The sequence below is a fragment of the Chanos chanos genome, chromosome 11 (assembly GCF_902362185.1).
Source record: "Chanos chanos chromosome 11, fChaCha1.1, whole genome shotgun sequence".
Taxonomy (NCBI): domain Eukaryota; kingdom Metazoa; phylum Chordata; class Actinopteri; order Gonorynchiformes; family Chanidae; genus Chanos; species Chanos chanos.
The window spans coordinates 16,478,548-16,550,636 of NC_044505.1; the positions used below are offsets into that span (position 1 = coordinate 16,478,548).

Genomic DNA, 72,089 nt, shown 5'->3' on the forward strand with positions numbered 1-72,089 from the left:
AAATATTGTGTCTTTCAGAGCAAGTTATGAGCCACCTAAAAGAGCCTCCAATTGAAAAAAAAAAGATCTCATTTTGGGTCTCCTGGTTTTTGTAAATTGTAAAGTCTAGAAGGCTTGTATAATAAACTATGGTTGGTAATGTTCATTAAAGCCCTGTACCTTGTTTCTGTGCAACTGTTCAACACAGGCACAGAAAGGGACAGAATTTCCATGACAGTGTGCAAAGGTGTTGCTTAGCATTTTTTGTAAATCTTGATATTTCTATCTATCTATTTTTTAGATCTACTTATCACATTTATTTTTTAGGTCTGTTAATTCTGAATATGAAATGTTTAAAAATAGGCGATAACTGTGTCTATGTAATCAGTCTGTCAATTAAAATAAAATTTTCCTCATTCTGTATCAAACATTATTGGTAAATTTTAATTGTAACTCCAGTTCTTTATCTGAATGGAAACTGATGAATTTAAATGTGAATTCTCCCCTGTCCTGGTCATGATGCAAGCATAGTTTTCATATTTTTTATAGTTTGTGTTCTTCAGCATGGTCATGTAATATAATATAATATTTCCTAATGCATGAGGAAATGTTAAGAGAAAGTAAATTAGGAGAAATTTAAAATATTGAAGAAAATCAAACATTACTGTGCAAACATTCAGGCTCTACATTCTTGCATTTGTATCTAGTCTAAAACTGAACCTAGCTGTGGTACATATATGGTTTCTTTATGCATGTCTTAGAAGTTGCTTTGGATAAAAGCATCTGCTAAATGAATAAATGTAATGTAAGCAAGACCAAAGGCAAAAACATAGTAAGAAACTTCAATAAATATGATTTACATGGGAAGAGTTTTTGTTTTCCTTTTCTTTCTCTTCTCAAAACAATTTTATATACAAATATCAGTGCTGCACATCTATTTAAACAAAGTCAAATTAAAATGAGTTTCAAAATTGTGTCTTACCTAATAATCATATTTTTCTTACAGGATTGTGGAGCCGATTGTGCCAAATTTCAGAAGAGTGAACTGGAGTACAAGTTCAACAAAAAAGCCCTTGAGCGTCCATACAACTCAAAGCATTCCTGGGGGAAAACGTATGGTGACCACAAGCGTCATCTGGAGTTCAGCCACGACCAATATAGGGAGCTCCAGAAGTATGCCAAGGAAGTTGGGATTTTCTTCACTGCATCTGGAATGGATGAGGTAAAATGTGTTCAAACACCTGCATTTTTGTGCTATAGCTCCCTACAGCATGATTTAAAACAGCCAATTACAGACCCAACTTTACAAAACATTCTGTCTTTTTTGTTTCGAAGATGGCGGTAGAATTCCTCCACAAACTTGATGTGCCTTTCTTCAAAGTTGCCTCAGCAGATGGCAACAATTTCCCCTACCTTGAGAATGCCGCCAAAAAAGGTATGTGTATAAAAAAAGACTGCGATAAATTAACCAAAAAACAGATACATATTAACATAAACAAGCATGCAGTACTTATGTAGAATCATTAAACTGTACTTTTTGTGGGCTGTAGGAGACAACCATTAAACATTCACAATTGCAGATGGACTATTTATACTTAACCTGTTGTTACTTATATATTATATCTGGTTAATGTGTGACTACACTTGCAATGAGTACTAACAAGCAATAAGAGATTTGGTTTGCTTGACTGTGATTGGGTGGGCCATGTGGGTATTCCTCTGTGATAGGACGGCCAATGGTGATTTCCAGCGGCATGCAGTCTATGGAGACGATGCGACGGGTTTATCAGACGGTGAAGCAGCACAACCAGAACTTCTGCATCCTGCAGTGCACCAGTGCTTACCCTCTGGAGCCTGAACATGTGAACTTACGTGTGATCACCGTAAGGGACTCAGAACACTGACCTCCTCTCTGCCCACCTCCCGAACCTCTTTCTCTCTCTTTCTCTGCCCTTCGGTCTTCTGTAAAAGCAAGTCTGAAGGAAAAAAAAAAAAAACATTTTCTGTCAAAGAATGACTTTTATATTATTTATATTATTTTATTATTTACAGTCATTTGAAACATTTATTTTGTTTAAAGCAATGAGAAATCCAGTGTTCTGCGGCAAATGCAGTGACTAACTCCATTTCCCCATCTAAATAACCAAAATGCAGGAATATCTGAAGGAGTTCCCTGATATCCCCATTGGATACTCTGGCCATGAGACTGGCATTAGTATCACCGTGGCAGCGGTTGCAATGGGGGCAAAGGTGGTTGAGCGCCACGTGACCCTGGATAAAAGCTGGAAGGGCAATGACCACGAAGCCTCTCTGGAGCCCGCCGAGCTGGCCGAGCTGGTGCGCTCCATTCGCATCGTGGAGAAGGCACTGGGGACAGGTGTCAAACAGATGTTGCCCTGTGAGATGACCTGTCACAGTAAGGTTAGAATATCACATCTGTGGACATGCCCTTAATAATAATAATAATAATAATAATAATAATAACAACAACAACAACAACAAGGAATTGTAGAATATGAACCTGATCAAATACATGGAAAATAGGTGACAGATAGAAATGATTTTTAACAGTGAAATTAAAGGGAAATCTTAATGAAACCACCATGAAAATGCTAAAATCGGCACATTTGTTTGCAGACAATATTTGATAATGTTTTACCGTTTTTAACCATCAGTAAACTCAGCAAGATGGTATCGGATGATCGATCCCAGAGCGCAAACAAATAACCTTAAAGAAGAGCTCATTAACAGATAACCTTAAAGAAGCGCTCATTAACAGATAACCTTAAAGAAGCGCTCATTAACAGATAACCTTAAAGAAGCACTCATGAGGAAATTTTATAATGATCGTAGTGCTATAGGGATCACGTCTCCTGTAACTACAAACATGTTTTCATTTGTTTGCAGCTGGGAAAGTCAATTGTGGCTAAGATGGCCATTCCCAAAGGTGCTGCTCTGACCATCGACATGTTGGCTGTGAAGGTTGCTGAGCCAAAGGGAGTGATCCCTGAAGACATTTTTCAGCTGGTGGGAAAGAAGGTTTTGGTAGATGTGGAAGAAGATGACAGCATCACTGAAGATATGGTTGCTGGTTATAACAAGAAGGCCTAACAGTGAACCAGCTTTGCTGCAACCCTCACCTAATCTCTTAATGATTGCATCCTTAGTCTTGTTTATACAGCCAGAGAACTGCCGAAGACCGGATAAGTAATCATGCAAAAAGGAATCCTTGGCTTTTGCTTTTTTTTTTTTTTTTTTTTTTACCCAAACAATTTTGTCACTCATGCAAATTTGTGTTTTTAAGTACTTGAGGTAACTTGTACTTTGACAAGACAGAAGGGAAATAAAATGAATTATAAACACATGCGCAGTTTGACTTTTCTTTTGAGGTCTGAAAATTTGTAATGTGACTGCATCAATAATAATAATAATAATAATAATAATAATAATAATAATAATAATAATAGTAATAATAATGAGTTGTTCCATACACTATTAAGGCATCTTGGTATTCATTTCAAGCTGTTTCAATTCCAGCTGAATTTTCGAGGACATTCTGAAAAAAAAACCTTTGAAAACATAAAATTCAAAACTTGAATAACATGTTGTAATGTGATGTGCAATATTATTGCGATTTGCAAGCAAGTAAATTTATTTTCTGCATGCCAACTGCATAATTAAGGTAATTCAACATAAAATCAATAAACATATTATAAACTGTTGTTGTTAATGGACAGCTGACAGAGAGGAAGAACTTTTAGTTAGCTGTGCAATTTACATAAATTCGTTTTGCTAAGCTACACTGTAAGCTTCTTGTGTGACTCCGAAAACACGCGACGTGAATTAAAGTAATTTAATAAGCGTAGATTACTTAGCGCTACTAGATTTGAAAGTATTGTTAATCAGTCAGAGCTAAAAGTATAATAGTAAAATAATATTCTGAAGTGGGATTTTAAATGTATCTCTCAAACACCTGCAATTACCTCTGGGAATTCATAAATTTCGAATTCTTGTTGTCGGATACGCCTGTGTGTTGGCTTACTTACTTATGCGTAAAACTTTAGTTACAGCTTATTAAAGTTTGTTTCGCCACAGGTCTTAGAGCGACGTGACGGGATTTCATTACTTACCCGCTGTAATCATGATGTTATGCGCTGCACTAACTGGAATTTAGCACAGAAATCTTACGCTAGTGTGAGTAGGCGTGTCATGCGTGTTCGGTGCAGTGACATTTTTTTTTATCGGTTCGCTAGCTCACAAACCTTAATGATTTGTGCGAAGCCATCATGGCAGATAAAAGTAAACCTGTCTCTGGAACTAATACACCAAGCGCACAAGACAGCATAAAAGACTGGAGCAACCGTCGACACATTGCCGCGCTTATCCTTGCTAGAGGAGGTAGCAAAGGAATACCTCTGAAGAACATTAAACTGCTTGCCGGAGTCCCGCTTATTGGATGGGTGCTTCGAGCAGCGGTAGACTCCGACCTCTTTGACAGGTTGTTACTCTGTTAGTTTACTTTACATAACTCACCTAATTTACATACGTTTTTCCTTTCATAAAGAATAAGTATTTCACAAACGCATTTCGCTCGGGTTTTCATGAAAAAGTTTTGCCTCTGTATAAATGTTTAAATGTCTTACCAATAAAAAGCCTACTGAAGTGAAAACAACAAATGCGAAAATAGTGGACGTATTATCTCCTTATTAAAACTTTAGCTAGTAATGTCATTTTTTGTCTTGTGGTAGACTTTGTAAAAAAATAATAATAGTAAAAAAAAAAAAGACTTCTCTGAAACGTAACGTTTTGCAGTACCGTGTCAATCCTATTTAACAGTGTTTCGGAAAGGCAGCGAGAAGCGGAACACGAGAATTGTGTTTTTATGACATATAAAACATTTTCCATCAGTGGATTTCTATAGGGAAGAAAATGCTTGATGTAATGTTGTTGTTATTGTTGTTGTTGTTGTTGTTGTTTTAATCGCCACTTCATTAGTAAAACGCTCACTTTCGAAGCGGCGATTAAAACAACAACAACGACTTATTTCTGTTTAGCTCATCGTTTGTGCTGAAGAACAGTAAACTGCTTGAAAAAATCTGTTTTTACTCAGCCAAGATACACTTTTTTTGTAAGTTTCCCCTTTGGGCCGTCTGCTTTAAGTTGTCCACAGAGTAATGACAGGCCTAACCGTTCAATTCCTGCTGCTGTGTGGAACTTTAGCTATTATTGCTTGACATTAGGATACTGGATTCCATTTTAACATTTCAAAGTTTTAAATTCAATTTAAAAAAAAAGGAAATGAAGTGAACCGAAATATAATAAAAACGCAAACTCTTTAATTTAATTTGATTTTATTTCGCATGATTTTAATTTGTGTTTTAATTGTATTACTTAAAAAAATGAGATTTTTAATTGCATCACAGAATTGAAAATGTAGGCAATGTCATGTATTCTTTTGTACTAGTGTTTGGGTATCAACGGACCATGACGAAATTGAAAAAGTGGCCAAAGCTTGGGGGGCACAAGTCCACCGTCGCAGTCTTGAGGTTTCCCAGGACTCATCTAGTTCTTTGGACACTATGCAAGAGTTTGTCCGACAGAGACCAGGTAAATGAACGCGATAACATACCAGGGGTGTGCACGAACCCGAATAGACTAGTCGGAAACACATAAAAAGCACCATAAAAACAAACTGTAAACGAATCATAAAAAATCCTGTTAACAAGCAAAACCATAATTATGGCAGTATCTTTTGTTGTTTTACTGGCTTTATTGCATTTTCCGAATTCGAGATGGCAGGAAGCTCTTGACACGGAACAGAATGAGGGAGAGAGAGCAAGTCTTCGTGTGTGTGTGCGTGTGTGTGTGTGTGTGTGCATGGCCAGACAGCCAGGTCAGTTTCATCGAAGTCTGAAGACAAGGACGCCATTTCCTACATAAATTATATTTAGCATGTTCTAAAATGTGTTACTTTACTACCCCTATATTTACCGTATTGATGGTAGGCTACTGATCGATGGTTTACATAGAAAGAAAATTCTGGTTGGTCACCGTCCCTAAGTTGAGTTGTGTACATATTTCTCATTTTAGGCGACTGTTATAAGAGTAAGAGTTTAGGCTGCTACTGTTTAGCTTTACCATATAAGACATTTTCAAAGATTTTTAGCGTTCCTAATGGGATATGGGATATGTGATTATATGACAACTACCAGTGGATTTTCACCTAAAATAGCTTCTCTTTTTGTTTGAACCACTGCTATTTTAAAGCACACCCACATCCTGTATCTATAAAAATACAAATACAAATACAAACACAAATACAAACACAAATAGCATCTCCACTGCACAGCCCCATTAGATAGACACTCAACAAATATGTGTGACTGAATTAATGTATTAGTTTGAAAGATGTTGTTCTTAGATCATTATAAAGACATTACTGTGACAATGCCTAACTGTAAAACATGCATTATTAACTATAATTTCTATACACTCTTGTTACACAAACAGTTCAGTTATCCTGTAGTGTCATGCACAATTATGGAATAACGCCTCACTAAAATAAGAAATGCCATGTCTATATGTGTGTGAATTTTGCCTGTTCCATATTTCATATCAAAATGAATTGGTCACAGTGTAATAATGTATCTTAACTGAACTGGTGACACTGTCAGACATGACACAGCTCTGTTCCTCACATTCCATTTGAGCTCTTATGGAAATGAATAGTGTTTATTTTCAGCGCTTTTCCCTCTGTGTCTGATGAAACACACATCTCTTTGTTCTGTGCTGTGTCAAACTGAGCTTGTGTGATTAGATACTGTGAGTTTAATCTGTGGCCATCATCATCATCTGTGTCACAGAAGTGGACGTTATCTGTCACATCCAAGCCACCTCACCCTGCCTGCACCCACGCCATCTTAGAGAAGCACTGCAAATGATCTTAGACCAGGGTTATGATTCTGTCTTCTCTGTGGTGAGGAGACACCAGTTCCGTTGGGAGGAGGTCAAGCAAGCAGGTACTTAAAAAAAATGATTGCCTCTTCACTCGTTATTCACGGTATTGAGTAACATCATTATGCCTTACTTCTGTGATATTAAAAAGTTTTTGCATTCATTTTGTATTTACTTAAGCTCATCTTGTACAATGCTTAAATATTTCAGTTTCATCACAAATGTGATCCTTAAACCAGTTCTAAAACTAATGTGTAAGCTTCTTTTTGTTGTGGTCTTGGGGTTTGTCTTGGGGTTTCTCCTTTAAGTTTACTCTGTTAAGTTCTTTTCCTAACATGTCTATTCTGATTTTCTCTTCACAGAAGGCAGATGCTCTAAACCCCTAAACATAGATCCATCCAAGAGGCCACGCCGCCAGGACTGGGACGGAGAATTGTGTGAAAATGGCTCCTTCTACATCAACACGAGAGAGCTCATTGAGAAGGGTGTCCCTCAGGTAGGAGTCTATCAAGTATCTTCTTGCCGTATGATGTGAATTCTCAAACCAGGACCCAGAAATGAAGATTATGTGCTGGACCAGTGCTGAAAGTGTATTTTCTATGTTTGTGTGTATTGTTCTATTTTATTCCCTCTCTAAGATGGGGAAAGTTACTTACTATGAGATGCCTCCAGAATACAGTGTAGACATTGATGTGGACATTGACTGGCCTGTTGCAGAGCAAAGAGTTGTCAGGTAAATGAAACACTTTTAATGACAAGTCATTACACCCTGACAAGATTTTTATCTAACAGTACCATCCTATTGTCTCATCACAGTTTGCGATTGCCATATCAGTTAAGGATACATGCGATGGGGCCATATACCCAGCCTATCTGAGGCATCTAATATTTGAGACAGGCTTTGTCATGGGGACTTGCATTGATTTAAAATGCTGCCTGTGTAAACATGCTTCCTGTTTCACTGACTTTGGATGAACACTGTCAGTATTGTCACCTAAAGGAGTCACATTTTGCATCATCTACCTGTGCTGCTATGATGTATGCTGAGCTGAATTCACTATCCATATCGGTTTTTGTCAAGTCTTTTTTTTTTGTATGCTCTTGGATGTCGGTAGTGACAGTGATTCCATGTGTTTGACAAGTACAGTGCTGCTGAATACTTGAAAGCTAAAACCCATCACCTGATTCTAAAGTCCTAACCTGCACAGTGCAGCAATTAATGGTTCCTTTGAAATGTCTTGGGGTTTTCCTTATTTCTTTGCGCTGACTCTGAGTGATGTTTATATCTGCTTGGACTGGAGCTTCTCGCTGTTGTGAATGCAGAGAGCTTCAGTTTTGGCCCAGCTATGTCATAAGTTCCAGACCTCACATACTGGTCTTTGGTTTGGGAGATCAAAAAACCCAGCTGTATGAGGGCACATGCTGTCTTTTCTGTCTAATAATGGCATCTTGCTCATGACTGCTAAAAATCTGAAGCCCACTCTTGTCTCCTGGCAATGTAAGCTATAATAGAGCCCTAATGGATCACCGTACCGTATCATCCTCCAAAAGTTTTGCCCATAGTGGCATCACTGATTGAATGTGTAACTCACATGCTGGTTTCTGACAGGTATGGGTATTTTGGCAAAGAGGAGTTGGAGGTGGTCAACCTGCTGTTTTGTTCTGTGTCAGGCTGTCTGACAGATGGACAGTTATACATATCTTTATCTGGAGAGGAAATGGTGTCCATCAACAGTAGAGACATGATGGGCATCCACATGCTTCAGAAGGATGGTGTGGAGGTAACCTATTAATGGACCTAGCTTTCATTGTGATCATTTTGTTAGGGCAATCTGACAGGCATGCACTCTATCCAATCACTTTCTTTCTTGGCTGGCACTGGGGTGTGGCTTGGTTTCTGAAGATTGCCGTGAAACTCACCCGTGAGGGACAGAGTGAAGGAATGAGGGGAAGAGCGTGTTTTCTTTGAAGATGGTTACCTTTGTAATCGCCTCTACTTGGCATGACGGTTAAATTTAGTCAGCATTTTCTTTTTCTTTTGTCTTTTTTTTTTTCGTGGGGATCCCATAAAACCAAAACTGAACAGAAAGGAAGAAGAAAAGACTTGGGTTGATCCTCAGAGCCAGATTGTGGGAGCTGGTTGTAATCAGTGAGTCTCCATACCAGGTAGCACCTCCTGTGCCAGCCTCTCTCTCTCTTTTCTCTGTTTTCATTTGATTCTCGCCCGCTCTTTATGTTCGACAAACTGCTAGAGGTTAAGTTAAAAAAAAAAAAAAAAATTAAACACTTCACAAACTCGGTTTCTCATAACAACTGAAATATTTTTAGATTTTTTTTTCCAACTGTACAGTGTTGTAACACAAATGATATGATACATGAAGTGTTGTAAACTTGTTACTGAGTCAAGGCGACTGTCCTTGTAAATAGTTAATGTGTGATTTCCTAATCCCATCCAGGTGATTCTGATCTCCTCAAAAGAGGATCCCGTGTCCAAAACTCTGGCAGACAAACTTGCTGGGCATGCAGGCTGCAAAGTGATGCATGGGGTGGAACAACGGCAAGCTGTAGTGGAGCGTCTCATGAAAGAGAGAGGGCTGGTATGGAAGAAGGTGGCCTACCTGGGTGAGTATCATGGACTGTAGGCAATTCTGGATACATGTGCAGTTTTCTCACTTTTATCAGAACAAGGCTGGATTTAACAAACGATTTCTTGGAATGTACAAGTTTCAGACTTGTAGTATACACAACACAATGACAACACAATTCCACACACCAAACCAGGGATCACTAGGAGTATTTATACACAAAAGAAAGAGGACAAGCTTAACCAAAGTTAAGTGAGGGGTCAGGAAGTGCATATACAAATCTAACATAAAATGACCCGCAGACTGAGAGAGAGAGAACAAGGGCATGGCAGTGAGTCCTCAGCGGTGTCAGTGAAAGATAAGACGCTCATTAACTGGTCCAGCGGCGAATTTAGCTTGTGTAGCGCCCTTAGCGTGAACGTGGGCAAGAACATATTTTCGGCGTCTAGGGTAGCCTACTTTAGATGGAATTACAAAGCAGTTGTTCTTTACAATCAAGTCATCTCTGTTGGTCATTCGGATTTCCCAAAGCAACAAAATATACTGCACAGCCAGTGTGCACTTCACCCTTCTTCTTAAACGTTATCACATTGTGTACCTTGTGATGTAGACGTAAGATTGGCTGGTGGTACGGAGTGACACCATAACCACGAGTCAACTTGCCCATGCCGCCCATGCCTAAATCCACCCCTGAATCCACCCCTGAACTGGTCTTACAGTCAAGCTGTCGTGAACTTGTTCTGTAAAGTTCCTTTGACATCCATTTGGATGTTTGTTGAAGGCAGTATTTCCAAACTGTTGTTCAGTACTAAAGTTGACTCCATCATGAAAACATTTTTTGAGCCAGAATAGTTTCTTATTTATTTGGGTCTTTAAGCAAACATTCAGCTCAGAACATTACACATTATTACAATGTCACTATGCTATGGTTTGTAATTTAGCATGATATATATATACACTTGAATTAGAATAGCATTGTCACTGACATTTGACCAAAAACCTAAGGTTGAATAATACTCTTCCATCAACTCTGTCCTCAGGCACTGATATACTGGATGTGAGTTGTTTAAACCTGGCTGGGCTGAGTGCAGCACCAGGTGATGCCCCTGCAGAGGCTCTCAACGCAGCTAAGTACAACTGTCGTAGCCCTGCAGGAAGAGGGGCGGTCCGTGAGTTTACTGAACATATCCTGTTACTGAAGAAGAAAGCCAAGTCCAAGATGGACCAAGACCGCATTGACCGAATGTCTTTCTAGCTCAAAATCAGTTAGAAAGATTTCTCATATATAGGTCTCATCTGAGACCTTGTTACTAAGATAAAGCCAGAAAACTTTGATCACATATATATTTGCTACAAATGGTATATATAGCAAATATTTTGATTGCTTTCTTAACCCAAGTCGAAATACAAGAAGTCTAGGTTGTCATTCCAGGGGTGTTAGATAAATCAGATATTGAAATCTATTTTGCCATTGCTACATCTTTTCAGACATTCCCATTTAATCAGAGTTTCCATTTTGGGTGCAAACAGTTAGAAGTCATGCCTCCGTAATCTTGAGAACACAGAAGAACTTGAATGAAATAAGGGATAATACTTGTCTTATCAATGTGCTTGAAGAGCAGCAGATACATACATGTACCTTGGAAATTGAACTAGTGTGATTAATGTTGGTCATTAATGTCTCAGGGTATCTATTATCACTTTACGGTTTATTTATGGATGAGGGTTCAGGTTAATCTTTATGTGATTAGATAATGGGATTTTTATCTCTCTGCTTTGGAGCGCTGTCAATGAAAAGTGATTGAATGATGTATATGTTTTCCCAATAAAACCACAGAGGGTTAGCACACCTGCATATTTGTGGTGGTCCTTATTTATTGTGTCATTGTCATTGGCCACAATTTGAAACTACCCCTCCGTTCCAAAAGAGGAAAAAATACAACGTTGAAAATGAGAGGAATCCAGTCAGAATTTGTGAGTGCTTTCCAGTGTTGGTTCTGATAGAACAAGAGTTTCTTGTAGCCATTATCAGTCTCATATGTCATTAGGCACTAATTGTGAACAGATGTGATAAGATTCTAATGCTAAAGAACTCAAAATAATCATGCCTGGAGGGATTACTGAAAAAAAAAAAAAATTCACATTCTCTGTGCCCTCTCTGTGTATAATTTTGTTTCTACAACTATGTTAAAAATGTATTTCTTTAGATGCATCACAGTATTCTCCTTTCTGGCATTTTGTACTTACTAGCCCTCTTAATTGAATCAAGACTTATTACAATCTGTTTTGTAATTGTTCATTCAGTCATTTCCTAAGTTGCTTATCCAAATTAGGGTCGTGGGGTGTGCTGGAGCCTACCCCAGGGGTTTTGAGTGATCATTGCTCTTCCAGCTTTATCAGGGGTTAAATATGTGCTAAACTTTTGCATGAAACTGGCTTTTCTCTCCAGCTTTCATTGCTTCCCCAGGGGATCTCACACAACTCTTATTCAAATGACACTACTCAAGCGGACACCCACATATCATCTCACATCTGTTTGGATGTCTTAGACTTCCAGCCACGATATCCAGTCGTCATCTCTCAAATTTTACAAAGAGAAGAGAGAATTCCTCTTCATTTCGGGAAAAGTCTGTCTTCTCTGAATCACACTGAACAACACTGGTTTGAATAAATCACCTTGAGTCTTAGAAATACTGCACGTCAGCGGTGTCTCGCCCTCTCTCACCACAGCAATAGCGAGCCCTTTTCTCTCCGAGGACAATTTTGTCGTTTAAATAATTCGCCATATTAAACGTCAGACTATCCTGAAGAACCGTAGCAAGTAAAGAGACAACAATATTACAGAAACAAAAGTTCAGCCAAAAATCTTTTTGGCACATCTGTAACGGCCACTCTGATGCCATCACTTCCAAGCAAAAAAATACGCCCAACCTCCAGCTCGCATGTAAGTGACTGTTTTTGCTTTCTCCTGAAGACACACACTGCTCATATTGAGAATGCATGACTGATATAAAGTTATCCAAAAAGATATAAGAATATGAAAATGTTGCTCATCCAGGACAGGAAGAGAAAACCCAATCCATGACACTTCTGCAATTTATTGTAATTCAGTTTTATTAAGCGTTGATATCATCCAATAGTAGTAGCTTACCAGTAAATAAAGACATTGTTTTCACAGGTTATTCAGCCCTTTAGGCAGTTATACATCAGTATCACTGTGTGTTTGATCAGGTAGTGCAAGCTGTCTGACCTACTATGGGCTTCACGATCTTTAACCTTTGTGCACTTGTCTATGTTGTCTAGTTGGCACTTTGTAACACTTAATAATTGTTTAAAGCAAATTGGAGGGAATTTTTTAGCCCAAACTCCTTGTATAGGTCTTTATGGACCCTGACCCTGTCAGTCTTAACATCTTGTTCTTGTTGGCTATTGGACTTGTCATAACTTCAAGTGATGCAGTCTGCATCAGAGCTGCAAAGTCATTGTGTGTGTGTGTGTGTGTTTGGAATCAGAGTATGGAGGATTTAATTAGCATTTAATGTTTTTTTCAGACATGGTTTCATGTCAAGGTCTCCTGATCACACTGTCAGAGTATTAAAACTACAAAATACGTGTCACACATGTAATAAAATGCACAATAATGAAGTACTTCATGAGAGAGGCATTGTGTGAAGACAGCAAGTGTATGCTTGAGCCTTACTTTACACTAATATATATTTCTGTTAGTATTATTTGGCAGATCATCCCAGTTATCGAAAGAGCCTGGACTGAGGTCTCTGATTCTGGCACAGTGTTCCTCTACACAGTCATATACAAGACTGAATGCCCCAGAGGTCCAGTACCTGTGAATACACAAAAAATCAGCTCCAGAAATCAAACTAATGCTCTATCTGTCTAATTTTTTAAAAAAGAACAAACTGTTTGAATACTAAACAGTATGCCCTTTAATACTGGACTGACTTAGGGCTGGGACAGTGTGGCCAGAAGTCAGAACATCTGATAGTGGTCTAATCTAAATTTTGGTCAGTTTGCTCTCTTCAACTTTGGAGCCCCATAATTCCTTACACTTTGTAGTAGAGAAAGTGTTTGTTTAGCTACAGATTTGTGTTGTCTCACATTATATATATATATACAGTGTATACAGTGTCTATATATATGTGTCCTCTCATCCCTTGCTGGGCTGGGCTTCGCGGGTTCTGCACTCGCATGGTTCAAGTCCTATCTGTCTGACCGCTCCTACCAGGTCTCTTGGAGGGAATCGGTCTCCTCCACCCGCACTCTACACACAGGTGTCCCACAAGGGTCAGTACTTGGTCCACTCCTCTTCTCCCTCTACACCAGATCACTTGGCCAGGTTATCTCCACCCATGGCCTCTCTTACCACTGCTACGCTGATGACACACAGCTGTTCTTCTCCTTCCCCCCCTCTGACTCCCAGGTTCAACCTCGCATCGCAGCCTGCCTAGCTGACATTGCCTCCTGGATGTCTGCTAACCATCTCAAACTTAACCCGGAGAAAACAGAGCTCCTGTTTTTTCCTGCTAAGAACTCCCCAGCGATCGACAATACAATCACCATCGAGGGATCTGCGGTGTTTCCCACCTCAGCAGCCAAAAACCTTGGCGTCACCCTCGACAACCAGCTGACATACTCCGGGCACATCGCAGCAGTCACACGATCCTGCAGATTCGCCCTATACAACATCAGGAGAATCCGCCCTTTCCTCACGCAACAGGCAACCCAGCTCCTAGTCCAAGCGCTTGTCATCTCCCGCCTGGACTACTGCAACGTTCTACTGGCTGGCTTGCCGGCCTGCGCCATCAGGCCGCTCCAGCTCGTGCAGAACGCCGCTGCACGCCTGGTATTCAACCTCCCTAAGCACTCTCATGTCACTCCGCTGCTTACTGCACTCCACTGGCTTCCGGTAGCAGCCCGCATCCAGTTCAAGACACTGGTGCTGGCCTACCAGGCCACAAGAGGCTCTGCCCCATCATACCTTCAGTCTCTTATAACGCCTTACACCCCAACTAGGACCCTCCGCTCCACGTCCTCCGGACAACTGACGGTCCCCTCACTCCGGGAACCCGGCAGCCGCTCCTCCCGACCACGCCTCTTCTCTGCCATTGCCCCGAGGTGGTGGAACGACCTCCCCCATGCAGTCAAGACTGCGGAGTCTCTTACCATCTTCCGCAGGAAACTGAAAACCCACCTCTTTAGAACACACCTGTCCCCCAATGCCTAACCTCCCTTCCCTAGAGAAAAAAAAAAAAAAAAAAAAAAAAAAAAAAAAAAAAAAACCTTTGTCTTGTATTTCTGTTTGTAAAAGTATTCCAGGGGCGCAATGCGAAAGGGCAATTTGACGCTCAGTCTTATTATGATCTCTGTTGAAGGTATTAGAAATCCGACTGATGCACCAATTGTAAGTCGCTTTGGTAAAAAGCGTCTGCCAAATAACTAAATTGTAAATTGTATATATATATATATATATACACACACACACACACATATATGTATATATATATATATATATACACACATAGACTGGAGGTGTTCTAGAAATCAGTATTTTAGCAGCATATACTCAGCGACTTAAACCATTTGTGCAAATACATTTCCATTTACACACAAAAGTACACTGCCAGTACAAATGGTTGAATATAGTCCCTACTGCAGTATGGCTGTCCCAGTATGGGGGTCCTTCATCCACAGGCTGAACACTGTGTTTTTTTGTTTTTTTTTGTACAAGAATGGTTTGTTTGTTTGTTTATTTATTTAACAAAATTGTAAATTGGATGGTGTTTTAGAGTCAGGTTCTAAGTTAAATTTGAAAGCTATAGGTGATCATAAAACACACTTTACACTTTACATTTAACACTTTGTAGCAGACTGTGCAGGAGTGAATTAGACTCTTTTCTGCCATCTACTGGCTTTTTTGGATAATGCAATAACTTTGTTGCTAAAGTTAGTTTGAAGATGTCACATAGATAGATAGATAGATAGATAGATAGATAGATAGATAGATAGATAGATAGATAGATAGATAGATAGACAGATAGATAGATAGATAGATAGATAGATAGATAGATAGATAGATAGATAGATAGATAGATAGATAGATAGAAAAAAATGAGAAATGTTAACAGCAAAAATAAATTGTATAAAAATGTGTTTTATTAGGCCTTCCAGGTGAACAGGGGTTTTACTCCAGAAGATTCACTCAGACCATGGAGACAGTTATGATATGAATTTTCATATGAGGGTCTGCTTTGCCGGGCGGTGAATCTGCATGGCACAGGGCAGGTCACACAGATACCTACAGTTTTGGCTACTGAGCTCCTTAAACACATAATAATAATGTGCAGTCTAACAATATTGTTAGACTGCACACACCATACACAGAAACATGTCTGAGAATATTATCCAGCACTGTGTGTGTCTATGATGTCTGTGTTGAATTTTATTCTTCTTTTATAGCTGCATTCACCACAGGCCTAAACCCACAGTGAGCCTGGGTCATCCTTTGCACAGTGACATGTGTCTCCCTCTAGTGGTACACAAGAACATGACCTGACAGTTATTGGACTTTTGTGTTCATTTGTAAATGTGGATAAATTGATAGTTCAGGCATCAGGCTTTTTTCCCTCTCTGATTAAACGATGAATTTAACAGGGTTTTTCCTGTTCTTTGAAAAAATGAAAAAGAAAAGATTGATGTAGCTGGAACCAATACTTCTACAACAGATAGCTGTTAGATAGATCTTCTTCTTCTTCTTCTTCTTCTTCTTCTTCTTCTTCTTCTTCTTCTTCTTCATTACATCCACTTTGACCATCCAAATTTACCATAAACTGATTAGAGGCACCACACAATTGGTTTTTCATTTTCAACTACTGTAAACGAAAACTTGACATTTTTCATGCACGTGTGGCATGTACACAAGACGCCTTGTCATTAGTTAGTCACACTACAAATTTACTACAATAGTTTTGTTCACAGTGACACTTCAGGTTAATCCTGTATCATCACTGCAGATTTTCATATGTTTATTGAGCCAGGGTGTAAAGGGCAAGGCAAAAAATGTTAATAATATCTATTTGGCCAGATGTATTTCTGTCTTTTTTTCCAATTACATTTACAGACTTACTCCTTGTGTTAGCACATAGTCTTATTTATGCAGCAAATAGTAATGCATGCCTGCTCTCTTCACAAATTTGCTGATTAAACATTAAATCTAACGTTGGTTGTATGTAACAGGATCTCTTCACTGAGTTGTTAAACTTTGAACTATGGTTTAGATTTCATGTCAGCAGAAGAATTGGCATTTTATTTTCAGATACGTGATCACCAAAGCATGCAATAAGTATCAAATACTAAGCCATAGGCAGGGTTAAACATGGGTGGTGCGCAGGTGCGCGTGCCACAATAAACGATGCGCAGCATGTATTACCATAAGAAGCGCTTTTGCGCACCAACATTTTTGGCATTTTTGGGACAGTTATCTACGAAAATTGAATTTCTCCACGCGTCACTGGTAAGGTAGCCATTATGACAAATGTGTTAATGTTAATCATGAGCTGGTAATTGTGTAACTTGTAGCCTTTGTTCTTGATTAACTGGATTTGTTTGTTGTTGTTGTGGTTGTTGTTTTTTCAAGTTAACAAAGTTAGCTCCAGCGAGTAGTTAACGTTATATCTACGTCTATATCTTTAGGTTATAGCAGTGGCGTGGCCGGAGATTTATTTTCGGACGGCCCTCGAAAAAAAATGGGCGGGCACGCCTTTCACTCACGGTCCATCATTAACCCACATTCTTTGTAACCTACTGCTGGACTGAATGACAGACGCCAGGTATCGCGTACTCAGTAACGAAGCAACTCCAATCTTCCGTTCTTTGTTTGCATGGAAACGGAATATGGAGTAAACCATGAAATAGCCTACTGGCGCATTTTTATTCATCAAGCACACTTTAACCAGAAGTAGCGTAAAACGCATGCCCTGTCATAACAAACGCACAGTGTAATGCTGTCACAATAATACCTGGGTTTCCATCCAACTATTTAATGCATATTGAAGGTTAAACTTCACGCCAAATCTTTTAAGGCGCATAACAAATTTATTCGCCGGAAAGAGGTTATTAGCGTAGGGTAAAATGATACTGGTTGGTGGAAACAGATTTTTATTTCCGTTGAAGTTGCCTTAGACGAGTTTTAAACTCACAGCTGTTCGCAACTCCTCCCGAGGTGAGGACAGTGTACATTTTTAATCCGCATAACACAGCTGATGGAAACGCGCACGGACATTTCCTTAGCCGAATTTTCATGAATGCGCTTACAGTACGCGAATGTGTTGCGTGGAAAACAAGCTGCTACATCCTGTTGAAGGTTTTCACCGATGGAACTATAAAGTCATATAACAAGTCAAACCTGTTAATTGACTAATACAGATGTCAGTCAAACCCATCAAGCATTACAGAAATAAAAAAAATTATAACACATTTTCTTTATTTCAGGAGTGTTTGAGAGGATGTTTTAGTAATATTATCAAGGTGGATGGGGGGTGTCTGTGCATGTTTTGGGCGGGCCTAGGGCTGTCAGGCCTGTCTGTTGGTTACTCACCTGTCGTGCAGTGTAAAAGGTGAGCACCAAGCAACATCTTCAGGTGTTCCTTTGAGAACCAGACCAAAAATGTTATGTGAACCCCTGACCACGGGGGTGGTAAAGTAGTGTGTGTGCACACTCACCGCAGCGGCACTTGAAAGGCAAATCCTTACGTTGATATGCATGTTCATGAGGTGCTGTCAGAGGCCTTGATGGCATCACGATCACAGGTTTCTTTCTTACTTTTTATTTCTTTTTTTCTAAATATATATTTCTTTGCTCAAAAACCCAACACAGTAGCGTTGAACTCCAGCTGTCTGCCTGCCACTGTAGACCTGTCTAAACATCGACCACCCCTTTTCAACAGCTCTCCACAATTATACAGTTCCATTGTTTCAACACAGAGACCACTCTCAGTCACCAATCACACATCACCAGGATGTGGAGAGAGAGAGAAAGAGAGAGAGAGAGAGAGGGAGAGAGAGAGAGAGAGAGAGAGAGAGAGAGAGAGAGAGAGAGAGAGAGAGAGAGAAATTCCCACTTACTTATTTACTTTATGCCACTGAGGAAAACGTCACCCTCTTATGTACTACGTACTTGGACAACATAACTAATAAAGCATTTACATTACATGCTGAAAGATATGAATGCACTTGCTTTCTGATGGTGATGATTCCTACCTGACATAGTGAATCCCGTATCAGCTGCGCCTATGCCTGTTTTTCGGATTGTGTTTTTGCCTAGTGTTTTTTGGAACCTCTGCCTGGTTTTTCTGACTCTCTGTGCCTGATTTTCTCTGCCTGTTTTTGACTTCAGCTTTTGTCTCTGCCCACCAGTACCATCACTGTGATTTTGTCTTTTGGATTTTTTTTGGAAAGTAAGGAGTTCATTAAGCATCTGTTAAGTAATGTTCTGTCCTCTGGGTCTGCTTTGGGGTCCTCACTCTACCAGGCCTCACTGGTCCTAACACCTTTAGCTGGTATAGTGAAAATGGTTACAATGTTTCCGTTAGATTATATGCCTTTATGTTGTCTTGGAGTAACTAGGAAACTTCTGTACACATGGATCAGGGGCAAAGCACTTGCAACTAGGTTGTCCAGTCAGATCGTCAAGGAAATTTCAATTAAATTGCAGGGACTTGGACCCTACACGGCACTTGAGTTTAGCCGCAAACCCAGAGGGCTGTCAGAAATCGACAGATGGAAAGCAACGGAACCTGTATGCAGGCCCTGTGGTGCTTAGGGACAGCATTCATTCCTGTTGAGTTGTATGACCACTTCATGTTGTTCTCTGTAGCAATGCATCTGCTTTTATCTCCTGTCAGTCGCCTCCACAGCTCTAGCCCTACACCAGTGTCCACCCTTCGCCCTACCCATCAGACCATGACTTCCAGTTCACTCCCCAGTCCCACACATATTTACAACCTCCCCAGCACCTGGAGTCTGTTGGATTTTTGTCTCCTACACTCAATTCCTTCCAGGCGTTATATCCTGAAGGTATGTTTTGGAAAAGGGAGTTTAATCACATCGTAATTGTAATTTTAAACACCAAATGATAAATAAAGGCTGCATTCTTGCATCTTTGCACGGAGGGAGAGCTTCACAGGACTTTGATCTGTTCTTCTCTAACTAGTTTAGAGAACTGTAAGGTTCTTATGCCCAAATTGGCATCACATCAGAACATTTCTTTAAAACCAATAGAAATTTAACAAATACCTTGCAAAAACCCAAAATTCAAACGATTCCACACTTATCTTGAGTGGCAGCAAGATAAAAAAAAATGGTGAACATCTGCAGCTTGAGCTGTGGTCCTAAAGCTGTGCAGAGGTCAACTCAGCTCAGGCAAATAACACTTGTATTTCTAATGTTAAGTACAAGGCAACACTGGTTACAGCAACAGAATATCATTCAAAGATTAAGGTTTGAACCCTTGGAAATAATGCGAAGATGTCAATGGTTTTTAAAGGTTGATTTCACATAGACTGTCCTGTTTATAATTATCCAGTAGTTCTAAATTTTCTTATTTTTTTCAGTAGATGTTGCCTTGCAGAAATTAATTACCAGAGAGGTGAAGGACCTCCGTGAGGAGTTTAGAGCTTTCCGCCAGTCCTGCAGCCCAGAACCTCAGGATGTTGAGGTTTTACCTGTGGGTTTGCCTCTGCACAATATGGAGGAGCTGGACTGTGCAGAGGCAACACTGCAGTCACAGGAAGCCAAGAAAACGATGGTAATTACTTAAGGGTTATGATACTTCTTATTTAAAACTTCAGTCTCACTGATCTGCCCAATTTGGTTAAACTGCCTAATCTGCTGGAACACACAGGTTATCTGTGTTGCACCTGAATCCCATCTCATGGTAGGATGCAAAAAAACATTCCAATGGTTTCAGTACATCTCATGCCAAAACTGCTGTTGTTTTGTTGAATCTTTATCAATCTCAGGCAAGTTCAGCCATGAAAATTGGCAGCCCTGCACAGATCAACATCTCATTACATCATCTTTGAACATGGTTGGTGAAACAGGCCAAACCCTCTTAATCATATCAACACACACACACACTCTCTCCCTCTCTCTCTCACACACACACACACACACACACACACTTAACATCACTTAAAATAGTTCTGGTTTTTATATTAATAGGTGAGATGCTTCTCTGTAATTGGAGGGACCACCCTGGAGGTGCGAGTCCGCCGCATGTTATGCTATGCCCTCACAGACCAGCTAGTGTCTGGCCTTAACTGGGCTGGAAAGACACTAACCTTAATAGTATGTGAGGAAAAGATAAATATGAACTCATGACAGACCATAAAACGAATAAAATAGATAGGTATATCAAATGCATCTTAAGTTGCACCAGTGTTTAGACGAAGATTGGTTACTTATATATGATTTGATTTGGTATACAAAGAACCCACAAATCCATTAACATACCAAGAAAAATATTGTATATTCTTTGGACTGTTTCAGCCTCTGAAGGGAAGAGTTTCATGCAAATACAAACAGGTTCAACCACAAGTACAAACAAGTCTTCTCCCCGTCAGCAATTTACATCTTTATTCACACACACACACACATACACACACACACACACACACACACACACGCACACAAAAAAAACACATAATTTCTGCTTTTTGTTTTAATTGTACCCTGTGTGTAAACAACAATAATACATTTTTCCTTAAAAATGATTTCATTTCTATTGCTCTTGTGCAACTTCCACAAAGACTGTAAAAAACTGTAAAAGTCCCACTGGTCAATATTTCTGTGTGTGTGTGTGTGTGTGAGTGTCTACAGATTCTATTGAAAGGATTCTACTGAAATGCATCTCATTCATATTAAACACCCTATTAGTGTAAACACAATTTAAAAGACCTTGTCAAATACAGCTTGTGAAATGTTTCAAGGAGTTTCCTTTTATCTTTGCATCTGATCTCTTTCAACCAGCATAATGATGCCAGTTTCCATTTTTATCGGCTCCAAACCCAAACACATTCACCTAAGACAAAGAGAGAAAAGCAATCAGGTTGTGTGGTTACAAAAATCACCTTGACAAGACACATGTCACAAAATTGAATATTGAATATTGAATATATATTGAATATATATATATATGTCACAATGAATATTCATGTAGGCCTGCTGTGTGTGAAAGAAATGAAATACAAGTTGGCATTCTGTAACGATATTAAAACTGTTATGCTAATTGTTGTCTGGGGGGGGGGGGGGTGTTAACTAATTATTTGACAGAAAAATTGTTTTACCTCACTACAGATATGCAGAGCCAACACCAGAGTGAGGAAGCCATTGACGTCATTGCCGACGGTGATAAGCGGCGTACCATAATTATGCAGGAATAATTCTACCCTTAAAACACAGTTGTGAGAGGCAGTAATAACTAGATGAAAGTACAGACTTGGGGCTTTCCTGCTTATTTACTTTATAAAATTATTGCTGGGAATAAAATCTTTATTCAACTCCCGTTAAATTTTTCATTGTGTCTCCGTTTTTGCTCTAGAGATATGCAGAGAAAAAAATGCCTGTGTTTCCCATAAAGACATTTATAATTCTAAAGGTGAGTTTTTTACTTTTCCTCTGGAAAAAAAAGACACCATGCATGCAGGGGAAAATCCTTTCTTTATGCTCTAAGTAAAGGAAAAACTAAATCTATAGCAAAACGGCAGAGACGAAACGACGTCAGACTCCAAAGGGTTAAAACTGAATTTTAAATGATGGTTTACAATGATGTAATCATGACATTTATAATGCAGGCAGCAGGTTACTGAAATGTGGTTAGCCTACCTGCCACCAACTATAAACCTCTTTGCTGAACGCACTATTGTTCCTGGTCAGCAGTGGTTCAATGAACAGCTTGTGCCGCTGAATGAACCAGGGGTCATCATCCTCATTACTCATGCAGAAACTGCATGCACATTGTTTATTTCTTTGCAAAGAATGAAGTTGTTGTTCCCATATGTGTACAAGAGTGTGGCAAAGGCAACTGCAAGTGACATAAAAATGACTCTACGCATACGGATCATATTCTTGTTGTTGGATGCACACTGTATCACCAGAACCGGTTTAATATCAAATAGATACATCTTTGTGATGTTTCTGTTGAAGAGGAAAAAACACATGAATATTGTGGCGCTCTGACTTTTTAGCCTGCATAAATAAGATAAAGAATGAGACAACTCTGGAAAAACCTGTTCTACTCTTCATAGGAAAATAGAGCGTAAGTTATGTTGATGAGGGTTATGTTGATGTTTTCAACCACCCTTTTTACCCCTAAAGTAAATTTGGCATTGATTCTAATGGACATGGTGTGGCCAGCTGTAAGCACTGAATTTAAGTCAGTGTAAAGTTCTCTCTCTCTCTCTCTCTCTCTCTCTCTCTCTCTCACGAAGTATATAATTAGACATTTAGCTTACTGTTGAAACGTTCTTTGAAGTTTCCCACCTGGATTACGATGGTTGTCAGTCTAGATCTTATGTTACATCCAAACATAGTTTTGGAACTTCAAAATTATTATGTTGTAAGCAAATGTTCAGCCCATTCAGCTTCAGTTCAGCAGGAATAGATATGTGTTGATTTTCTTTACTCAGCATCACAAGTGTAGAGACAAGACATTTACTGTTGTTGTTTCCAACATTTGCATATGTAATGCATATTGAAGTTATTTTTCAACGATTGGCATATACAGTGTTACAGTGTACAGTGCTGTTTCAGAAATTTTCATTACGCTCAGCACTGGGGTGAGATTATTTAATACAAATTTTTTTTCACTTTTTGTAATATCTTTTGGTTAATTTTAAATGTGCCTGTCCCTCCTGCCCCAAACACACCAAACACATACATAACAAGATAAACACGTTGCAATAAAATATCACCTGAGGTTAATTGTTATGTACATTTCTTGTCTGCAAAAGAGAATGTAATAGATACACACATGGTTTGAATTAATATCTGATTTCATGACTTACCACTCAGTCTCAGCTATCTGTTAATGATGATGTATATTTAAACTCAAACACAGTTTACTTCTCGAAAGCTACCAGTGCATTCGTTGAAAAGTGACAGGAGCATGAGGCTCTCTGTTAATAGAAAAAAATATTAGTATTCATGAGAATGACCAAAGATAAGTACCAACAGGGCAGTGTGGGCCAAGTGTGGGTGTCACAAAAAATATGGGTTGGGCCGTAGAAGGATTTTAGTCACCATGTCTGCAGTCATGCAAATTTAAATAATTACACAGTAACATTAATCTGGCCCTCTTGAACATTTCCCGCATCACTGTATAAATAAAAATCTGAATGAACCTGTCTTAACTGTGTGCATAAGGCTCACCTTTTATTTCCTCCAGTGCAGGCCTGAGCAAAGCATTCAGCGTTACAAGGATTTGAAATAAACCAGTTTTATTTTGTCTGTAACTTCATAAACATTGTAATTGGATCAGAAGTTACATAATGCATCTTGTGATCATAGATTTTTATATTAAAATATATTTTTTTTCTGTATTAGACTGTTCTGGTTTCATCTTGCCAGTTTTTAGAATTAGCCTTCACTGACGTCTTGAGGATGTCAGATAACCCATTGGATAAATGGAATTTGATTATGCAGTAGAATTCTATAATTGTAGCAAATGCATGTATAGGTTATGATCTATCTAAGCTTTAGGCTGTAGCTGCCAGTGCTTACCTATCTAAGAGTGAATGGTTGCAACAGACTCTGTAGTTTGGTGGTGAACTGGGCCTATCAGAACTGGGACTTCCCAAGGTGGTGTCGGTGCGGTTCGTTTCAAAGGAGTCTGAGTACGTTTGGAGTGTTCACATAGGTACCAAAAATGCTGACTAATCGCTCTGAGTTCTTTTTGAGGGCTGAAAGGGACCAAGTGTGAAAACACCCTCAAAGATCAGACCTTACAGAAGTTTAACAAGTGAGTAAAGAATGAATGTAGCTTTGTGAGGTTTTTTTTCCCCCCTTTAAATTAGTTAACAAACATGCTTTTAGTAGCTGCTCTTTTTTTCCTGTTATTTTTCTCATCTTTGGTGATTTCTTTGATAAGAACTTTGTGATTTGTATAGCACTGTTTTCAGTGTTGTATACAGAGGCCGTTAATCAATCTCACGAACTGAGAGGAGCCTGGATGCAAGTGCGGGGAGTCATTTCTTGGAATCCAAATTGTAATTCAAATTTTGGTCAATAAACAGGCAGGGAAAATCTCAGAACAATATCATAACCAGGAGTTTGCATGTTCTCCCCGTGTCTTTGTGGATTTCCTCCCGGAGGTCCAGTTTCTTCCCACAGTCCAAAGACATGTAAGTCAGGCAAACTGGAGGTACTAAATTGCCCCTAGGTGTGAATGTGTGTGTGAATATGTTTGACTGTGTGTCTGCTCTGCGATGGACCGGTGAGCTGTCCAGCTTGTTCCCCCGCCTTTCGCCCAGTAAACGCTGAGATAGGCTCCAGCACCCCGCTCGAACCTAATTAGGATAAGCGGCTTAGAAATTGAATGAATGAGTATTATAACCATAACAAGCACATCAAAAGCCTGGGAATTTTGCTTCCTCCATAAACTGATAATTAGTGTATTATTGAAAAAACAGACTGTGAAAAAAGTTGCCACAGATTACTTTAAGGTAAAAAGAGCAAGCGTTCATTCTCTTTTCTGAGGCAGAATAAGTCATTTTGATTTGTTGTTTGTGTTTGTATAATTTAGCTATACCACTTTGTAGGGAGATTAGAGTTAAGACAAGCTGTGAGCTGTCCCCGTTGGAGGACATTTCTTTAAAAGTGTAACTTTTTCACCAAGACCTGATTCTCATGCTTTTCTAACAATCGGATCCTCCTAGTTATAACTATGACTGAGAGGAAAAAGACAAATGTGTACAGAGCAGAACCTGATAGAGTTTATAAGTCTCTTGGCAGAGCTTTGACTGGATGGCCGTTTAAATGGTTTATTGCGCAAGAAGATTAGAGGACCGAAAAAAATCAGCACACACAAAAAAAAAACCCTTGGCATGAAAACATTTCATTGTCCGCACAAGTCAGACCTCTGTAAAGGGCGTGTCATGTACAGGTCTAAAAATGCACCACACGCATCAAAGCTGAGGAAAAATGTGCTGTGAGTCATTGGGTGTCTGCCCTCTCGACAATTACATACTCTAATTTACAGCACAGGACAGACAGTATTTGGTTGTTCACTCTGTGGCTGTCCCTGGCCTGAGAACCAGATGAGCCCTTGTGGCATCATCTTGGGATAGAGGGAGATGCCTGTTGAGGTAATATCAACTGGAAAGGGCATCACAAGGCACTTCAATTTCACAAGTGGCCAAAACAGGAAAACAGCAGTAATTCGGTTCCATCACGATGTAGATGGGAGACCCCATCTCGGTATCACTTCCCTCATCAGTAGAGGTGTTGCTAGGATGTCATCTTTGGGTGGGCATTTGGATTATTTGGGTGGGCAACAACAAAAATGGGGGTGGATGGGGGTGGGGGGATACAATTACAGCTTCCAATTTTTGTAGAAGGGCCTGGGGCCATTACCCTGAGGAAAAAGCACATCAATATTGTTTCACTCAGTCTTTTTGCCTCCATAAATAAAATAAAGAATGAGACAACAAAAGAAACTTCTTCCATTCTTCCGAAGAAAATAAAGTGTACATTACGATGATGAGAGTTATGTTGATGTTCTGTTAAGGCAGAACATAATTTCAACCACCCCTTTTGCCCCTAAACTAAATTGAGCATGCGATCCCACTGGACATGTCATCATGTTTTTGTCATTGTAAACTCGAGTTAAGTTCTCACTCTATCACATAATATAACATCAGATTTTTCTCAGTTATAGCTTACTGTCGAAACATTCTTTAGAGTTGCCTGCCTGGATTACTTTGGTTCCTTATCTGGATTACGTTGGTAGCTTTAGAACTTTAAAATCATTATGCTAAAGGAAAATATTCAACCTACTGAACTTTGATTCAGTACGAATATACATGTACTGATTTTTTATTTACTCAGTACCACAAGTGTAAAGGAAACAAATTCACTAATGCGCTATTGTTTCCAAGGGAAACATTTCTTTTAATATAGCATTCATTGGTGTATAGTGTTATAACTGCCCTAGACAGGATGCTGTTTCATGATTTCTCAATACATGCAGCACTGAGGTGAAATGACTTACTTTGACACTAGTGTTCAAAGAGCATTTACTTGTATCAAAAATAGTTGTGTGTAGATTATGTCAGCAGAGTGAGAGTTACACTTAATACGAATACACTTTGCTTTGGATTAATATTTTATGCTTTTCAGTTTTTTGATATTTTCTTTTTTGTACCTTTTGTACTATTGTTTGGTTAATTTATAGTGCAACTGCCCCCCCTCCCCCAAAACACACACACACACACAACACAGAGCACAAGACAAAGATTTCCTTTTTTAACAAGTTACAATAAAATATTGCCAAATATTCATTGTTATTATGCACATTACTTGTCTTCAAAGGAGAATGTCATAAATGCAAACATGGTTTGAAAAAATATTTTGATTTTGTGACTTACCGCTCAGTGTGGGACATCTGTTAATGATGAGGTGTGTTTAATGTTTACAACCTTACTTTTTGAAAGCTACTTGTAGATACGATCAGTGTATTGGGTGAAAAGAGCATCATGTTCTGCTGCCCAATAACATTGCACAATATGTCATTGCACAATATGTTATTGCACAATAACATTATTCTCAACCTTTTGAGCATTTTCACATGATTGAACATACAAAAACATGAACAAACCAGTCTTAACTGAACGCGTAAAGTTCAGCAACTAATCCCCTCGGTGCAGGCCTGACAGGAGCATTCAGTGCTACAAGACACAATTTTCTTGTGTAATTAGCGAAGAGTGGGTTGTGAAAGACACTGATCCAGGACACATAGTTAAACTGGTTAACCAACCGTCATTTGAATTTCCATGACTACAAACAGCCTGACTAAAATTTTGATCGTGACCTGGTGATGGCCCAACCACACTTTCTGCAACACCCACATTCGGCCCAAACTGCCCTGTTGATATTTATCTTGGGTCATCCTCATGAATACTAATATTTTTAAAGCATTAACTGAGAACATGATGCTCCTGTCTCTTTTCGCCCAATGTACTGTTCGTGTTTACAGGTAGCTTTCAAAAAGTAAGCTTGTAGAAATTAAGCACACCTCATCATTAACAGATATCCCAGACTGAGTGGTAAGTCACAAAATCAAAATATTCTCTCAAACAATGTTTGTATTTATGACATTCTCCTTTGGAGACAAGAAATGTGCATAATAACAATGAATATTTGGCAATATTTTATTGTAACTTGTTAAAAAAGGAAATCTTTATCTTGTTGTGTGTGTATGTGTGTGTGTGTGTGTGTGTGTGTGTGTGTGTGTGTGTGTGTGTGTGTCTTGGGGGAGGCGGGACAGTTGCAGTATAAATTAACCAAACAATAGTACAAAAGGTACAAAAAAGGAAATACCATAAAACTGAAAAGCATAAAATATTAGCCCACAGCAAAGTGTATTTGTATTAAGTATAACTCTCACTCTGCTGACATAATAGTTGAACACACAAAGACATGAACAAACCTGTTTTAACTGGACGCGTCAAGTTCAACATCTAATTCTCTCAGTGCAGCCCTGACTAGAGCATTCAGTGTTACAAGACTTTGAAATAAACCAACTTCATTTCATCTGTGTGACTTCATATAAATAATGCGATTTCAAACCAAAAAGAATCAAAAGTTACATCATACAGGTTACATCTTACCAGCATAAAATTTAAGTTCAAATAAATTATAAATTTTCTCTTTTGTTGGCCCGTACTGATTTCATCTTGCCATTTTTTATAATTAACATTTTATGTCTTAACTGCAAGATTGTTTCAATAACAGCATAAAAATATCTATTTTTCAATTAAAAAAGCTATTGTAGGCTATGTATAAACCTAGCCTATATCTATACCAGATTTAGCTGGACCATCATTTGGAATTAGAGATGAAACTGACATCTTGTAGGTGTTAGGTAATCCACTGGATAAATGGAGTTTGGTTATGCTGTAGTGTTCTGTAATTGTAGCTAATGCATGTATGCGTTATGTTCTATCGTAGTTTCAGGCTGTAGCAGCCAGTTGTTACCCATTTAGGGGTGAGTGGTTGCAACCAATTGTGTAGTTACGGGAAGAAGAAAAAGGAGCACAGGGTTAAAAGGGTACAAACGAAAATGATTATTTACAAATATATACAACTATTTACAAAAGACACTAAATTGCCTTTAAGTGTGCATGTGTGTGTGAATGTGTTGTCTGTGTGTCTGCCCTGCAATGGACTGGTGACTACGTTAATTGCCATTACACTGTTTGCTGCTGGAAGATAATAAATGATTGCCAATTAGCACTAAAACACAAGAAATATGCATCAAACTGCAGCTGTCACCACAAGCAAGTGCAGATTAGGTGTCAGTGACATGTTACAAAACATATTTAATGAATTATAAAAATGAATGGCTCTATTCAAAATATGTTTTAAACTTACACTTTCTGTTAGGTACACCTTATGTTAAATTGATTAAATTGAGATTGATTTGTAACATAAACGCACCAGTTTGCCAGAAGGTTTTAAAAATAATCACGTAAATGCAAAAATGTGATATAAATAAGTCAAATAAATAAGAATTAAAAGGAAAGCCATAAAAAGACGCATTTTTTTGTTGTTGTTGCACTTTTCAATTTCCTTGAAGAAAACAGAAGGTGAACAAAGAAGGTGTTTCTGGTAAATTTACATACATGTAGATAAAATTTTGTCAGAATAATTACTAAATTGATAACACATGCTTGTTTGTCAGTGATTCTAATATAGGTTAAGAATCAAAACATCACATATTCATTAAAAAAAAAAAGTTGCTATAAAATTTGTCAACAGCAAATTTGGAAATATCTTGCAACAATTTTTTAGTGAAATGGTGGAGGAGTGGAAGACACTACGAATATAAGACACTATAAATACTATGAATGGGGCACTTTGAATATTTGGCCATGCCTTTTGGTCTAGTTAACGCACCTACTGTCCTCCAGGCCTTTGTGAACAATGTGCTGCGTGCCATCCTGGGACGGCTCATCATTGCCAACGTTGATGACATTCTCATGCGTTCGGGTAACATTTCAGGTGCATGTGGCACACGTTCACACATACTGTAGTGACCTCGTCTCCACTCCTCTGATTCAGTGCTCAGCGTCATTGGTCTACCGATTACCGGTCTGATCAGTTCTGTCAATCACTCGTGTTTTCCATCCGGTTTTGTTAATCTGGTGTGCCTTTCAGCGTATATATAAAAACCTTTGTTTTTGTTCTATTGCGTTCATGTGGAACAGACCATAACTGATGTTCGTACTGTGTTCCTGAAACTTTTCCTGTTTGCAAAACATCTGTTACACCAGTTTTGCAACTTGCACCCTATCAGTTTGTCATGTGTCCTGAGCCTTGACATGCTGCTGTGTATCCTGTGCCTGTTTTGTTCCTGCTTTCTGTTGTAAGGGAAATGTGGAGTGCCCCTGTAATGAGAATCGCTCATTCTCACAGACTACGTTGTCCTTTATTACACGATTGTGGGAGTAGCACACCTCAGACACGAAGCACAGGTCTCACTGTGGCTAAGGAATGCGGAGCTTTTTATATGCCGAGACAGGTATCTAAGGACATGTCTGAGGGTTCTAGGATAACCTTTTAGAGGTCAGGAATGAAAACATTTCACTGTCTGCACAAGTCAGACCTCTGTAAAGGGTGTGTCATGTACAGGTCTAAAAATGTACCACACGCATCAAAGCTGGGGAAAAATCTGCTCTGACTAAAGAAGTCATTGAGTGTCCGCACTCTCGACAATTACATACTATAATTTACAGCACAGGACAGACAGTATTTGGTTGTTTACTCTGTGGCTGTCCCTGGCCTGAGAACCAGATGAGCCCTTGTGGCATCATCTTGGGATAGAGGGAGATGCCTGTTGAGGTAATATCAACTGGAAAGGGCATCACAAGGCACTTCAGTTTCACAAGTGGCCAAAAAAGGAAAACAGCAGTAATTCGGTTCCATCACGATGTAGATGGGAGACCCCATCTCGGTATCACAGCAGAAATGTTGCTAGGATGTCATCTTTGGGTGGGCAACAATCAAAATTGGGGGTGGGGGGATACAATTACAACTTCCAATTTTTGTAGAGGGCCCCGGGGCCATTACCCTGTGAGAAAGAAAAAAGAATTCAAGTCTGTAAACTTTAGATTTAGATTTTATGATGAGGCTTTGTACGATGAACAAGGCTAGTGTTTTCAGGGATGCATTTTGAAATTTCTGCAAGTTTGGAACCTTTTTGAATGGTGTAATCAAACAGCCTAATTAAAAATCCCCATCCCCCTGACAGTGCTAACCGAGAAATGAATATCGCTGTGATGTGTCTGTTGAAGAGGAAAAAGCACATCAATATTGTTTCACTCGGCCTTTTTGCCTCCATAAATAAAATAAAGAATGAGACAACAAAAGAAACTTCTTCCATTCTTCCGAAGAAAATAAAGTGTACATTACGATGATGAGAGTTATGTTGATGTTCTGTTAAGGCAGAACATAATTTCAACCACCCCTTTTGCCCCTAAACTAAATTGAGCATGCGATCCCACTGGACATGGCATGACCAACTGTAAGCAATGAACTTTTGTCATTGTAAACTCGAGTTAAGTTCTCACTCTATCAAATAATGTAACATCAGATTTTTCTGAGTTATAGCTTACTATCGAAGCATTCTTTAGAGTTGCCTACCTGGATTACTTTGGTTCCTTATCTGTATTACGCTGGTAGCTTTGGAACTTTAAAATCATTATGCTGAAGGAAAATATTCAACCTATTGAACTCTGATTCAGTAAGAGTACATATGTATTGATTTTTTATTTACTCAGTACCACAAGTGTAAAGGAAACAAATTCACTAATGCGCTATTGTTTCCAAGGGAAACATTTCTTTTAATATAACATTCATTGGTATATAGAGTGTTATAACTGCCCTAGACAGGATGCTGTTTCATGATTTCTCAATACATGCAGCATTGAGGTGAAATGACTTACTTTGACACTAGTGTTCAAAGAGCATTTACTTGTATCAAAAATAGTTGTGTGTAGATTATGTCAGCAGAGTGAGAGTTACACTTTATACGAATACACTTTGCTTTGGGTTAATATTGTATGCTTTTCAGTTTTTTGATATTTTCTTTTTTGTACCTTTTGTACTATTGTTTGGTTAATTTATATTGCAACTGCCCTGCCTCCCCCAAGACACACACACACACACAACACAGAGCACAAGACAAAGATTTCCTTTTTTAACAAGTTACAATAAAATATTGCCAAATATTCATTGTTATTATGCACATTTCTTGTCTTCAAAGGAGAATGTCATAAATACAAACATTGTTTGAGAGAACATTTTGATTTTGTGACTTACCGCTCAGTCTGGGATATCTGTTAATGATGGGGTGTGTTTAATCTTTACAAGTTTACTTTTTGAAAGCTACCTGTAGACACGAACAGTACATTGGGCGAAAAGAGACAGGAGCATCATGTTCTCAGTTAATGCTTTAAAAATATTAGTATTCCTGAGGATGACCCAAGATAAATATCAACAGGACAGTTTGGGCCGAATGTGGGTGTTGCAGAAAGTGTGGTTGGGCCATCACCAGGTCACGATCAAAATTGTAGTCAGGCTGTTTGTAGTCATGGAAATTCAAATGACGGTTGGTTAACCAGTTTAACTATGTGTCCTGGATCAGTGTCTTTCACAACCCACTCTTCGCTAATTGCACAATAACATTATTCTCATCCTTTTGAGCATTTTCACATAGTTGAACATACAAAAACAGGAACAAACCTGTCTTAACTGGACGCGTCAAGTTCAACATCTAATTCCCTCCCTGCAGGCCTGACAAGAGCATTCATTGTTACAAGACTTTGAAATAAACCAACTTCATTTCGTCTGTGTGACTTTTCAAATAATGCGATTCCAAACTGAAAAGAATCAAAAGTTACATCATGCAAGTTACATTTTACCAGCATAAAATTCTCTGTATATTCAAATAAATTACTTACTTTCTATTGTTAACCCGTACTGATTTCATCTTGCCATGTTTTATGATTAACATTATATGCCTTAACTGCAAGATTGTTTCAGTAACAATATAAAAATGATCTATTTTTCAATTAAAAAAGCTTTATTTGGTTCATTATTTCGGTCTCTCTAATAATTTTCAAAAAATCTGTTGGAAATGCTCCAGCTGATGACACCCTTCTTCAGTTTTAGTTTTCCTTTTGTGAACAGTACTCCCTGCCCATTGCTTGCTTAGGCTCCATGCCAAAGGTTTCAAGGCCCTTGGGCCATTCTCATAATATCTCTGTAAAACGAATTTAGTTTTTTTTTTTGTCCAGTTCTTCCTCATATATTTTATTTAATATAAGAGTGGTCAGGGATATCTCTGACCTCTATCTTACAGTCTTTAATTCTATGCCTGTCTGAGTTATAAGTAAAAAAAAAATCATCAATTGTTTGATGCACATCATGACTTGATGAATAGAATGTGAATTGTTTTTCTGTTGGGTGGAAGTGCCTCCATACATTAGTCATTCCCAACTCTATCAACATTGGTTTAGTCATCCTGGCATTAGGAGTAAGCCCTTTTAATGTGCTAGAGGAGTCGACTTTGGGCTTTATCTGGAAATTCCAGCCTCCTCCACATATTAGAACTCCAGAAACAGTGTAAGCAAGCTGGTTTGCTAGCCCGTCCAAAAGCTGCTCAATGCAAAACCCCTCTCCCTAGTGTCTTTCTTGCAAACAAATGGACGGGCTCAGACTGAGTATTGCCACACACAGAGAACCACCAATGACTGCTATGTTCTGATTTTTACAGAGACGTGGCTGAACCCCAACATACCAGATACCACAGTTGAGCTAACAGGCCGCTAACTCCACCGTGCCGTCAGAACACCTGTCTCCGGTAAGAAATCATGTGGCGGATTTTGTGTTTACGTAAACGGAACATGGTATACGAACACGACCACAGTTGATAAATTCTGCTCTGCGGACTTGGTATACCCAATACTTAAGTGTCAACCATTTCACTTGCCCAGGGAATATACAACTGTTGTTGCCATGGCAGTATACATGGCACCACAGGCTAATGCTAAGGCAGCGCTTGGACACATGTATGATGCCATCAGTAAACAACAGAGCACCCTGACAAAGATTTCTGGGGACTTCAACCAAACGAACCTCAGGGTTCCTATTCCCAGATTCTACTAACATGTCAAATGTACAACCAGAGGGAAAAACACCTTAGACCATGTCTATACTGACATAAAGGACACTTACAGGGCCATACCCCGCCCCTACCTTGGACACTCAGACGTCCTCTCTTTGTTTCTTGTCCCAGCACACAAAACCCTTGCTAACAGAGTCATACCGACCAACAGGACAGTTAAAGTTTGGCCAGAGGGAGCAATCTCTCAATTCCAGGACTGCTTTGAACACATAGAATGGAATATATTTGCCCATCAGGCAGACTTGGGAGTGTACACTTCATTCATATTGTTGTTCATTAACTACTGCATGGAAAATGTCACTTTTAACAAAAGGATCCAAGTGTACCCAAATGAGAAACCATGGATGAACAGCCAAGTCAGACAGCTGCTCAGGGCAAGAGACACGGCCTTTAATTCAGGAGATACCCCAGCCTACAGCGTTGCCAGAGCAAACCTTAAGAGAGGTATCAGGTATCAGGTCTGCAAAACACAACTACAAACTATGGATAGAGGTGGACTTTAACAGCAACTCAAACCCATGGCTGATGTGGCAAGGAAAAAATAATACACAGCCTACACCAGCCAACACTGCCAATCATGTGGAAGAACTTAACCACTTCTTCGCTTGGTTTGACAAAAACAATAACCAACCTCCAGTCAGTTTCATACTTTTGGGAGACGCACAGACTCTTGTTCTGCAAGGGGTTGCGGGCCCTACACAGCATCAACACATGGAAAGCAGCTGGGCCTGATGGTGTACTAGGACTTGTACTCCAGGCCTGTGCTGACCAGCTAGCAGAGGTATTCACACACATTTTCAACCTCTCTCTATACTTATGCACAATTCCTGCATGCCTCAAATCCACCACCATCGTGCCCGTTCCCAAAAAACCCACTGTAACCTGACCCAATTACTATCAGCCAGTCGCTCTCACCCCTGACGTGTCAAAATGCTTTGAATGACTGGTGCTCATCCACATCAAAGACACTATCCCAGCTGATCTAGACCAACACTAGTTTGCTTACTGGGCAAACAGATCGACCGAGGACGCCATCTGTGTGGTTCTCAATACAGGCCTCTCTCACTCGGAAAAACACAACACCTATGTCAGGATGCTCTTTGTTGACTACAGCTCAGCATTTAATACCATCATAGCAAGTGAGCTGGTTGACAAACTCCACGCACTAGCACTAACTCCCTCCATATGCAACCGGATACTGGACTTCCTCATCAACTACCCCCCAGACTGGCAGACTGGGAAAACACAGATCCTTCACCCTCACCCATCACATAGACGTCCTTATCAAATTTTGCTACCAGTCGCAGGAATTTATAGCGTAGTCTATAAATTATTACTGCCTTGTCAAAAAATGCTACCTGAAGGCAGCAACTTCCACATGATTTTGATGTGTTATAGAAACGTGTGTGTGTTATAGAGTAATGTTAGCGATAGGAGGCACATTTTGATAAAGCAAACGTTAGTAAAGCGCCAGCGTAAGATAGCTAAATTGTGTCAAAGTAACTGTATTTGCCTATTTTCACCCCCCCCCCCAGCCCCCCCACGATAGGTAGGACCATAACTTTAATTTGACTTTCATTAATAATTCTGGATGTTCTGTTGTTTTGTCCTACCCTGTTAAAATGTCATATCTGCAGGCATCGATCTTTGCTACCTAACTTGAAATACTACTGCAGATAGCCTACCCTAAGTTTCATACCATTTTTGGTAGGCAACAAATTGATCTTGTCAGACACTGCTACCAACATGATATTATCACTATCTAACAAACAATTGTTTAAAAATAATGAGTGAATGAGTGGGCAACAATTCCAAAAGTTTACCTACACTTTTAAACACCGGTTCTACCATTTGAGGACGCAAAAAAGTATGGGCGGGCATTTGGTTCTGTCTGCTGCACCGTTTTTTCATGGCGACGCATGCGCACTACCTGCTGTTTGCACGTTCTGCTGGGTCGCAAAAAATAATAGGACACCGGCATTACCTGCCAGCACAAAAATGGTCTGCTACATGTGACAAACAACAAATACATGTGACCTTTATAGCAATATTTTGATTTATTGAATGTTTCTATTAATTTCACATAATATTTTTCACAGATCTTGTGCTTGTAAAATACCCACTGTGTCCGCATCTTCAAACGTAATACCAACATCTCTCTGTGTTTCTCTGCAGAGCATGTGCAATTCAGGCTTTTCATTAGCCGATAATTACTGGCTTTTGCCTAGTAAAATTTATATAAAAATGAAAACAATGAATTAAAAACTTTCCAGTCAAGATGTTCGGTGATAATGTTCATACAAAATGTAGCTATAACGAAGGCCATCCCTAAACAGGACATCTGTGTCTTGACAGCGAAACAGCCTGGAGGAAGAGTGAGTGACACTGCTTATTCACATTGCAAGGTGTAAAGACACATTGGACACATTTGATTTCAAGTCGACAGTAGAAGACTTTGCTGTAATGACAAAAAGGAGAAAATAGAATGTTACCTGGTAGCCTATAGGCTACACATGATGCCGTGTAGGCTTCACCTTTTTTCTTTTTTAAACAGGCTACAGATGTTACAGGTTACAGATGTTTCATAATAACCAACTTTTGCTAACGTTGAGGTTATGCTCAATTGTTACTGTTCGTTTTACTTAATCATTACTGTTTATTAAATAGTCAAAGTGATTTGAGGTCATTGTCATTCTTTCATCAACCTAGGTGTACATTATATTTGTGTTTGTAACATAGACTGTTACTGAAATGTAACTGATAAGTTTCAAATTTGTCCGGTCAGTTAAAATCCTTTCCGGACACCGGACCGGCAAGAAAAAATCCTCGCGGAAACCCTGGTGTGATTGTCAGTAGACTCTTCTTGCGATAGTAGAATGAACAGGTACGAGAGGGGTAGAGCAAGGGGAGACAGTCCACTAGTTAATGGATCGCAGTTGGCATTGTTCTCTCGGACGGATAAAAAAATAAAAATAAAAAATGCTAAAATGGGTCACCAAATATACTTTGGCGGCTGTTTATATACCTTGGTGGCCCACCCACCAAAAGTCTTTGGATTATCTACCTTTTCAGCATATCTCATTAGATTACGGGGCTTTGGGAACCTTGTCAATAAGGGCATCAAACAGTTTATCTCCATCTTCTTAGATCCTTTTCTCAGAGGAGAGTGTCCAGTGGTTAAGTCAAACAATGGCTTGATGATATGGGAGCAGTCCTTCACAAATTTACAATAATAACCAGGAAATCATAGGAACAATCTCAGCTCTTGAAATATTTGCTGTTGTAGGATTTGGCCAGGTCTATAAATGAGTGTATACCATTTTGAGCTCTTTAAAGCTGAGAAAGCTTCTTCCAGATTATATAACATATACACTTCTTTCACTATATGAAGATTTAACTCTTGGTAGGCAATGCAGAGTCAAAATTTGGCACAATTCTTTTGCACAGTCACATCTGGTGAAGAAATGGGCAATTCTGCCTCTCATACTGCACCAGTTTAGTTTAGAATAAGGAAGCGCTTGTTTCCATTTTTATTCTGCTACTGTCGACAGATACCTGGGCTACTCCTTAGACCAGTTTGGATTTTGCTTGGGATATTGACTACCTGTAGTCTGACTTAAAAGGGCCTGGAATGTCGTTTTCACCCCTGGACCTATGTGCACACACATACTTGTGTGTGTGTGTGTGTGTGTGTGTTTCAGTAAACCATTCATATTAAGAAACATGTTTTGTATGTAATGTAACCATTTTATGCTGTGCATGATGTGTGTATGCATGAGGTTACTGATGAACTTTCTCCATATAAATCATCACCCCATTTAATCAAAATACTGAAGTTACACCCATTCTTAGATAAAAATAGATAAAAATAACAAGAACCTGTTACACATGTTGTACAGGGAAATTCCTCTTAGTGTAACCCCCCCCCTCCTCCACAAAAAAAACAACATGGTGTCAAATCAAAAGGCGTTATCACCTAAGCTGTCACTGTAAAATGATTTCTGATCCTGTATGATATGGTTCTATGCCCTGAAAACCAGACACTCTTGGGTTGATGATAGATGTGTGTTTCTGTACTAATTCAGAACTATGTTTTCTAACTGATGCCTCATGGAGTCAGCAGAAATTTGAGGGAAAATGTGGGTGATCACTAGGCTGAAGGAGATGAATCAGTGGAGGGGACTCTCTGTGCAGGGTCCTTTGGAGTTCTTTATAAAGCAAGAGAATAACAATCCCCCTCTCCACTCTGAACGTTATTTTCTGTTTTTCTTAGGTGGAGAACAGCTATAAACCAGGCTGAAAATTTCAAACCTCATAGACAATGAGGTCAAAGTTGCAGGTGCCAACAAAATGTCCAGAACTGTCTTCTTTCCAGCCTGATATTAATCGTAGTTGAAGTTTTTGCCGTTAATTATTATCTTAATGAACATCACTCTCTGAAATGTCATGATAAGAAATTAGTTTTTGTACAGCAATGTGTACTTCAACTTTCAGAATGACTAAAGTGGAAAATCGCATCATCGATATTACAGAGTTTTAAAGTCGCAAAATTAAAATATACTTAAGTAGTTGATGTAAAACTGTGTAATTGTTAGCATTAACTTAGTATTATAGGTAGACATTTCAGCTACTTATGTCACAAACAGACAATGAGCTTTTCATGGCATGCAAATAATCATCACACAGACACATACAAATGAATGAATGAAGCAAGTCGTCAGTTTATTACAGTTTATTTATTGACTGGCTTATTTAAGATCGTCATTTATGATACAGAATATTTTACACCAAATATCATTTAAATTCAAATTGTTGTTTCAAATCAAATAAGCTGTTCATTTTTTTGTGACGTTAAGGTGCTACTAACTAACTGGAAACTGGAGTCTGCTGGCATGATTCCGTTTGGCTTTGAATAAGTGCATGAAGCATCAATGACAAGGGTGTGGTCATTAACAGAAGACTCTTTAACAGATGATTCTTATGCACTCGTTTATCAAGACAATAGGCTATTTCGTTTGAAAAGGTAGGATAAAGAGCTGACTCTTTTTAAATTCATTCCTTCATTTGCATAAAGGTCTACAAGACTGTCAGAAGATCAAAGGTAACAATTCCTCATTCTGTATCTATTCGGTACCTAGACGTGCGTTTGTATAGATCTATCAAATACTGGTTCACATACTATTACCTGCAGCTTGAGCTGATAATATATAGTGTAAAATAACATATAATAGTAATAGTGCTGCGTAAAATCAGTTTAAATGACTATATTTATCTGAGAACAATAGTCTAGATGGCGATGTTATTTGTTAATAATGCACAGGAAAAATAAAACATAGTCCTCCTAATCGACACTCTTTTATAATGATGAATGAAATCCAGTCATTGTCACTTGGCTTAGTAATTACCTTTGAATAAACCATTTCTATCGGTATGTTAACAGAAGCCTCATTGCAAGCTACATTAGAGCAAAAAAAAAAAAAAAAATTCTTCGGAAATAAGAGAACCATTCTGGTTTGCAGTTTTGACTCAGTCCAGCCATCTGACCTGGCGTATTCATAAATGAGTTTGAGATGGCTCCCACGGAATTTCCATTGCGGACGCCAGCCTTTTTAACGTACATGGTTAGCCTGAATGATTTTAAAGCTTCACTGTAGCTTTGAATGTGAGTCCGATATAACCTAGAAGAAATACAGCCCGCTACACAGAAGAGCCCGAAGTTTATAGTTCACTGGTAGATTTTCCTCGTTATTAAGAATGGCTTATATGGCGAAAAGTTTAGGAGATTCACTGGGTTGTAGTTGGCATTAAACCCAGCTACTTTCAATTTCTTTTACAATAATTATCTGTATCACTAAAGACATTTGAAAAAGAAAAATACATAAGACAAAAAATATCACTTGAAGCACAACAGCAATCATATAGCTTATACAAATACTATGCATCAAGAACAGCGCAATACATTTTAATATACTAATATATGCAAAAGATTTAATATACTAATAAAATTAACATCACAGATGGTTCTTATACATTATATTAAGTACTGTGCAAGTCCTGGCTCCGAATGAAAGTATGTTGTGTTTATTGTGTATAATGTATGGAAAACCCATGTATCGGTCACCTTAGACCGTGGCGGTGTGCACGGACGCAGCGGCTTCTATAACTGTCAGGAAACAGCGCTATCTTTTTGTCAATATGTCAGTAGCTACGGTTACATACACACATTTTTATCATTCGGATTGAAATAATTCCGATTGCTGATTCCGAACGTACTGTTTACATGAAAGCGATCGGATAGTTTGTGCGCATTTACATGTCGCAAGAGTACAATCGGAATTCATTGCAAATGCGAAGAAATTACCTTGAGCCGACCTGTACGATGTAGTCAAATGCTGTCTAAAAATCTCTAAGCCGGTCATACACAGAAATAAATATAGGTAGAGTGGTCAAAAGAACGCTTACTTTCAAGTATTGTAAAGAGCCAGTGCAGAGATAGCTTTACCGCAGGTCAGTGATTTGATCAGTTAATTACTTAAGACAACTGTAACTTTAAAATTATAATAACAATTACATCATCTCTGCATGGAATATTCTCCCAAACTTGCTTAATTAAACAGCTCGTTGTTGCGGGATTTGCGCCCATCTAGACACTCGACTATTCTTAATCCTTTCGGAATGTCACAAACGTTTTAAACCTGTTAAATATGTCGCACTGTCCTCTATGTTTTTTGTAAGCTTTATCATGCATAGTGAAACGTCAATGCGTCATTACTTCGCGTATTGAACATGTGCGAAACGTTCCAAGTGCAGAGAACAATCCGATTGAGTGTTTACATGGTTAATATTTTCCTGTCGAACGGATTGTCAGAAATCTACAACAACTCTTTCAATTCGATTGCATTCTCGATCGGACTGGGGTCTTTCATTCCGATCGAAGGGTTTACATGAGGCATTTTCATTCCGACTGAGTTTGAATCTGATTATAAACGGAATATTAGGCTCCATGTAAACGCACCTAATGACAGTAAACTCAGCCCAGGTCCGTCGCATAGACGGTGTAGGCGAATGCTAGGGGCGCCGTCCACCCAAATGAAAGAAGGAAAAAAAAAATCTAAATGTTTAACTTTGAACTATTTTTTACCAGTAGGCCTACTATTTTCTCTATGTCATGACAACTTGACAACTTAGGTCACAAGGTTCCGCACAGCCTCGCGCTTTAGAATCTTTTATGATTTAACTCTCATCACTGATACAGTCATTAGACTGTAGCCGTAACGAATAAGTAGCCTGTCTTGTCGGTGTGATCGGTCTAGACCTGGCTGTAACTTCAAAAATATGTCCGTAATACAGCATGTACCTATTTTCAATGACAAAACAAAGACAACTGACAACAAAGACACAATATCTTATCTTGTAGCCTATATGTATATTTTTCACCCCCTCCGCGTAATGCCTCTATTCGCTGTGTTGCATGCCCCCTTTTTGCACCTCAAGTATAGGATCCAAATATATGATATTCAAATTCAAATATGCAACATATCATGCCAAAAAAGACCAAAACACTCTGGTGCCCAAGAAAGAAAAAGAGGAAGAAAAGAGGAGGAAAAATAATCAGTTAAATGATTTTCCTTTTCCATCCCCTGTTTTAATTAATAGTTGTAACCATTTGCATTTTCATTACTGATTAGTCTTATAAAGGCTATATAGCAAACAGCATGTATCATGCGAGAGAAGTGCTCCGTTCGTCACTAAATACTATACTGTATATTGTACATAGTGTTCCTTGTATATTTGTTATTGTTTTCATTTAGTGTTCTTTGGTTATTTTTATATATTTTCATTGTTTTCCTTTATCTCTACTTTCTTATACCTTGTTTTTATTTGTTAAACGGCGTTCACAGCGAAAGGCAAAATAAGAATTTCATTGTACGGGGAAACTTGTTTTAACTGTGCATATGATAATTAAAGCTTTGACTTTGACTTGACTTTGACGTTGAATACATGTCTTGTGCAGTGTAACTACTCCTGCTGTTTGTGTTTAGAATGTCATAGGCGATTATGTGTCTTAGCAGTTTCTGTGTGAGTGTATGTGCACAATGATTGGTGGTGGAATTGGCGGCCATGCAAGGGTCACCAGGTAAAATCTTTCCTAAGGCACCAAATTGGTCAGGGCCGGCACTGAATAAATTCGAACTTAAACTAACAGCGAATATGCATTCCTTGATTTTACAGCAAACTTCGAGGAAAAGGTATTATTTTCGCAGCGTGTTGAAATTCATTTCACCCTTGCAACCACACATACAATAGGCTATAAGATACACGAATTGTAGGACCAGGGAACACCGAATTTCTCTAATGTCTCACCGACCCTAAACGGTCCCACAGACATGAATTAAGACACGTTAAGCTGTTTCCTTATCATGTCTTTCTATGGAGAGGAAAATGCTTAACATAGAAATGAATGTTCTGTCTTTGGACAATGGTCTCGTTTTGGCCTTAGACAGTGTTTATGACAAACGAACGATGTAAGAAACTCTGTCTATCTATGTGGTTGTTTTGGCACGTTAGGTCACGTACAACTTTTTTTTTCACGATAAGCGTTTTAAAACAAGCGCGGAGGTAACAAACAAACTGTAAGTGGCACATATCTGTCAGTTTTTATAAATGTGTTTCAATGAAACCGCGTGCGTGTATTATGAAGTTAGAAAGCTGCCAAAATGTCACAAGAGCACTGAATATGTTTTATAAATGCCCCACGATTCGCAAACTAACAGACTGTGATTTACAGTGTATGTGCAGTGCACACCCACACACCATGTGCCCATGTCCAAAACCTCACATTTGGGGAATTCTGCCACATAGTCATATTGTAAAACATCACGCGCACTCACTACACTATGCAAGAGTGGTACATCGCTTCCATGATTTAACCAATGTTGTGGAGTATCGTTAGGCAGCTTTCTAACTGATGTGTGCTTTCTCAGGTTTATGACAGTGACTCAACACTCTACGACTGTGGTGACCTCCAACTTGAGGTGACTTGTTTAGGATACCATCCACAAGTTTTAAGAATGAAGACCCAGTACTCTAAGTTTCTGAGTGCTTTTTTACTGGTGCTCTGTTTCACAACTGTTTTAATTTTCATTCTAATGGGGGTGCCTTTTTCTGTCTGTGGATCACCAACTTCAAGGTAGGCAATGGTTGCCTGAACATTTGTTTGTTTTCTAATAATCAGTGTGCCATGGTTTAATGGAATTATGTTTTTCAGCCTACTCTTTGAACATCCCATGCCATGAGCATGTTATGCTCTGGTACACCTGGTTCATCTCAGAATAGATTACCAAGCTCTTGATTCACTGAGTCAAATACAGTGTGTTGTGTGTTTGTGATCTTTTCAAACTTTCTGGTAGGCAGAAAAACGATCAATTTGTAGAAGGTTTTTTGTTACAGAGGTAGTTCCTAGTTTTCTCAAGTAATGACTCTGTACTGTTATGCATAAATACATTATAAGAACAGATATGAAGCATGGATCATCTTGTTAAGCAAAAGCTAAGCATGCCAAATCAATCTTTGCCCAACTATTTCCATCCATTTCCATTTCTCCAAACTGGAAAACTATAGATTCCAATTTCAGATAGAAATGACGAAGATAATTGTGGCTTTCAGAGAACTCATCTAAAGGTTTTTGACATATTGAATTAGTAATTGCTACATGATTAACAACGTTGCCATGATGCTGATTGATTATTTTCTTATCTTAAAGTTATTCCAGTGGACGAAGTGAAGCAAGAAATATTGGACGTAATTCTCAAGCTATTGCTTTTCCCCAAGCAATGTATGTAATGTGATAGATGATTTAATAAATGATATTATGAAGCTAATACGATTATGATGACAGTAATTAAAAACAATTAAACACCCACTGCAGAACACATCATGTCAATTTAGGTCACGTAAGATATAATAATATTAAGTGCATATCAAAATGTATTTAAAGTTCCACAAATTTTGACCTCAAAATCCATCATAAACTTTCAAGTATGCATAAATTACATTTGACATGTGAAAAGAAAAGGACTGTGCTTTTAACATATCCAAATATTTATCTAAAATTAAATATAAAAAAGTTATATACTTACTCATAATGTACATTGTATCTGAAGCTATTTCAGTTCTGTTTTTAGACTTTAAACTGTTCTTTATGCTCTGTGTAGCTCTGTGAAGTCAATTCAGTTCCATTATTAGACTTGAAACTGTTCATTATGTTCTATGAACTTCTATGAAGCGAGTTCATGAAGTTATTTCAGATCTATTCAAAGTGTTCATGAAATGCCTCTCAGGAGAAAAATCATTTCTCAAATCAGCTGGGAGTATTTGGGGAACTTCTTGCTTTTGTATTCTTTAAGCCTCTGGTGAGGCTTGTCATAATTTAAACTTTGGTTTGGGTGTCTTGAGCCACATGGGTGCGAAGGCCCTGTCTATTGTATACATTTAATTAATCAGTAATTATCAAAGGTCGGAGATTCTATGGGTTTCAGATGTTGTGACACAAGCCAGTTACTGCTCTTTGTTTGAAAGTTTGTTTTAGAAAAATTAACCTGAAGCTCTGTTTATTGCTCTGAGATTCATCTATGTTGTGTTTGAAATCTATCCCTTAGAAGGAAGAAGATGGGCAGTTTCCAACGCACCGCATGCTCTTGTGCAGGGCAAACTACTTCCTTAATGAACAGTGTGCCAAAGGACCAAATTGAACAAACCTTGAAACGCAGAGCGGAGGAGTACAGAAAACACCAGATCAGGTGTGAAAAACTCAAATCTCATATAATGTTATTTAAACACCAGGGCCCTGAAATCAAAGAAGTGCAACTAAGCCAATTATCACATTCATATCCCGTGTCCACTGGAAGTAGGTCTTAAACACTAGTTTTCCATAAAACGATCCCTACAAAATCCATGTTCTAATCTCAGCTCTACTATCTTAGCCAGTGGTAGCAGAGCATAAAGAAATGCAGTTGGCTATGCTCTTTTGGGAGGGTATGTAGGACAGGACCATTCTCACTCTTGCTACATAATGTTAGTCAATGGTGGTCAGATGTACATTGTGCTGCAACAGTGCATTAATTCACACACAATACTGTGCAACTTCAAGTGTGAGTAAACCCAGCCCAGTGCTTCACATGTGATGGAAGAAGTACACAGTTACTTTACTCACTTTGGCTGAAGTGAATGTCATGCACGGGGGAATACTTGCATATCCCAGTTTGGGAGAAAAGGAGACACAAAATCCAAGACTTTGATGAATTAAAAAGTCAAAGGAGAGACTTGATGCTCAGATGATAACAAGATGATAACAAGGTTGATTTAAAGCAGGCAGTACTGTGTTGAGTGAAATAAGGTGTTAATTTAACTTTGTATTTTTAAATCTATAAATTTGTCTAGGATGAATGCAAACCTGGATGTCCTACTCATAGCTTCTTCTCACTCCGCTCTTCAGTATCCTATTCATGGCTTCACAGTTGAACCCTTGACAAAGAGCCTGATTCCAGGTATTCTTACCTGTCACAAGTCATCCATAAAGTTCTTTACACAAATTAAAAATGTCTGGAAGATTTTAAACAATTAAACTTTACAACTGCATTACATTGTTATTAAGGTTTGGTGGCAAAGAAAAATCCAGACAGTTGGTAATGTAGCTCAAATAAAATGACCAGTATAACTAGATGGTTTGTTATCACGATAATATGTCGGGGTGTAAAGGTTTTGTACCTAAACTGAAAAATGTGATTCTTTGGTTTGATTTGCAGTATGTATTTTATGCTTATGCTTTAACTAAGCAGCTGATCATAACAGCTTTAATGACAATGTCGACCCAGTAACTATTTTAAGCAAAAAGAAAACACATGGAATGAGTACTCAGATCAGAAATACTATATAATAAGTTATATCGGAATAGATGAACAAACATAAATGTTTGGGACAGATATCTAACCTCTAGGCTTCTCGAAAGGGAAGCTTGTTTTTTTCTTATATTCAGGTAGCTGCACATTGATCAGAAAATGTATTGTGCAAACAAATTTGATACAATCGCTTGTATTAAATTTGTTCTTGTTGTGTTAAATCTGTATATGTGTAAAAAAAAACAAGATGAAACTTCAGCTCAATTTTTTCCTCAACCCAAACTGTGATACAAACTGAACGTTGGACCAAAAACTGAGATGCAAACCAAACTGTCAGGAGGGTGAAATGTTACATCTGTAATGACAAGTCCAGTTTAAAATTTGAATTTTGAGACTCTTAAAAATACATTGCGAATCTTCCTACTGTACTTTAAATGTATTTGATTGCTATTATTACAGGCTTAGCTGTGCATGCACAAACCAGGACACTTTACAAGGTGCGTGTATGAGAAAATACATTCAATTGCCTTCGAGAGTGAATAGGAGGGATTTTTCACTGAGGGTTAAGGGGTTGTTGCTTTTTAGGAAAAATGAACAAATTCTATAGATGGAAAAATAACTCAAGACAAGACCCAAGGAAAGGGCGTTTTAATGAGGTACATAATCATCTCTATGACTCTCCACATGGATTAATGAATTAATTCTAGACAGAGGCTTAAGCCTAGGCCTTTGGAATGCACAGTAGCAGGAAAGTGCATATATCCTCAAAAATGTATCTTACACTCGGACATATGATCCTCATATTACATATTTATTTATAAATTCACACATGTGCCTTTTATTTCTTAGCTCTAAATTAAATAAATATGCAAGATAAGATAGAAAGGAAATTCTTGTGCCAGAGGTTGATCTAAAAAGAGAATGATAACATAAGGATTAAAACAAATAAGTTATAAATAAATAAATGTGGCACCTAATAGAATAATAATCAAAGTAAGATACGTTTAGTAAAAATAAGTAATCTAAAATAGAAAAATAGATGTAGTATTTGAAAAAAAAAATTACAACAACCAAATGATAAAAACACCAGGGTAATAAATAAATGTAACATCAGTGCTTACAGAACAACAATAAAAAGTAAGATAAGTTTAGTAAAAGATGTAAACTAAAATAGAGAGTAGAAACAGTAATATTGCACATGATCTTGAATGTCCAGTGAAAGTCAAAGTAACATTCCACATGATCTAGAAGTCATATTGGCAATGATATTGAAAATTAATAAAAAGTAATTATTGCACATGATATTGAAATTCATGTTGCACAGAGTAATGAGAAAGTAATATTGTACATGAAGTAATATTGCACATGACATTTAAGAGTAGAATAGTACTCTGTATAATCAGTTGAAATATTACCTCATGAATCAGCCAGGATATTGTGAGGCAGTTTGATCACATGACTGTTAAGGTACATCATTGCTGAGGTAATTGCTGTGCTCTCAGGTCACATTGAGTGTGTCCAGAGGTATTCTGTCTGTGGAGGGCACAACAGACATGGACCTGGTGGAGGGCCAGGGTCAGAATAAGCTGAACATTTCAACCAAAAATGTGACCCAGCTGAATCTTCTGCTGAGTCAAGTGTCTTACACCAGCGCCATCTACCACATCAAGACCAAGGACTTTGGTAAGACACAGGCTTTGTAAACACCAACCCTACTTTGTTTCACTAACTGTTCACTCAGGGGTGATATACTCACCAAATATTGGCTTCATTTAACTAGAACAGTAAAGAGTTTAGTAGGTCCATATCACTTAACCAAAACTTATCCCCATGCTTTATTGGGCCTCATCTTCGTGTTCTTCCAGATACATATCATGGACTAAGACTGGAAATCCTAAGCCACGTCAGTTTTTAAGAAATCTTCCTCTGCCAGGAAGTTACTATGTTTTTATACATGCACAATCACAATTTTTTTTTCACTAGCTCTTTATTTCATTTGATTTCATTCACTTCAGTTTTGTCATGATGTGCAAAAAGAGGCTGGATGCAAGTGCAGGTCAGTGTCTTCATTTGCAGCAGTCATAATAAAAGAGGTTCAAAACTTATAGTGCAGGGACCTGTACTACAAAGCGAGGTAGCTGGCTTATCTTAAGACAAGAGTCCTATGGTTATATTCCCCTAGCAAAATAAAGCCATAGGGCTCTTCTAGTAGGAGGTTTACTACTTACTTAACTACTTAGTTAACTTAGCCAGACGTTACCGGGATTAGCCAGTTACCTTGCTTCGTTGTTTAGCCTTCAGGTCTCCAGGTAAAAAGGCAAGAAAAAACAATGTGACATAGGGCAAACTCCAAACAAAGCCAGACAAAGAAAGAGGAAAAACCAAGGAGTATTTATACACAGCTAAATAAGGCAAAACTAACACGAAAACGGATGGAGTGAAGTATGTATGTAAGAGGTGCGGAAGCCCCTTGAAGTTCGAGAAATGTTAACGTGTTTTCACACTAGAGCTTTTGGTGTGGACCCGGGTCCGCTTCAGCCGTTGGTACAGTTCGTTTTGTTGGTGTGAACGCTATTTTCCGAACTCAGGTGCGGACCAAGGGACGGTACCCGTGTCCTCCAGAAAACGGGAGCCTAGGGTACGGTTCACTTGAACTCGAGTGCAGTTCACATTGGTGTGAAAGCTATCCAATCCAAATCCAGGAAGTAAATGCTATTGATGACTTGTAATTTGTTTTATTAATTAATAGGCAAAACACTAAGAATCTTAAAAATAGTCACTAGAGGACAGTTACATGGCAATTCACGCTTGTCGCATCTAAAACCTTTTTGGGAAATAACTGCAAGTAGCCACACTGTGTGCTCACCTTGAAGGCATGTATGTATGCTCTGCAAATCATTTGGCATTGCCGCCTGTCTCTGAAAAATCCCCCTTATCCGAGCAGCTCACTTTCAGACAGAGGGATGCATTTATGGCATAGTGAAAATGGCGAACATAGTTATTTTGGTGCTGACACCATAGTAACAAAAAGATGAATAAGAAAACAAATATAATTTGGCTTTCCATTTAGTCCCCCTTTTGCATCGTTGCTTAGCAACACTGGTAAATAAAAGCTGCATGTTCCTTATGTGTTGATGACATAAATGGACCAGTGTTCGCAACCAAAAAATGTAATGTGAACGCAGACCAGTGGGGGCAGGGGGGGAATCTCACTCTGGTACGGACCGACAAAACAGACCAAGTGTGAAAGCAGCCTTAGTCTGAACTCAGTTCAAGTATTTTTTTTTTTAAATGAGTTTTAAACTGTGGAGTAAGTGGCTGTTTGTCAAAGGCATTTTGAGATTCATAGCAGTTTTTAATCTGTAAGGGATTAAACAACACTGATAGAGCATTTCCCGTGCAATGCTAATTTACGCTGACGGCAATAAAAAGTAAACTGATCCTTGAACAGGACATGATGGACAGATGAAAAAAAAATTGATTTAAACAATTTCCTTCAAAAAATTTGTTGTTAGTTAGTATAACATCAAATTTAGTGTATGACAACCAGCACCCAAAAAAGCAAGACAATCAGTCTTACTAGTCTTGTTGTAATAAGCGGTGTGTCAGTCCTCTTGTGACAGCTGTCCCTGATCTCCTGAGTGCGAATGCACAATGCAACAACTCAACTTCTGAAAGCAAAGCAAAAATGGCGAATATTGTATCAAAGCCGTTTTTTGATGCTAGAAGACAAAGAACCTTTCCGGCAGCATTGCAATCACTGCAAAGTCCTCAGGTTAAATCTGTTTGCATCAGCCTAATGAATTAAAGGTGGCCATAATGAAAATAATGCAGTAGAGGAGGGACAACAAATTTTTACTATGTCACTTTGACTTCACAGTAGATGAGAAGTGCTGGCATGCACAGACATAAATGAGTACTGACACTCCAGTTTTAATCTTGTCTCTTTCAGCACATTTCATATTTGAAGACAATGACGCCATCTTCCCCATTATCATTAAGAGGACCTCAGTACCCGTTTTATATGATCCTGGAACAGGTCTGACCTCATGATGTCTTTTCCTTTATTATTGCAAACACTGATTTTAGGATCATGCCAGAGTATCTCTTTGTTTTCTCTTTCAGATGACTGTTTCTTTAACTGGAAAGCCTAATGATATGACTTGACATGTTTGGTGATTTTTTTCTCAGTGTTCTCAGTGAATCATAAGTGGTCTTATTTTTGTTAAGCAATTCCATAAAGCAATACTTGAATCCAGTTTACAGGAATCTTTCCATTTTCCTCTCTGTAGATGTCAGCTCCCAAGTGACAGTTACAACCAAGACATTCTTGAGGTATAAGGAACTGAATGTTCTAATTGACAGTATTCGGAAGTATTACAAGGACATCAAAATAATTGTTGCAGATGACAGTTTGAAACCAGAAAGAGTGGATGGCTCTAACGTTGAACATTACATTATGCCTCCAGCTCAGGTAAATTTAAGTTTGATATCTTCGATTTATATGTATGTGAAGACAGAAAAAAAACTTGTGTGCCCGTAAATTTGTACAAACTAATGTGATGCAATAATAAGCAAGATCCTAGAAGTGTGTAACTATGTCAAACACAACTCTAACTGGTAAATCTATTTTGAGAGAAATTGCTTCTTTGAACACTAAATATACCCTCAAATTAATGGGAAACCCTTCTGTTTGATACTTCAGGGCTGGTTTGCTGGTAGGAATCTTGCTATCTCTCAGGTAACCACCAAGTATTTCCTGTGGGTAGATGATGACTTCCAGTTTAACAGTGAGACCAGGATTGAGAGTTTGGTGGAGATCATGGAGGCTGTGCCAGAGTTGGACATAGTGAGTAATTCAGGCAATCACTGCATGTGACTCCAAATTTGAATTCTGGGTACAGCACTCTCAAGGTATGAGGGCAAGCATTGTCCAGATATTTTAAAGTATTTAGGCCAAAAGCCTGGTAGCAGCGGTTCTTGCATAGCGTCCTCATGGAAACAACTGTCAAAGTCTAGGGGTGGAAGAGGCTGGCAGAGGATTGTCACCCCATCACCGCAATAGCAACTCCCACTGGTTGGTCAAAGGTGCCAGATTAGTGGTGGCCAATTCTGTGGGGGTGTAGCATGAACCTCCACATGTTGCTGAACCTCCTCTGCAGTCTGGTGAAAGAAGTGGTTGGCAACTCCACATGCAGACAACACCCTGCAAAAAAAACAACAACAACTGGATAGTGCACTGATGAAAATTTGAATGAACATTATTTTATTTAAACAAACAGACAAACAAACAAACAAACAAACAGCAACAAAGCTTTAGCATGAAACTGTCTTGGTTTCTGCCAAAATGTCTGGCTCCAATAGACTTCTACAAAATTCTCATTCCCAAAAGATTCTGAACAAGCAAGACCCAATGGAGGGCGACACATCTCGTTTCTTATGGTTGTAATTTCAATTACACAATAAATCATTATGAATCCTCAGTTTATTTCTCTAAATGTTCCATCCTGGCCACACCCCTGCTGACCTCAGTCCATCTCCACTGATAACAGCACTCCTCTCATCTCTCTTCTCACATATGATCAGGTGGGTGGAGCTGTGGGTAGAAATGCATTCTACTTCAAACTAGTGTATGAAGAGGGTGACATCAATGAAGGAGGCTGTCTGTCCAGGTTTTTTGGCAAAAGACACTCGCCTCTCCCTGGATACCCAGACTGCTCCCTTGTTGATGGCGTTGTCAACTTCTTCTTGGCCCGCACAGATTCAGTGCGTAGGGTGGGATTTGACCCTCTCCTGAAAAGAGTGGCTCATAGCGGTAAGTTTTAAAGACACAAATAAAGACAACATCATTTAGTCCCTAGCATGGGCATATTAATAGTTAATCGCTGATGCTTACAGTTGTTGCCAGTTTTAATTGAGTGACACTTTCTCTGAGCAGTCTGAATGATACTGTGGCCGTTGTGGTTGAAATAAAAAAAGTTTGCTATGATTTCTTTAATGCCATTGGAAGGTTTTTTCTCTCATGCATCAGTTTTGCTCCACTTAAAAGTCATTAATATACATTGTGGCTTACTGTTCTGACAACAAATTGCTTTAATTTAGACTGTTAACATAGCTTATAGACGTTTTAAAAGAGAATTTGGTTTTGGAAAGTCAATTTACAAACCAGTAACAACATACTTCTCATTTTGGCTTTTAAGAGTATGTCACAAAAATGTGTACCTGTAGTAAGACTCATAATGTACTTGATGATTATACTTGGTTCTCATCTACATTCACCTTCTTTTTATGTTATGCCTCTTCTTTCACTTTTCTTCTTCATTAAGAATTCTTCATGGATGGCCTTGGAGATCTGTTGATTGCCTCCTGTGGCAGTATCAAAGTGGATCACCAACGTGCAGTCACCCAGGGTGAATACACTGAATATAGAACGCAGAAGGAAAGCGATGGGACAAGGAAACAGGCCCTGCATTTTTTCAAGAATCATTTCAAATGCATCACATTCTGAAAATCTGTATTTATTGTTTTCTGTTTTCACTGATCATGTCGGCTTATACCCCTTTATGTAAAAAAAAAATCACTATTATAACTATGCCCCCCCCCACCCCGCCGGTGCCTGTTTCGTAGTGTCTTTCCATTATTTCATCAATGCCTTGTATTCCTTGGCTTTATCAGGTGATTATTCAGTCACTGTTCACCTGTTTTTGTTAATCAATCCAGTTTCTGTTTAGTATAAATATCACTGCTCTTCCTTTGTTTAGTTTGTGAAGTCTTGGCTTTACCTGAACGAATGTTACCTCGTTATTCTGAGAATCTTGAAAGATACTGTGAATCCTATTTGAAGTCCTGCCATGTTTTCTGTCTTTATTGTGCCTGTAGCTATGCCAAATATGAAAAATCTTCACTTACTTTTCAAATGCAGTCTGTTGCAGTGTTTGCTCTATTCATTGTTAGATTGGCTATTGATGGTTTTCACGTAAACTAGCTTGGTGAAAGGGCAAACGAACAGAAACATAAGCACAGCATTGTAAATTTACCCCACTCAGTTTTAATGACAGATTCTCAAACTAGAACTTTTTTTTTTTTTCAGATTAGAATAAAATAGAAGATTGCAGTAGTTGTGATCACCTGCAGAACAAGTGATCACAGATGAAAAAAGAAGGGGGGGGGGGGGTGGTTATTAACAGAAATGGAACCATTTGCTTCAGGAGAGGATTCACTGTTGACAATAAAATGGAAATGCTCATTCACTGTGAAACTGAAACAGATATGCTCAGACTCAGATATGCTTTATTGTTGAACGTGCAACTTAAACTATGCAAATCTGAGGAATACTCTACCCAAATTCAGCTGTACAGTAATTCTACCAAACAATCATCACTTAGAAAATATGTCAGCTCGGCTGAAGATGGGAATTTTGGAAACTGAGCCCTGAAGAGAAAAAAAAAAAAATATACTAAATTAATTATTCACTAACGTTAATGTTTGATGGAACTGTAAATGAATAGTTCCTTAAATTATATGTGAACTGCAAATGATCATTTACCACATGTTTCATGACCTGTTATTTATTTATTTATTTATTAAATTTAAACACATTTAAGAAACTCTGAAACTCTGCTCTTACAGTCTTAGCTGTACATTAATGACAAAAGGCAACGTATACTGTGTCTGTAAAAGAATATTGCCAGTGATCTTGGACAGTGAATGGGAGAATGTGATTTGTTCTTTCTTGGGAAAGGCTGAGGGAAAATCTTATGGGTTCTCATTTGCTTTTAAGTGATTTTTAAACTGAACTTTTCACTAGTTACTGACTACACCATGGTTTATTTAATAACAAAACTCTACAACGCGTGATGCATAGTCTGAAGCGTAAACTAAAGCCTTTGCTCAATGTCACACACACAGATAGAAAAGCAATTGTCACTATCCAAGGATCATGTGGTCAGGGTTGATGCCTGAGGTTCCCTGTTGTGCTTTTCAATGTTCTGTAGTGTTGTGAGCTGAGGTGTCGCTGTACTCTCAGGTGTCACTGAATGTATCCAGCAGTACTTGGTCAGTGGTGGGTACAAAAGTCAGGGTTGATTTAAGCTTAGTAAAAAATAAAAATCGATTCAGAGATAAAAAACTGACCCTATAGTGATACTTAAACAGAATGTCTTGCCGTCCCTTCCAGCTCCTTGATATGAGTTTAACATGCGCATTCACCTCATTGGCAGTCAGAAAAGAAAAATCTTATCTTCTCAATCTTATATGTTCTGGCGTACTTCATTTTTATCATTTTACATAAATTTCTCTTTTGAATAATGCTACTCCTTTTTAATTAAGAGCTCGTCTGTTTGTAAGAGGCCAAGCACCTTTGCTTACGGGCTAAAGCTAACAGGCAGATGAACTCTTTTTTTTCTTTCCTCCCTTTTCCTGTTTAACTGAACTACAAAATTAAGAAAGTTGCTGTTGCACTATAAGTGTGTTGCCACCCTAAACAGAGCACGTCACTTTTTTCAGCTTGATGAACTTGCGAATAAATTTAAAGTTTATATGTTACAGTATGTTAGGAATTTTCTTGCGGATGCACATCCTGGCGACTTCTCCTTCTTTCAGCTGCTCCCATTAGGGGTCGCCACAGCAAATCATCCGTTTCCATCTCTTCCTGTCCTCAGCATCTTTTTCTGTCACGCCAACCGCCTGCATGTCCTCTCTCACCACATCAATAAACCTTCTCTTTGGCCCTCCTCTTTTCCTCCTGCCTGGCAGCTCCATCTCCAGTATCCCTCTCCCTAATGTACCCAGCATCTTCCCTCCACGTATGACCAAACCAAGTCAGTCTTGGCTCTCTTGCTTTGTCTTCAAACCTTCCAACATGGGCTGTCCCTCTAATATACTCATTTCTGATCCTGTCTATCCTCATCACTCCTAACACAAATCTTAATATCTTCAGCTCTGCCACCTCCAGCTCTACCTCCTGTCATTTCATCAGTGCCACTCCAAACTGTACAACATAGCTGGTCTCACTACCATCTTATAAACCTTCCCTTTCACTCTTGCTGTTTCCCATCTGTCGCAAATCACTCCTGAGACTCTTCTCCACCCATTCCACCCTGCCTGTACTCTCTTCTTCACCTCTCTTCCGCACTACCCGTTACTTTGCACCATTGACCCCAAGTATTTAAACTCATCCACCTTCACCACCTCTGCTCCTTGCATTTTCTGCAGTCCTCCTTCTCATTTATGAATGTGTATTCTATCTTGCTCCTACTGACTTTCATCATTGAAGTTGAAAAAAATATATTTTTGCAATGCAGCACTTTCAATGGACAACTCTGTCTTTATTTTCTTATGTGTAGAATAAGGTGACAGGAATAACCTGCCTGTCGATCTGTATCTTGCCTGGTATCCAGTCTGTATCATGGCATAGGCCTATATCTAATCTGTATCCTGCCCTGTTCCCGTTCTGAGTAAAGGTCCCTGTGTACTGCACATGAGTCCAGTTCATCAGCCTATATGTGACAGTGAATAGTAAGATCTTTATTTGAAATGTGTAAGTTCATTAAGGAAAGCATTAATCATGATGGAGGGTTCTTCTCTGAAAGTGATTTCCACAGGTGAAATGACATTATACATAAATAAGAGGACAAGTGAGAGATGAAACATTGAAAAGGCAAAAGAAGGAATGATGATGCCCATACCTGTTGTCTAATAGAATATTCTCACAAATTCAGTCACAGTGGTGCTGAAATTGCTTTAACTGTCGTCAAGATTTTATTTAGATTTTATCTGGTAATAATATTGTTAGACTGCACACACCATACACAAAAACATGTTTGAGAATATTATCCAGCACTAGGTGTGTCTATGACATCTGTGTTGAATTTTATTCTTTTACAGTTGCATTCACACATCACAGGCCTAAACCCACAGTGAGCATGGGTCAGTTTTTGCACAGTGACATGTGTCTCCCTCTAGTGGTACACAAGAACATTACTTGACAGTTATTGGACTTTTGTGCTCATTTATAAATATGCCTAAAGTGACAGTTCGGGCATCAGGCTTTTTTCCCTCTTTGATTAAACAATGAATTTAACAGGGTTTCTCTTTTTCTCTGAAAAAAAAAAAATGTAGGTTTATATAGCTGGAACCAATACTTCCACAACAGATAGCTGTTAGATAGATCTTCTTCTTCTTCTTCTTCTTCTTCTTCTTCTTCTTCTTCTTCTTCTTCTTCTTCTTCTTCTTCTTCTTCTTCTTCTTCATTACATCCACTTTGACCATCCAAATTTACCATAAACTGATTAGATGCACCACACAATTGTTTTTTTCATTTCTGACTACACATGTAAACGAAAACTTGACATTTTTAATGCACATGTGACCTGTACACATGTGCATTAAAATGTACAACATGTTGGCCTATCTTCACAGCAAATATGTCTAAAATGCATTGAAACTTTCTTGTTACTAAGCAGTGAAACTAACAACTTTGAGGCCTCAATGGGACTATTAACATGACACTTTGTCGTTAGTTAGTCACACTACAAATTTACCACAATAGTTTTGTTCATAATGACACTTACGGTTAATCCTGTATCATCCCTGCAGTTTTTCATATGTTTATTGAGCCAGGGTGTACAAGGAAAGCATATCACAAAAATGTTAATATCTGACTAGATGTATACCTGTCCTTTTTTCAGGTACATTCACAGACTTGCTCCTCGTTTTAACACATAGTCTAATTCAAGTTGCAAACAGTAATGCATGGCTGCTTTCTTCACATATTTGCTGATTAAACATTAGATCTAACCTTAGTTAGATGTAACAGGATCTCCTCACTAAGTTGTTAAACTCTGAAGTATGGCTCAGATTTCGTGACAACAGGTTTTAATGACAGGGTCTGACAAAAGATCTCTGAGAAAATTTTGTGGAATCAGACACTGTAGTTCACTTCAGGCCCATGTTTTATCCAAGTGAACTCTTGGAATGTTCAACGATCATCAAAGCTGTTGGGACATTTAGCCGAGAAAAGAAACAGCGGTAAAGAATTGTCATTTTGTTTTCAGATACTTGATCACCAAAGCATGCAATAAGTGTCAAATGCTAAACCACAGACAGGGGGTGCCTTTCACTCACGGTCCATCACTAACCTACATTCTGTATGACCCATTGCTGAACTGAATGACAGGTCAGACACTCCATATCGCAACTGTAGCGTACTCCAAGCCAGCTCAGTCTGCCGTTCTTTGTTTGCGCTGAAACGGAATATGTAGTAAACCATACAATACATTTTTATTCATCAAGCACACTTTAAACAGAAGTAGCGTATGACACATGCCCTGTCATAACACACGCACAATGTGATGCTGTCACAACACTGGCTGGGTTTCCATCCAACTATTTAATGCAAATTAAAGGTTAAACTTCACATCAAATCTTTTAAGTCACATACGAACTTTATTCGCTGAAAAGAGGTGATTAACATAGGGTAAAATGATGCTGGTTGATGGAAAGAGGTTTAGTCGCATCAACAAGGGGTTAATTGTGATTTTATCACGTATTTCCGAGTTTAAAACTCACAGCTGTTCGCAACTCCTCCCGCGGTGAGGAGGGTGTGCATTTTTAATCTGCGTAACACAGCTGATGGAAACGTGCATGGACATGTTCATGTTCTGCATGGGCCTAGGCCCGTCAGGCCTGTATGTTGGCTACTGACCTGTCGTGCAGTGTAAAAGGTGAGCACCAAGCAACATCCTCAGGTACTTCTTTGTGAACCGGACCAAAAATGTTATGTGCACCCCTGACCATAGGGATTATTAGCTTAAAGTGGTAAAGTAGTGTTGAGGTGTGCACATTCAATGCAAAGGCACTTGAAAGGCAACTCCGTCCTCTGATATGCATGTTCATGAGGTGCTGTCAGAGGCTTTAATGGCATCATTGCCACACGTTTCTTTCTTATTTTTTCTTTAAAAAAAAAAAAAAAGAAAAAGGAAAAAAATATGTACATATAGAGCTGAGCCCCAGCTGTCTGCCTGTCACTGTAGACACTGTAAATATCAACCACTCCTTTTCAACAGTTTACTCAGCTCTCCACAATTATACAGCTCCATTGTTTCAACAGTCTCAGTCACCAATCACGCATCACCAGGATGTGGAAAGAGAGAGAGAGAGAGAGAGAGAGAGAGAAACTCCCACTTACCTATTTACTTTATGCCACTGAGACAAAAGTCACCCTCTTATACGGCAGTTAAAGTCAGCGAGTAATAGTCTTTTTTAGTAACAGTAGGACTATTTCAGATTCACATACATCATTCAGTTTCTGTTCAGTTTAACACGCTAAACACACATATTTACCACAGACTGGAAAGTGGAAAAACAAAACAACAAATCAGTGGAGTGACAGCTGAACTATTAACTCCTAGAAACTTTAACTAACTTAAGCTTCTTTGTGACATAGCCCTCATTCATGTTGAATATAAAATAGAATAAAATAAAAACTGAGAGCTTATTTTAACAATAAATAAATAAATACATTTCTCCAACATACTTGTTAAAATATTAGGAATACTGGTTCTGTTTTGAGAAGAGTCAAACCCATGTCTTAACCTCAGAGAAAATGGAGAAACGTCTGGCAGTTATTCTACAGTTTATGAACAAACAAAATGCATCTAATTTACAAAATAAGACTTTCCAAAAAAAAAAAAAGAAGAAAAAGAAGAAAAGAAAATAAAAATAAAAAAATAATTAAAAAAAAAAACAGGTAACACAAATATAGCTGCTTTGACAAGTTCAAACCATGGTTTGCAAACAAATTCAATGAGTGTTACAAAAAAATACAACTACTACATTAATGCATTTTGTGGCCTCTGGTCAGTTTTTCCTCACATTTTCAGTGATGTGTTTTTCTTTCAAACTGAAACAGACTGAAGATTTGCTGAGCAACTCCAGTCCTCAACAGCAGATGGTGCTATAGCCCATGTATTACCAAAGCATTTGGAGCCGTCTGTGTTCTAATGCGGTGTTTCTCAGTCCTGCTCCTGCGGGGCCCCTGCTCTGCCTATCTTCTCTCTATCCTCCAAACACACCTGATTAGTGTGATTAACATGCTCTTGATTTAATCAGGTGTGTTCAGCCGATCAAAAGTGCCACTGATGAGTTCAGCCAGGCAGGTAGAGCAGGGAAAGATGGAAAACGTGCAGAGCAGGAGTCCCCCAGGAGCAGGACTGTGAAACACTGTTCTAATGCATGACATGAGTCATGTGACATCACATACAGCTTCCGGTTGATTCAAAAACTTATCAAGTGCAAGGTAAGAATGAATGTATGGAGTAAATAACTGTTCAAAGAAGTTAAAAAAATCTATGTGTAATGAACTAAATGAGTAAACTGCAATATATATAGCTTAGTATGAAGTCATCACGAGGTTAAAAATACTGTGTAAATGGGCGAAGATCTCTCTCTGTTCAACTAGATGTTCTTAACTGCAACTAACTTTGATGAAGATGACTACAAAAACTGTTATTGCTCCACAGTTTTGATAACGACACCTTCACACCAGTTTATCACAGCTGCACACTCGTAATATCAGATTAGGCTGCTGAAAGGCATTGTTCAATTTATTACAAGTGGATAGGTCGAGCATAATTCAACATTTCCTGTAGGAAGCTGTTTTTACATTGCACATGCTGATGTAAGAGAAATGCCTGTTAGTGTAAAACAACAATTGGAACAGGGCCTGTCCTGACAAGTTGAATGTTTCAAGGGATGTTTACTACCATGAGCATCACCTGGGGTAAAAAAAAAAAAAGCACACTCCTCAACTGTGATGTCCATGCGTAATTTTTAGATACAAAGCAGAGGAGATGAGCAGCTCGACTGACTTGAGTATGACTCTTTGGTGACTAGACTAGCTTAACTTGTGTTGAAAATCATTGTATACTAACTAACTATGGTAATCATTGCTGTAACCAGCGGTAATACAGGTGGTGTCATGAACGGACAGGGAGACCAGATGAATGTGCTGAGCAACAGGGTTCATTAGTAGTAGAACTCAGGTCAAACAGGTCAGAGGTCAGAACATCAATCAAAGTATAGGAGGTTCACCCCTGATAAGTGCTGATAAGCAAGATTATCTCTTCATTCACACACACACACACACACACACACACACACACACACACACACACACACACACACACACACATTTTCACATAACATTTCTGCTGTTTGTTATGAATGTACCCTGTGTGCAATGAAAATAAATTATTCCCTGAAAATTATTTCATTTCATTTGCCTCCATGCAGATTCTACAGAGATTGTAAAACTGTTAAGGCTTTTAAGAGGAAAACAGCTGAGCAAGTGGTAGTACTCTTGTTGTAAGAAGAAATCTTTGTTTGTGTGTGTGTGTGTGTACAGAGAAAGGATGCTATTTGAATGCATCACATTCATACCCCATTTGTGTAAACACAATTTAAAATAAGACCCATCAAATACAGCTTGTGACATGTTTCAACGATTTTCAAGTCTTGTCTCGTGTTTTTCCTCTTGATCTTTGAATCTGTTCTTTTTTTTTTTTTTTAGTCAGTGTAATGAAAACACCTCAGTTCTTCACCAGCCTCTGAAAATCTGAATTTTCTTCTTTGTTAAGAGCTGTACTGCTGTCTCCTTCTCGAAATTTCGACCATGTTGGCTTGTGTGAATTTTAGGAACTTTCTCAAAATAGTGATACCAGTTTCCCTTTTTTATCGGCTCCAAACCCAAACACATTCACCTACGATTAAAAGAGAGAAAAGCAATCAAGTTATGAGATTACAAAATCATCTTGACAAGATTTATGTCATAAAACAGGTAAGCTGTGATGAATACTCATAAACTGTGTGTGAAAGAAATGCATGTTGGTACTCCTCAGCGATAGTAAAACCCATTGTCTTAATTGTCGTCTGGGGGGTGGGTTAACTGATAACATTTACCAACACTTAAAAACAATTTTGTCTGGTTGGATGGATGAATGGATTGCTTAATTGATGAATTATCGACAGAAAAATAGTTTTACCTCATCACAGATATGCAGAGCCAATACCAGAGTGAGGAAGCCAGTTGATGGATATCGACCATGTTTTTGGAGCCAGGACTCATGAACGTATTTCATAAAAGCAGGATGGAGCACCATCACCTTAAACATGGGCAAAAGAAAGCAAAATCAACCTTTTTTTTGAGTAAATAGTATGTTCAATAATAGTGATTACGATTCAGTTTTAATTAAATTAAAAATAAAAAGAAATAAGATGATTAGACTCTATTTCAGAAAACATTCTAAGCATGAAACGAACATGAAGCTGAGATACACTAATATTGTACAAACTGTCTCAAACTGCAGGCTAGTTTAAACTGCCTTGTCTCTTTGCTTTGATGTTTAAATACAGTTCTAAGAAACTCCGGCTTCTGCAGACTTACCTTGTTCTTATTAGCCTGTATTGTGGTCCTAACAATTCTGTATGTCCTGAGAATCAAAATAAAAATGAATAAAGACACCAATTCACTGCATGGAAATGTGTTGCAGTCGTTTTAATTCAGTATGTTTGCTTGAAGTAATGGCATGGGTGAAGAATTTCAGTTTGTTTTTTCAGTGCAATAAACTATGAAACAATTATGAGAGCCTAGTTATGAAACAGAATCACACAGGTCTAAATCTCAAATATTCGTAGGAAAAATACATACAAATAAAAAAAACATCTCGTCATCTTGATAACATTTGGTGATATCAACTTTGTACTCACCGTTTGATGTCTTTAGTGGTAAAGACACTGATGAGCCACTGAAGATCTAAAGTCTTAAAGGGAGCCAGCACTAAATGAGTGGAGTTATCCACATCCACTGCACTCTCAGGATAAATTACACGATGAGTAGTTTTGGTCCCCACGTCTTTCTCAAAGCCCTTAGTTGGCCCTCTGTTCATCCTTAAAAAGTAATAAAAAATAAATGAAAAATAAAAGTTGACCTCATCGCTTTTCATTTTCGATTGTGACTTATTAAAGTATATTGCTCCGAACATCTAGCCTCCTTGAGTGTACAGTTTTATAGGGTAAAATTTTTCAAATGTTTTTCAAATGTGACACATGCGGTTCTTCCAACAGAAAAAAATTATCACATGGATTCTTAGGGATCTTCAATGGAGTTTTTTTTCCTTTCCTTTCCTTTTCTTTTCTTTTCTTTCCTTCTTTCTTTCTTTCTTTCTAGAATACAGCCAACCTTAAGCCAGGATCTCATACCTGAAGACAAAATCATGAATGTCTATGAGCTTTCCATAGTGGGATCCCAGGAGGTTCCCTGAATTCCCCACAACAGCACAGGTCCTGCAACGATCAGGCTCTGTGTCCATGATTTGTGCATTGTCTGGAAAGATTTTGAATAGTTTCTCTATCACTGCTGTGTAGTTGGCGCTGTGTGATGCAGACTGCAGGCGCTGGCCATAGAACACACAAATACATGGTTGTAATGATGGAATTCTAGCTGCAGAAATTTCTGCACTTTGATTTAAAAAAAAATCCCCCCCCCCCCTCAAAAAACAAACAAACAACCCCACCCCCCAAAAAACAAACAAACAAACAAAAAAATCAAGTAGTTGGGTAACAGTAACAGCAATCAGGTAGACTGCAAATTACTAAAATAAGACAGATTTATTTAGAGAACTGTTTTATGTAGACAAGGTAATGTCATTAATGATTATATTATAGATATTCACTCACTATTGTGAATATTGCCCATAAAACCTGTATTTTAAAACTGAATATAAGATGACAGCTTCCAGTAATGTGATCGTGGCATTTATGATGCAGGTAACTGAAATGTGATTAGCCTACCTGCCACCAATGATAAACCTCTTTGCTGAGTGCACTATTATTCCTGGTCAGCAGTGGTTCAATGAACGGCTTGTATCGCTGAGTGAACCAGGGGTCATCATCCTCATTACTCATGCAGAAACTACATGCACATTGTTTATTTCTTCGTGAAACTTCAAATGAATTAATGAAGTTGGTGTTGTTATACATGTACAAGAAGATGGTGAAGCTAAGGGCAGAAGTCATAAAAACCACTTTTCGTGTGTAGACAATCATATTCCTTTTGTTGGATGCACACTGTGTCACCACATCCAGCTTAAGATCAAACGGATATCGTTGTGATATCTCTGTTGAAGAGGAAAAAGCATGTAAATATTGCTGCATTCGGACTTTTTAGCCTGCATAAATAAAATAAAGAATCTGATTTGATGACTTACCACTCAGTCTGGGATATCTGTTAATGATGAGGTGTGCTTAATCTCTTGAAGTTTACTTCTTGAAAGTTACCTATAGATGCAGTTAGCACTGTGGGTGAAAAGAGACAGGAGCATCAGGTTCTTTGCTACTATTTAAAAAATATAAATATTCATGAGGATGACCCAAGATAAATACTAATACAGGGTAGTTTGGGCCAGATGTGGGTGTTGCAGAAGGTGTGGTTGGACCTTTGCCAGGTTATGATCAAGACTTTAGTCACGCTGTTTGTAATCATGAAAATCTAGACAATGGTTGATTAACCAGTTGAGGTATGTTCCCTGGAACAAGGTCTTTCACAATACACTTTTTGCTAATTACGTAGTAACATTATTCTCATTCAATCTGGATGACGTGGCTGGATGTCGTGGAAACCTTTAAAGGAAAAGGGAGCAGAGACAGACATGGATCACACACAGAAGAGACATATAAAAAACATCCACATACATATCAAAGCATAACATAAGACTGTTTCGCAAATGAGCAGAGTGTGGCTTTGAGATTGTTTTTCTTTTGAAAATTAGGTAACAAACATGTTTTTAGTGGCTGCTATATTTTTCTTTGTTATTTTTCTTCTCTTTAATGATTTCTTTGATAAGAATTTTGTAATTTGTATGGCACTGTCTTCAGTGTTGTATACAGAGGGTATTTATCATGTCACAAACTGAGAAGAGACTGGATACAAGTGCAGACAGTTCCTTATTGAAATCCAGATCATAATTTCATTTCATGGTCAATAAATAGGCAAATAAAAGCTAAGAACAATATTATATCCATGTCAGCCACATCTGTACAAAAATTCTATATGAATTTCAAAAAAAAAAAAAAAAAAGGAATTTGTATTTCAGAAAATTAATTTGTTGAGCTCTTCAAAAAGAACACTGTACACATTGCACTACAACTAATTACTGACTTAACAACTTCCTTAACAGCTCAACTGATTCACCATAAATAAAAATATAAATGGTGTTCTAAACAGACTTCAGAATATCTAACTAAAGTTAAATAAGAAGTTAGACTCTTAACTAAAGTTAGCTAGCTCCAGTGTTGGGAGTAACACATTACAACTACAGTAACGCGTTACTGTAATGTAACTTATTACCTTTTCAAATTAAAGCAATTACAATTACTGAAATTTAAATGGGATCGCTACTCTTTACTTTTGTCTTGCATGAACATATTTATGGACAACTGCAGACTATAGCAGACAAATGCAGCCTATTCCCCCAATTTCCTGTTTCTTAACGTCACCTGACCATGAGTGAATCAATCATTCAGCAGTAGCCTACACAGTCGCTTACAGTTCTGGCAACGTGAACTTGCTGTCCTGGAAATACGGGTATTATTTTTCCCTCCTTGAGATCAAGGACAACAATATACTGGTGAGCTGTAGTCTACGTGCAGGTCCAAGAACTTTATCCACATCAAAAAAATAGTAATTCTAATTTTCTGAAATTTACCTGGTAAAACAACACGCTTCTACAAAGCTAATTGCAAAAGACCTCAGCACTAGCGCAGCTAACTGTCAAGGTCACAAAGGATAAATCTTGTTCTTTTTTTGTTTTTCAACTTAATGGTAATGTTTAGGTTACATGTGACCTCTGTTTCGTTTATGTATGATCAAATAGTAGCCGTACAACCGGGCTTAGTAAGTCTGAGTAGTTTATTTTAGTAATAAACGGTGAACATTGTGGAAGTCCCAAAACCAGTGTGGCCGTGTTTTTGACTACCATCTTCTTCAAGCTACCTCAACCCGATCAAGAAACACAGACCCAAACTGTTACAACTGGTCCCACACTAGATGTAACAGCAGTGCCACAGCAACACTAAAATAATATAGCTTTGTACGCATTCATAAGAGAATAGAAGCAAACATTTAGCAGTAATGCAAGGGTAATTGGTAATTGGTAAACTAGAGTTAGTAACTAGAAACTGTAACTAATTACTAATTCTAAGTAACTTGCACAACAATGGCTAGTTCCTAAATAAGTTTGTCCCCTCAGCACTGAATACAAAACACAAATTTGTAAGTCATACTAACTTTCATTTGTAATTACTGAGAAACTGAAATATTGAGTTTTGAGTTAATGTAACTTTGTTCAAATACAAATTGTAGGTTACACTTGATTAAATTATCAGGTACAGGGAGCTTTAAACACAAGTTCCTATAACAAACTCTAATAAGTTTGGTGAACTTAAACTCTAACTTAATAATTTGAGTTTCTGTCCAAAAGTTCAATTTACTCAAAAATTTGGATGCAGAACGTAGACTAATTTTTTTTAAGTTGAAGTCACAGCAGATTTTTCTTTCCTTTTCTTTTTTTTTTTTACAGTGCAGATGTAAAAAGGGGTGTGGTTAATGGACACAGCATAAAAAGACTCCATCAATAGTGCTTGCTTTGGACAGCGCAGCAGTAAAACAAACACAGACGCGGGAGGAATGTACAAAGATGTGCAATATATTAATAATATTTACAAAACTATATTTACAAAAATGTACAAAATATTTATAATGGCAAATATTCATGGGAAAAGGAGGAGAGGAGGGAGAGGACAGCAAATGAAATGAACTGAACAAAACAAAACATCCCTAAATACCTAAACTAAAAACACAACTGACTACAAAAAAGAAGGGTGACAGAACCAAACAAAACCTAACTACACTAACAACCTTAGAACAAAACATACAAAAGTGACACCCACCTATAACCCTTTACACAATGATGTGCCAACACAGGGAATCCCCACTTTACCCGTTCTCTTCCCAAAAACAACTGTATCCAACAAAGCCAAGACACAATCAAGTCCAAGTTTCAAGTTTCAAGAGACACAATCCAGAAATGAATTCAGAAAATAATGCAAAGTCAATGTCGCTAACCCACACTTAGAATCTGGCATCTTTAAGTTGTGGCGCTTTGCTTCTGGTTAGCCAGGCTGGAAGGAGCGCTCCGTCTTTGTTTTGCTGGGCCGGAACGAGGAGGCGGGACGCAACATCAGGCCAGATGGAAACTGACAGCTGGATACCTGCGTCAGGAGAGTAGCGAGAGAAGAGAGAGGGAGGAAACAGGACACAGGCAAAACACAGGGAGGAAAACAAGACGCAGGCAAAAAAAACCCGCAGTGCGCCGCACGTTACAGCTGTCTGCCTCTGTCTTCACTTATTTATTGGAGTAACCCGTGGGAGCCCTTACCCATAATAAACTAGAGTGGTACAGTCCAAGTGCTTGGCTAAACAGATAAGTTTTCACTCACTCACTCATTATCAAAGCCGCTTATCCTGATTAGGGTCACGGGGGGGTGCTGGAGCCTATCCCAGCGCTCACAGGGCGAAAGGCGGGTAAACACCCTGGACAGGTCGCCAGTCCATCGCAGGGCAGACACACAGACAAACACACACATTCATACCTAAGGGCAATTTAGTGTCTCCAATTCACCTAACCTGCATGTCTTTGGACTGTAGGAGGAAACCGGAGCTCCCAGAGGAAACCCACGTAGACACAGGGAGAACATGCAAACTCCACACAGAAAGGACCTTGGTCACCCGGCCGGGAACCAAACCTGAAACCCTCTTGCTGTGAGGTGACAGCGCTACCCACTGCACCACCGTATAAGTTTTCAGCCTTGACTTAAACATAGAGACTGTGTCTGAGTCTTGAATATTAATTGGGAGGCTGTTCCATAACTGTGGGGCTCTGTAAGAGAAGGCTCTGCCCCCGATGTAGCAGTCACAATTTGAGATACCAACAAATAGCCTGCACCTTTTGATCTTTACCTCAGTATGTGTGGAGAAGTCACCATTTACATCAACAAACTGATAACAATCAGTCAAGTAAGACCTAAGCCATAAGAGGGCCGTTCCCTTAACTCCAACAACATTTTCTAGTCTATCAAGAAGAATAGTATGATCAACGGTGTCAAAGGCCGCACTAAGGGCAAGCAACACAAGCAAGGAGACACAATCCTGATCAGAGGCCAGTAATAGGTCATTTACAACTTTAACCAGTGCTGTCTCTGTGCTATGATGAGGCCTAAATCCTGACTGATACATTTAATGAATGTTGTTCCTATGTAGGTAAGAGCATAACTACTGTGCTAACTACTGAGCCCTGAGCAGCCACTCTCCAGAACTACAAAACAGCTAGGATGCCTGCTTAGATCTACCATAGAACTGATGGGAACTCCAAGGCCCGGAAGGACAACAACTAATACAAGAAAAGAGTCATGTTAAACTAACAAGAAACCAACAACAACAATCATCATTATCATTATCATCATCATAACATTAACTCCAGGCGACCAAATGACACTTTGGCAGATGAAGTCAAAGTGTAATGGTCACCCATTAAAATATATATAAATATATATGTTTTAATATGTCTATTTTTTTCCGTTCCTTCCTTGTATTCTCATTTGAATGTCTGTTTATAAAATTGCCTTAATAATAAACAGTTAGTTGGAGGATGGGACTTTCAGACAGCCTGCAGTAAAAGAAAAAACACGGGAAAAGGACTAAGGTCCCATCTATTGGCCTGCCAATCAGTTGGAGGTGTTGGTGGGATGGGACAAGTTTTTTTAGGTACTGCCAGTAGGTTAGGAAGGGGAGAAGCGGCACAGGGGAGAAGCGGCACAGGCGAGAGGCGGCATCACCTTTTGATTATGGTTGGACACCCTTTGTGTTGATACGGGTCGCACATGCGAAGGATTACTGTTTTTTTGTTGGCGTGGACGCACGCAAGCGATCTTTTTTCACCTTTTGGTCTTTTTTCCTTTTTTTACCTTTTGTGGGGCAAAAAATCCTGGAAGCGGTCGCCAACCTGGTACAGACGGGTGAGACACGGGGTTTTTAAACAGGACCGCCGTGTCCCAATCGGAGAGGTGTAAGCGTATCATTGGTCGGTACGCTGCCGCGGGAGAGACTATTCAAAGACCTGTGCGCTTTGCGAAATTACAATGTATATAATGTAAATCATGAACTTTTGTTGGGGAAGTGTTGTATGATTGTATGGTGATGTCTGTTTGTCGGTCGGGTGCACTTTATAAAATAACATTAGCAGTCATTGGTACGCTCTTCTTCTTTCTTTCGGGATAAATGTATGGTGGGGGATTTATCGATCTGTAAACGGATAAATTCAAATCTGTTGTAAATACGGTCAGTTCAACGGAGGTTTGTGTGTATACTAATATGTATTGTGTTCTTACTGTGGTTTTTAAAGAGTACAGCATAGTTTTTGTTATCGCCAGCAGCTGTAGTATAGGCAAATAGTCCGCCCAGACCTTTTATGCGTTTGTAGCCCCTTTCTATTCGGAGAGATAGAGAGCGTTCGTTACAGAGTGGTGGCCCGTACGGGGAAAACACGGACTTTACCTTGTTATGCAGTATTTTGCTAGGCATAGTAATAGCGCCCTAGTGGGGAGACTTTGTTATACATCTCATTTAGGTCCTTAGCTTTGCAGTACACTTACATTGCACATTTTGTTTTCACTAAATATTCGTACTTCGTTAACATAAACACACAACATGACATCCAACATTGTGAGAGAGGCCTCTGTGGCTAATGATATTATTGAAGAAGGTGATTTGTTAACACCCATATATAGTCAAGAGAATGTCCAGACGCAGAATGTCAGCCAGCACCGCCATGTGACCATTAGAGCTGAGCGTAGTGCTGTCAGTGAGCTTAGCAGCCTGCTGGATGGTCTGTACTTAAATGATCCTGGGGAAGCACAACACGTAGAGGGGGAAGATGAAGTAAATGCTATAGCTTAACAGTTGGAAAGCCTAACAAACCGTATGGACATCCTTGAGGAACGACAAAAGGAGTCAATTGACAGTACCTTGAATCGTGAAGAGGGGATGCGGGCTTCAATACACAGGCTTGCTGATGAGCTCAAGGATTATGTGGACACAAAATTAGGAAAACTTGATGAAGCTATTGTGGCTTGTTTACAACGAAGGGATAGGAAGTGGGAGGAGGAGATGAAAAGGGCCTTGAATAAATCACGTTTGTCCTGGCGGCCCCCTGTTTTCTCCACACCTTCTCTCCCTGTCAGCAATGCTGATGGTGCAAACTCAGGTCTTCAACCTGCCCGAAGTAAACCCCCCGTCCATCTTGAATTTCCCCAGTTTGGCACGTCAGGTAAATCAAGCTCTGTTGATTAATTGTTTCTGGACACGGGACCGATGGAAACCCTGCTAGACGTGTGTGTGTATGGTGTTATTTATTATTTTTAAATAAATGATTATGATGTTTGATCAAGCGCAGTTGACCAAATGCATTTTTTGGGGGCGGGGGCTTCTTTGCCTGGGGCCCCCCAGTGTCTAGGATCGCCACTGCAGACTCCTGCTCCTTGACTGTTGTGTCAGCATGTTCATGTCTTCTCACAGAGAAGACATTGGAGGTTTTTATCCCTGCAATTAAGGTTTGGAGTACATTATAGGCCAAAATTTCATTCATCTCATTGATGATGTCATGGGAAAGCCATTTGGACTCCTTGCAAGTTAATCATGACATAAATTCTGGGATATCCTAGGTAACTTTAGTAGCTGATTCAAATTTTGCTTCTCTTCGCTGTGCCTGCGAACAGCAAATACCTGATAGGTAAGGTACAGGATGGAAGATAATATCGTTAATAAAGAGTATCTTGCTTCAGTCATTTGTTCAGAAATGGTTCTTTCAATATTTACACCAACCATTAGAACATCCATGACTCCAACTGATGCTTGTTGGAGGTTTGACTTTTCATGGTTTCGGAATCTTTCTAATGCTTCAGTCCAGCCGGAAAATCTGTCCTTAACAAATGCCTTTAAAGCTTATTTGTTGTGTGAATTTCCAGGGAGCGGGGCAAGGACATCATTAGCTGCTGCAGAGCAGATGTGACAAAACACTTTGTCTTGTATGTTGTCGTAGGTAATCTAGGGAAACGTGTTTTTCCATGTCGGTTGCTAGGTTCGGGACTTAGTTTTTCTAGGGTCTGCCTTAGTGCTAAGTTTAGCTGGTGTCGACTTGCTAGTGTAGCTGCTGCCTCCAGAATCACTTGTCTGACTAGGCCTACTTGACTGGTGTGAATAAGTGTCTTCAGAGCCGCATGTGTTACCACTGTCCTTTCTAAGCTTAATTAAAAACTCATTCATGTTCCAGAATGTTTAAAATGGACAATGACGACGTGTCTAATATTAGTTACTTTTGCAACAGCCTTGATTTCAAATTTCAAAGTAAAAGCTGTGCTTTTGATTGGTCACTTTTTGACTGTGTGGCCTAGAGCCAATGAGGACACAGCCTCACCTGTCGATTAAAGATGATGCTTTTAGGAAAAACTGAGTGGTGGCTACCAAGAGGGAGCTTTTGGACGACAATAATGTTTCCAGAGTAGACACAAAGTTAAATATTCAGTGCACATAGCATAATTTCCTGGTGGGTGCTCATCATTTCCCGTGGGTGCATGAGCTCCTGAGCACCCATGGAATCGGCACCTATGATGGCAAATATACATGGGAAAAGGGTGAGAGGACAACAGACGGTGCCATCGAAACAAGCTGAAAAACAAAACAACCCTAAATACCTTCACCAAAAACATACAAAACCAAAGGGTGGCAGAGCCAAAGAAAATTTAACTACACTAACTACCTAGGAGCAAAACCTACAAAAGTGACACCCATCTCTAACCTAACCCTATACACAATGATGCGCTAACACAGGGATTCCCCACTTTACCTGTTCTCTTCCCACAACAATTGAATACAAACAAAGCCGAGACACAATCAAGTCCAAGTTTCAAGTTTCAAGAGACATAATCCAGAAATGAATTCAGAAAACGATGCAAAGTCAATGTCAAACACGGTACAGGAAAGTTTGTAAGTAGTAAGTCGCGATAAAGCACGAAGGATCAAAACAGCAAGAGCGCTAATCCACACTTTGAATCCGGCATCTTTAAACTGTGCTGCTCCGTCTCTGGTTGGCCAGGCCGGAAGGGGAGCTCCGTCTCTGGTTGGCCAGGCCGGAACGAGGAGGCGGGATGCAACATGAGGCCAGATGGAAACTGACAGCTGGATATCTGCATCAGGAGAGTAGCGAGAGAAGAGAGAAGGAGGAAACAAAACGCAGGCAAAACAGAAGGAGGAAAACAAGACGCAGGCAAAACAAATGCACAGTACGCCGCACGTTACAGCTGTCTGCCTCTGTTCTCACTCATTTATTTGAGTAACCCATGGGATCCCTTATCTATAATATGCTGGAGTGATATAGTCCAGGTTGGCCATGTGGCCCCTATTGCAGTAATAAATGCTACTGAAAGAAATTAAACATCAGATAGGATGTGTTGCCTACCATGTAATAAAAGAAAAGAAAGGAGGAGTACATCACATCTAATCCAGGATAAGATAAGAATGCACTGTGAATGATAATAATTAAGAAATTAAAACACTCATGAAGTACATTCAAACAGCAACCATTTCACTTTAAATTAGAGAGAGAGAGAGAGAGAGAGAGAGAGAGAGAGAGAGAGAGAGAGAGGGAGAGAGAGCCTGACTGACAGCGGGGGACAACATAAATGAACACTTCATTGTACTGTACCAGAGTACAGTGTATGACTCAAAAACATGTCCCTTTAGATCCTTTGCTTAATCTGATGAGAGGTCACATTGACAGAGACCTCAGTATTTGCTTGGACATTCCGGCTGGTCCTGCTCTTTGCGTACAAGGATTAACTCCTTCTATAACACCTTCTGCCCATCCCGGTTCACCATTGCTGAATTTATTCAGGGAGAGTTAAATCAAGTCTGGGCCTTGGATGTCTGTTGTGATGTAAGCGAGCTGGAAAAAGGCCAAACTAAACATGTGTTTCCTTGTTTTCTTTGACAGTTTATGGGCAGAGCGGTACGACTTTACAATAAGACCA

At 38.8% G+C, this 72,089-nt stretch overlaps 4 protein-coding genes and 1 pseudogene across 6 annotated transcripts in view; 4 read left to right on the top strand and 1 right to left on the bottom strand.

Annotated features, from left to right (window-relative positions):
• The window catches only part of LOC115823894 (sialic acid synthase), a 4,191-nt gene extending 850 nt beyond the window's left edge, over positions 1-3,341 (top strand). Inside the window, exons 2-6 of the mRNA XM_030787929.1 lie at positions 986-1,201; positions 1,315-1,414; positions 1,708-1,862; positions 2,134-2,400; positions 2,887-3,341. Coding sequence (XP_030643789.1) covers positions 986-1,201; positions 1,315-1,414; positions 1,708-1,862; positions 2,134-2,400; positions 2,887-3,090 — 942 coding nt within the window. The 3' untranslated portion in view covers positions 3,091-3,341. The remainder of the gene's footprint in view (positions 1-985; positions 1,202-1,314; positions 1,415-1,707; positions 1,863-2,133; positions 2,401-2,886) is intronic.
• Positions 3,342-4,226: 885 nt separating this feature from the next.
• LOC115823895 (N-acylneuraminate cytidylyltransferase) lies at positions 4,227-11,371 on the top strand. 3 transcript variants are annotated; one of them, XM_030787930.1, is made up of 8 exons: positions 4,227-4,477; positions 5,444-5,586; positions 6,843-6,998; positions 7,296-7,429; positions 7,572-7,666; positions 8,543-8,714; positions 9,390-9,555; positions 10,559-11,371. In XM_030787930.1, exons 1-8 carry the CDS (start codon positions 4,266-4,268, stop codon positions 10,771-10,773), a joined length of 1,293 nt encoding a protein of 430 aa, XP_030643790.1. In that variant the 5' UTR covers positions 4,227-4,265; the 3' UTR covers positions 10,774-11,371. The 3 variants fall into 3 exon arrangements, with proteins under 3 accessions (XP_030643790.1, XP_030643792.1, XP_030643791.1); XM_030787932.1 differs by lacking the exon at positions 8,543-8,714 and adding an exon at positions 9,024-9,099; XM_030787931.1 differs by having other exon boundaries at positions 7,299-7,429.
• Positions 11,372-13,683: 2,312 nt separating this feature from the next.
• On the top strand, positions 13,684-27,801 carry LOC115823720 (uncharacterized; the record flags this gene model as incomplete). The annotated part of the gene is made up of 6 exons (XM_030787748.1): positions 13,684-13,761; positions 13,957-14,739; positions 19,454-19,607; positions 20,144-20,337; positions 22,132-22,188; positions 27,784-27,801. Coding segments are annotated over 6 exons (1,284 nt in total), but the record flags the coding sequence as incomplete, so codon positions are not given.
• A 1,855-nt stretch (positions 27,802-29,656) lies between these two features.
• Positions 29,657-52,401, top strand: LOC115823721 (beta-1,4 N-acetylgalactosaminyltransferase 2-like). Its single transcript, XM_030787749.1, has 11 exons — positions 29,657-29,798; positions 30,225-30,330; positions 44,655-44,795; positions 45,436-45,542; positions 46,353-46,390; positions 47,396-47,576; positions 49,846-49,932; positions 50,186-50,367; positions 50,599-50,742; positions 51,480-51,708; positions 52,220-52,401. The coding sequence occupies exons 1-11, from the start codon at positions 29,657-29,659 to the stop codon at positions 52,399-52,401; spliced, it is 1,539 nt and encodes a 512-aa protein (XP_030643609.1).
• An 8,088-nt stretch (positions 52,402-60,489) lies between these two features.
• LOC115823723 (CMP-N-acetylneuraminate-beta-galactosamide-alpha-2,3-sialyltransferase 1-like) lies at positions 60,490-62,996 on the bottom strand (annotated as a pseudogene).
• Positions 62,997-72,089: the final 9,093 nt, after the last annotated feature.

Excerpts from the sequence above, each read along its gene's own strand:
- LOC115823895 (XM_030787930.1), top strand. The coding sequence starts at position 4,266 with ATGGCAGATAAAAGTAAACCTGTCTCTGGAACTAATACACCAAGCGCA. Across the intron at positions 7,430-7,571 it reads TTGAGAAGGGTGTCCCTCAG|ATGGGGAAAGTTACTTACTA; the intron begins GTAGGAGTCTAT and ends TCCCTCTCTAAG. Across the intron at positions 8,715-9,389 it reads TTCAGAAGGATGGTGTGGAG|GTGATTCTGATCTCCTCAAA; the intron begins GTAACCTATTAA and ends AATCCCATCCAG.
- LOC115823721 (XM_030787749.1), top strand. The coding sequence starts at position 29,657 with ATGGGGCACTTTGAATATTTGGCCATGCCTTTTGGTCTAGTTAACGCA. Across the intron at positions 49,933-50,185 it reads TTTATATGATCCTGGAACAG|ATGTCAGCTCCCAAGTGACA; the intron begins GTCTGACCTCAT and ends TCCTCTCTGTAG. Across the intron at positions 50,743-51,479 it reads CTGTGCCAGAGTTGGACATA|GTGGGTGGAGCTGTGGGTAG; the intron begins GTGAGTAATTCA and ends ACATATGATCAG.